The sequence below is a fragment of the Hemiscyllium ocellatum genome, chromosome 17 (genome assembly GCF_020745735.1).
Source record: "Hemiscyllium ocellatum isolate sHemOce1 chromosome 17, sHemOce1.pat.X.cur, whole genome shotgun sequence".
NCBI classification, from domain to species: domain Eukaryota; kingdom Metazoa; phylum Chordata; class Chondrichthyes; order Orectolobiformes; family Hemiscylliidae; genus Hemiscyllium; species Hemiscyllium ocellatum.
The window spans coordinates 35498747-35570835 of record NC_083417.1 but is presented as its reverse complement, the minus strand read 5'-3'; positions in this window follow the sequence as shown (position 1 = coordinate 35570835).

Below are 72089 nucleotides of genomic sequence, written 5' to 3'. Positions count from 1 at the left end.
TGAACCTGGCCAGATGTTAGATTTGGAGATGGGTGAGCACTTTGATGATAGTGATCACAATTCGGTTATGTTTACTTTAGCGATGGAAAGGGATAGGTATATACTGTATGGCAAGAACTACAGCTGGGGTAAAGGCAATTATGATGTGATTAGACAGGATTTAGGATGCATAGGATGGGAAAAGAAATTGCAGGGGATGGGCACAATTGAAATTTGGAGCTTAATCAAGGAACAGCTACTGTGTCACCTTGATAAGTATATATCTATCAGGCAGGGAGGAAGTCGTCAAGCAAGGGAGCCGTGGTTTACTGAAGAAGTTGCAGCTCTTGTCAAGAGGAAGAAGAAGGATTATGTTAGGATAAGACATAAAGGCTCAGTCAGGGTGCTTGAGAGTTACAGGTTAGCCAGGAAATACCTAAAGAAAGAACTAAGAAGAGCCAGGAGGGGACATGAGAAGATAGGATCAGCAAAAACCCTAAAGCTTTCTCTAGGTATATCAGGAATAAAAGAATGACTAGAGAACGATTAGGGCCAGTCAAGAATAGTAGTGGGAAGTTGTGCATGGAGTCAGCAGAGTTAGGGGAAGCACTAAATTAATTTTTTTCATTAGTATTCACACTGGAAAAAGATAATATTGTCGAGGAAAATACTAAGATACAGGTTATTAGACTAGATGGGATTGAGGTTCACAAAGCAGAGGTGAGAGCAATTCTGGAAATTGTAAAATAGATGTCCCCTGGGCCGGATAGGATTTATCCTAGGCTTCTCTGGGAAGACAAGGAAGGCCTTTGGCTTTGATCTTTATGCTGTCATTGTCCACAGGAATAGTGCCAGAAGACTAGAGGATAGCAAATGTTGTCCCCTTGTTCAAGAAGGGGAGCAGAGACAACTCTGGTAATTATAAACCTGTGAGCCTAACTTCAGTTGTGGGTAAATGTTGGAAAAGGTTATAAGAGATAGGATTTATAATTATCTAAAGAGGAATAAGTTGATTAGGGATAGTCAACACAGTTTTGTGAAGGGTAGGTCATGCCTCACAAACCTTATTGAGTTCTTTGAGATGGTGACCAAACAGGTGGATGAGGATAAAGTGGTTGATGCGGTGTATATGGATTAGTAAGGCATTTGTTAAGGTTTCCCACGGTAGGCTATTGCACAAAATAGGGAGGCATCGGATTGAGAGTGATTTAGCAGTTTGGATCAGAAATTGGCTAGCTGAAAGAAGACAGAGAGTGGTGGTTAAAGGAAAATGTTCATCCTGGAGTTCAGTTACTAGTGGTGTACTGCAAAGATCTATTTTGAGGCCACTGCTGTTTGTCATTTTTATGAATGACCAAGATGAGGGCATAAAAGGATGGGTTAGTAAATTTGCAGATGACACTAAGGTCGGTGGAGTTGTGGATAGTGATGAACAGTGTTGCAGGTTACAGAGGGACATAGGTAAGCTGCAGAGCTGGGCTGAGAGGTGGAAAATGGAGTTTAATGTGGAAAAGTTTGAGGTGAATCACTTTGGACGGAGCAACAGTAATAAATAGTACTGGGCTAATGGTAAGATTCTTGGTAGTGTAGCTGAGCAGAGAGATCTCGGCGTTCGTGTACATAAATCCTGAAAGTTGCCACCCAGGTTGATAGGGTTGTTAAGAAGGCATATAGTGTATTAGCTTTTATTGGTAGAGGAAATGACTTTCGGTGCCACGAGGTCATGCTGCAACTGTACAAACTCTGGTGTGGCCACACTTTGGAGTATTGCGTACAGTTCTGATCACTGCATTATAGGATGGATGTGGAAGCTTTGGAAATGGTGCAAAGGATATTTACTAGGATGTTGTCTGGTATGGAGGGAAGGTCTTATGAGGAAAGGCTGAGGGACTTGAGGCTATTTTATTTAGAGGGAAGAAAGTTGAGAGGCGACTTAATTGAAGCATATAAGATAATCAGGTGGTTAAATAAGTTGGACAGTGAAAACCTTTTTCCTCGAATGGTGATGGCTAGCACGACGGGACATAGCTTTAAACTGAGGGATGATAGATACAGGACAGATGTTAAAGGTAGTTTCTTTACTCAGAGAGTAGTAGAGGCATGGAACACACTGCGCGCAACAGTAATAGATTCACCAACTTTAAGGGCATTTAAGTGGTCATTGGATAAACATATTGATTAAAATGGAATAGTGTGGGATAGATAGACTTCACATTGTTGCGCTGACCTGTGGAACCATCGAGGGTTGAAGGGCCTGTACTACACTGTAATGTTCTATGTTCAATGTTCTAATTTATATGTTTTAACGTTCACACCTTTGCTTGTATTTGAATGCCAGGTTTTTTGTGAGATTAACAGGGCTGTGAGGAAAAGACAGGGGAATGCAGGTGGATTGGAGCAACATCATGGACATGACAGAAATAGACTCCTTCGCTGCTATAGCCATCCTATAGTAACTACAGCCCAGTCAGCCTCATTTCAGAGACAATAATCTGGGGTAAGATAATTGTCAATAGGAAAGGTACAGGCTAATCATGAAAGTCAGCACAGATTCATTGATTGTAAATGTCAAGAATGTAAATGTTTAGAAATGTCTACAATGTATATCAGAACTGCAAGCCTCTCCCTTGCTTCCTGTCCTTTCCCCAATCCACCACATTCACTGCTTCACCAACTGATTGGAACCATCTATGCTGCACCTAAATGTTATTCCTTAATGACTTGGTCAATCCACCTATGACCATGTTCCATCTTCGTGTCCGATAAAGAGCTACTTTCCCAAGCAAGATCTACCAGAAATCATCCTTTTGATCAAAGAATGGGAAACATGGGAAACCATCAAGTTCCTTGGGTCAAGCCCCTATCAAATGTCAGACTTTGAACTACCGTGGTGAGTGTGGTCCTTGTTTAATAAGTTCAGGACAAACCAGGGCTGTTACATATCAAACTTCCTTCTCTGGGGCCTCAGTACAACCCCTTGTCACAAAAAATACTGCAAATTAATGAGCAATTTCTTCTGTACAGTCTACGTGGCGGACTAATCATTTTAATCTCAACAAACGAGGAGGCAATCACTTGGCTCTGATGAGTCATAAATACTAAACGAAAACATCTTTGATCAAGCTTTCGATCATCTGCCCCAAGATCTTCTGTGCCTCAGTGTCACGTGTCATTTTGTGGAGCAAGTTGGAATATTATATCAAAGTAAAGAAGACATAAATGAAAGCTATTGTTGTATTCAACTAATTGGATTGAGTCATTAGATGAAGTACCAGACAGTCATGATGAGAATAATAATAGTGGGCGGCATGGTGGCACAGTGGCACAGTGGTTAGCACTACTGCTTTGCAGCGCCAGAGACCCGGTTCAATTCCAGGCGACTGTGTAGAGTTTGCATATACTACCCATGTCTGCGTGGGTTTCCTCCGGGTGCTCCGATTTCCTCCCACAATCCAAAAATGTGCAGGTCAGGTGAATTGCCCGTAGTGTTCGGTGAAGGGGTAAGTGTAGGGGAATGGGTCTGGGTGGGTTGTGCTTCGGTGGGTCGGTGTGGACTTGTTGGGCCGAAGGGCCTGTTTCCACACTGTAAGTAATCTAATCTAATCTAATGCCTGTTGACATACGTTGCATTTGGCAAAGGTTCTGGATCAGTGGTGCTGGAAGAGCACAGCAGTTCAGGCAGCATACAAAGTGCAGTGAAATCGAAGTTTCAGGCAAAAGCCCTTTATCAGGAATAAAGGCAGTGAGCCTGAAGTGTGGAGAGATAAGCTAGAGGAAGGTGAGGGTGGGGGTGGGGAGAAAGTAGCATAGAGTATAATGGGTGAGTGGAGGAGGGGATGAAGGTGATAGGTCAGGGAGGAGAGGGTGAAGTGGATAGGTGTAAAGGAGATAGGCAGGTAGGTCAAGTCCGGTCAAGTCATGGGGACAGTGCTGAGCTGGAGGTTTGGAACTAGGGTGAGGTGGAGGAAGGGGAAATGAGGAAACTGTTGAAGTCCACATTGATGCCTTGGGGTTGAAGTGTTCCAAGGCGGAAGATGAGGCGTTCTTCCTCTAGGCATCTGGTGGTGAGGGAGCGGAGGTGAAGGAGGCCCAGGACTTCCATGTCCTCGGCAGAGTGGGAGGGGGAGTTGAAATGTTGGGCCACGGGGCGGTGTGGTTGATTGGTGCGGGTGTCCTGGAGATGTTCCCTAAATTGCTCTGATAGGAGGTGCCCAATCTCCCCAATGTAGAGGAGACCGCATCGGGAGCAACAGATACAACAAATGATATTAGTGGATGAGCAGGTAAAACGTTGATGGATGTGGAAGGCTCCTTTAGGGCCTTGGATGGAGGTGTGGGCACAGGTTTTAAAGTTCCTGCGGTGGCAGGTGAAAGTGCCAGGATGGGAGGGTGGGTTGTAGGGGGGCGTGGACCTGACTAGGTAGTCACAGAGGGAATGGTCTTTGCGGAAGGCGGAAAAGGGTGGGGAGGGAAATATATCCCTGGTGGTGGGGTCTTTTTGGAGGTGGCGGAAATGTCGGCAGATGATTTGGTTTATGCGAAAGGTTTGTAGGGTGGAAGGTGAGCACCAGGGGTGTTCTGTCTTTGTTACAGTTGGAGGGGTGGGGTCTGAGGGCGGAGGTGCGAGATGTGGACGAGATGCTTTGAAAGGGATCTTTAACCACATGGGAAGGGAAATTGCGGTCTCTAAAGAAGGAGGCCATCTGGTGTGTTCTATGGTGGAACTGGTCCTCCTGGGAGCAGATATGGCGGAGGCGGAGGGAATATGGGATGGAATTTTTGCAAGAGGTAGGGTGGGAAGAGGTGTAATCCAGGTAGCTGTGGGAGTCGGTGGGTTTGTAAAAAATGTTAGTGTCAAGTCAGTTGTCATTAATGGAGATGGAGAGGTCCAGGAAGGGAAGGGAGGTTCAGAGATGGTCCAGGTAAATTTAAGGTCAGGGTGGAATGTGTTGGTGAAGTTGATGAATTGCTCAACCTCCTCGCGGGAGAACGAGGTGGCGCCAATGCAGTCTACAATGTAGCGGAGGAAGAGGTGGGGAGTGGTGCCGATGTAACTACGGAAGATCAACTGTTCTACATAGCCAACAAAGAGACAGGCATAGCTGGGGCCCACACGTGTGCCCATGGCTACCCCTTTGGTCTGGAGGAAGTGGGAGGATTCAAAGGAGAAATTGTTAAGGGTGAGGACCAGTTCGGCCAAACGAATGAAAGTGTCGGTGGAAGGGTACTGTTGGGGGCGTCTGGAGAGGAAAAAATGGAGGGCTTGGAGGCCCTGGTCATGGCGGATGGAGGTGTAGAGGGATTGGATATCCATAGTGAAGATGAGGCTTTGGGGGGGCGGGGAAATGGAAGTCTTGGAGGAGGTGGAGGGTGTGGGTGGTGTCTCGAACATATGTGGGGAGTTCCTGGACTGGGGAGGATAGGACAATGTCGAGGTAGGTAGAGATGAGTTGGGGGGAAGGAGCATGGTGCACATCACAGACTGGTTAGCAAAATGGAATGAAGGGGACAGTGGTAGCATGGATGCAAAATTAGCTAAGAGACTGACAGCAGACAGTAACATACAGAGTTAAACAAGAGGGAAGTATATAGTAGTGTTCCTCAGCAGTTAACATTGAGATCACTGTCCATTCTGATACATGTAAATTGGATAGTCTAGGTATACAGGAGATTATTTCAATGGTTGCAGATGACTTGAAAATATAGTAAACAATGAGAAGGATAACAATAGAATTCAGTAGGACATAGACTGTCAAAGTAGAGAGACATGTGGCAGATGAAATTCAATATATCCATCTCTCACAGTCTAGCCACTTATCTCGTTATTTTAAACACTTTACTTTTGCCCATAAGGACATCTCATTTTACTGACAGAGCTCCAAACTGCTCGTACAGAGTCTTCCTGAGCTCAGAACCCTAATATTTACTGAGATATAATAGTCAACATGGTTTCATCAAGGGCAGGTCGTGTCTCACAAACCGCATTGAGTTTTTTGAGAAGGTGACCAAACATGTAGATGAGGGTAGGGCAGTTGACGTAGTGTACATGGACTTCAGTAAAGCCTTTGATAAGGTTCCACATGGTAGGCTGTTGGAGAAAATGCAGAGGCATGGAATTGAGGGTGATTTAGCAGTCTGGATTAGAAACTGGCTTTCTGAAAGAAGGCAGCTAGTGGTGGTTGATGGAAAATATACAGCATGGCGTTCAGTTACTAGTGGTGTGCCACAAGGATCTGTTTTGGGAGCACTGCTGTTTGTCATTTTTATAAATGACTTAGACACAGGCATAGGTGGATTCATTAGTAAATTTGCAGATGACACTAAAGTCGGTGGAGTAGTGGACAGTTTGGAAGAATGTTACAGGTTGCTGGAGGACTCAGATAAACTGCAGAATTGGTCTGAGAGGTGGCAAATGGAGTTCTATGCAGCTAAATGTGAGGTGATGCACTTTGGAAAGAATAACAGAAGGCAGAGTACTGGGTCAATAGAAAGATTCTTGGTAGTGTGCATGTGCAGAGGGATTTTGGAGTCCATGTACACAGATCCCTGCAAGTTACCACCCAGGTTGATAGTACTGTTAAGAAGGCATACAGTTGGTTCGGTTTCATTGGTAGAGGGATTGAGTTCCAGAGGCGTAATATCATGCTGCAACTATACAAAACGCTAGTGCGGCCCCACTTGGAATATTGTGTACAGTTCTGGTCACCATATTTCGGGAAGGATGTGGAAGCATTAGAAAAGGTGCAGAGGAGGTTTACCAGGATGTTGCCTGGTCTGGAGGGAAGGTCTTATGAGGAAAGGCTGAGAGAGACTTGGGTCTGTTCTCACTAGAAAGAAGAAGGCTAAGAGGGGACTTGATAGTGACATACAAGATGATCAGTGGATTAGATAGGGTAGACAGTGAAAGTCCTTTTCCTAGGATGATGATGTCCAGCTTGTATGAGGGGGCATAACTACAAATTGAGGGGTGATAGATTTAAGACAGAAATTAGAGGCAGGTTCTTTACTCAGAGAGTGGTAAGGGCGTGGAATGCCATACCTGCCAATCTAGTTAACTCAGCCACATTAAGGAGATTTAAACAATCCTTGGGTAAGCACATGGATGATGATGGGATAGTGTAGGGAAACGAGCTGAGAATAGTTCACAGGTCGGTGCAACATCGAGGGCCGAAGGGCCTGTTCTGCGCTGTATTGTTCTATAATCTCAGAGAAGAATGGCTAAGTTATAGAAGGGAAACTAGGGAGTTTGATTTTCCCTCAACAACCAATTCCCATTCCTTATTATAACGCAAATCAAACTGGAGGTGGGAGAGCTTATTCTGATTTAAAATTGTTAACGTTTTAGCTTCCTACACAAGCATGTGCATTTTAGGGGTTAAAATTACCTGTTGTTTTTACCCACTTTTCAACAGAGGACAAGCATGACTTTGCCCTCAAGTAAGCCATGTCTATACTGTCCCTGTTCATTCCTGTACACTGTTCTGAAAGAGTCACCACATAAAGACAACTTTCATGTACTTTGCACAGCATATGAGATGTTAATTTCTGTACTGGTATTTGGAAGAGTAAGTAATGCCTCATTTTCAAGAGGTGTCTTCCCTCCTTATGTGAAGCTAAAGATTTGAAGAATGTAGTGATAGAGAGGAAGGATAAAGTATAATTGAGATGCCACTTAAACACATCCTGTGCATGACCTCCAGCTTCATTATCTCCTTTCTATTGCCTCCTTTCCTTCTATTAATTTGTGTGACTCGGAGATTTGTGCAAGTAGGATGGCATTGGGCACGTGTGTATTTTGGGCATAGAGTTTGGAGGAGGAGCACAGCTGTTGGGGCTAAAGTAGAAGCATAGGAGCAGGAGTAGGCCATTCAACCCCTCACGCCTGTACTGGCATTCTAAACCATGGCTGATCATCTCTATCATATTTCTGTACTGTTCCCATTTTCCTTCATGTAATTAGTAATTTGAAATCAATGAATCTCAGCATTAAACATACTGATGACTTAGATTCAACATCCCTCTGGAGTAGAGAGCCAGAAGATTCACTATTTTCTGAGCGAAAGAGTTTTTCAACTTAGTTTTAGATAAAATGGCAAACCATTTAGAACTGTGTTCCTCCATTCTAGATCCCACAACCAGGGGAGACATCCTTTCTGCATTTATCTTTCCCTTTAAGAATTTTGGAAGTTTCCACAGATTTGTCTTTCATTCTTCTAAACTCCAACGAATACAGACCCCAGTCTTCTCAATATCTCCTCAGCGGAAAGTCCTACCCCCCACAGGAAATCAGTCTGGTGAATCTCCACTGCACTCCCTCTATGGCATGTCTTTCTTTAGGCAAGGGATTAGAACTGCACACAGTATCTCAGATGTGGCCTCACCAGTCACTGATACTGATATGCAGTAAGCATACTTTGCTCCAGTAGTTAAATTCTGTTGTGATAAAGACTAACATACCATTTGCCTTCAAAATTGCTTGCTACACCTGCATGCTAGCTTTCAATTCACCTATCTTGTTGCAGATGCCGCACACACTTTGATAGAATGCTTTTCATTTTTAACACTATTCTGTTATTTGATCCTGTTGATTCCAGGATTTGGTTCCGCTGCTTGCACTTTCATTTACAAAATTTCGACTTCTCATAACCAGTTTTGTTCTGATTCAGTTGAAAATACTTCCTAGGTTCTCATTACCCTGGAAAGCTCATTTAAATCTTCATTAAGGGATAGGTGAGATATGTTGAGACGGAAACCGAATGGTCTCGTCTCTATGTGTTCGTTGGAAGGAGAGATCAAACCGGCTAGAGTTTGGAGCAAAAACACCGTTTATTACAGAATCAAGACTGGCAAACTATACAACAAATTCAAAAGCATGCAAATTCGTTGGAGAAGGCGTTCCGTCTCTCCCTTCGGATCTGGTGCAGTTATACTTCGCGCTTCCTCGAGTTCCCGGTCAGGTTCCCCTTGTTCGGCTCTTTCATTGGTCGGTTCACCTGTCTGTGAATGGATTAGTGTCTCTATTGGCTGCCCCGAGATACCTGTCCAACTCCTGCTGTGCTGGACAATGGGTAGACATCCTGGGTTCGGCAGTTTCCGATCTTGTAAATTAAAAGTTTATTGCTTGGAAGGGTTTCCTCATTGCCATGCGTCTGGCTGTCTGGGCGTTCACAATAGTTCTCCATAGTTGAATATACAGATATTATCATTTAACATAGGACCCGAATGAGTTTGACGTCAGCGGAGGCATTAGCAAGTACTTTATCAATCAAGTGTAGTATCGGTGCGATTTACACTATCCGATAGTTACCGGTTTCCTTTATTAACAATGAGAGTGTAACAGGATGATCTGAAACTGACGGACATGTTCTAATCCCCCAGGAATGTGGCCCCAGGCAGACAGTCCTGCAGTGGCTGGGTTTACTTTACATGGCTGTGTTTTAGCTGGTATCTGACAGTGTCTGCTTTAATAATGGTGCTCCCCTCCCTAGCCCCAATGTAGGTACCCCGATAGCAGATTCTCCCCAACATTCCCTCCCTTGGCCTCGAAAGAGGCCACACCCCCTTATCCCGTAAGGAACGCAACCCCACGAGGCGACCGGTGTCCGGTGTTGTATCGCCCAGACTCACCGGTTCTAAGGAGACAGTCATATGGGGATGAAGGGTGCCCTGAAAACCGCGCCGCTACACAATTAAGCAATAGATGGTCACAGCTGCATGCTAAGCTAAACTAATAGTTGAAGTAATTGAGGCAGTGTCTGCAGAAATAACGAAAAGGACAGGATTAGACAAGCATTGCAATAAGTCATTCAGAGCTGGCGAAATGTACGCGAGTGCGTTAGAATGAGTAAGGCATTTAGTAAACGCAAATCTGTAGTCCAAAGAGCCAGCAAATGTAAATAGGTGTTGTAAGTTTGGAAAGGGAGTAGGAACAGCCTGGTACCAGCAGCTAGGTACCCGCTAGAGATGTGAAACCCAGTGTGAAACTGTACTGTGCCCCGGTGGTCCCGTAGATCAGTATGCTCCAGAGAGCAGCAGTGCTGTCCAACCGTCCGACACGGATGCAAGCAGGCAGAAATCTCATCAAATGGAGACGAACGGAGGCCACGCGTTCCGATGTGAATGCGCGACTGTGCCTGTCTTAGGTTGTCCCTCGCCCGAGGGATCTTACCCGTCATTGGCTAACCAGTCGTGCTGCATTGAGTAATCGGTGCCGACATCCGTTTCACCACCCCAAGGACAGGCGTGGGCAGCTCAGTAGCATGGTCAGTGGCCACCGAGAGTGACTGAGGCCAGTCAGGAATATTGGACAGTCCGCAAGGGCCGCTTGCGAGAACAGCAGTGTTTCAATTGCCAAGGCACACAGTACATTTCACCCACCCGCTGGTATGGAAGGATGAATTCACATATCCCCAATTTAAACGGGCAAAATAAATAAGTGGGGGCTCTTTGGACAACCAGGCTTCATTTAGCGTACATGAAGATGAAAAGTTAGTCATGAGTACAACAGGATTAGACGAATTCGAAAGAAAGCCATTGAGGGAGCCGACACGCACCGGAGAGATAGCACAGATGCCTGTATGTATTAAAAACGCAATGTTTGAAGAGTAACAAACATTTGGCCAAGAGTTGTGTCGAAAAAATAGAGTAAGTCCCCCGAGAGGGAAGTGGGATTGGTGATAGTGAGAAGGGGACCACAGTAGACTGCATAGGGGAAGGCAAACGGTACGCTTTGATAATGAACGGTAAGGGGCACAAGTAGTATCGATTTGTACCCCGGGGAACTGCCCGTGCTCGGGGTGCACAACCAGTGGGGCTGTCGTAGGACAATCGTTTGATGAGCCACCCATGGAGACCGTTTAGGATAAGGGTCATTAATGTGGAAAAGATGAGGATCTCCATCAACCCTGTGGTAACAGGCCAGTAGAGCAGGTGAATTTCCACTGTGTGGTTAGGGACCCCCTAACCTCTCGGGGGCGCAGCATAAGCCTCAAGGCAGCTGGGACCCCCCTTTGCAGGCAGGGCGGATTGTCGCCCCCAGGCACTTGGGTAGGATATTGGAGCGGACCGCGACTGTAACTCAGAATATGGGTAACATCAGAAGAAGGCGCCTACGCAAGGGATAAAGACAAATTTAGGCGAAAAGGGAGTTGACTCACCAACTAAAAAGGGCACAATCCTACTTGGACGGCTATTCGCCTGCTCACGGCGGAGTCCATGATTAACAAGGTGGACCTCCCAAGAGAAGGCCCAATGAAGAGTTTAGACAGCAGAATAAAGTACAAGAAGAGCAAAGATATCAGTGAAACAGACCCATGTCGGTGTAGAAGGGCAGCAACCCAAACCCTACGTAGAAACCGTGCCAAGGTGGGGTTGCATGATCCCCTCTCTTTCTGCACCTCCCCGTCAGGTCCCGTCTCATCGAGTGACTTTAGGGATATATTAGGTTGTGCTGACCTGGAGCAATGAGAGAAGTGGTGCGTGCGGTGGCCTATGTGTTTCCAGCCAGCTCAGTATAAGATATGATGATGATGATTATGGAGAGGGGGACAATGTAAAACTCTGGGCAATTAGGAGATTTGCGGTGGGACGAAATTGGACTGTTTGCCTGAGGGGACTTGTCCCCCCAAACGAGATACAGAACGAGAGGTGCAAGTATAATCCTTGTGTATGCAAGAATCTGTGTGTGTGAAGGGCCGTGTGTCATAGACAAAAGAGAATGCGCAGGTGCTGCGGGCATATCGGACTTCATCCCTGTGTAAAGGAGAGGGAGAGAGAGAGAATCTTAAAAGGATGGTCAGACAGGTCAGGACAGAAATTGTCTGTGTAGCACTTTCTTCCGTTTGACACTTGAGGATTTGATCAGTTTGAGGGAAGCAACAGCCTTTAAAAGATACCCCGGGAAAAGAATCATAAAGGAACCTGGTGACCCTGTTGTTCTCAGCGCGAACCAGCGCCTTGCAAAAGATACGAACAGATGAGTTGGAGAGGACTACTCGCAGTTGAAGAGACTGAAGGATTTGGGCAGGAGCTGAGTATTGATCCCTGTGGGAGGCGATTGTATGTACAATGCCTTCAAGCAAAAGGCGACGGCAAAGTGGTGCCGATACTGTAGGTGCGGTGGAGGACAAAAGAGAGCGTTGGCCAGGAGTGTAACAGAGAAAATGAAAGGCAGGCGTGAGCGCCCACAGTGCAACAGAGGGGTCGGGAACCTTTAAGTTTGCAGTGGCGGTGGCACCATTTATTATTTGGAGATGACGTGACGAATCCTGGTAGCAAACCTCAGGGAGCATGAGAGTGGGGAAAGAAGCCGTTTAGTTTTTGGAGATGACGTGACGAACCCTGGTAGGAAACCTCAGGGAGCATAAGACTTTGGAAAGAAGATGAGGCGCAGAGCACGGCAGTGGAAGCATAGTGAGTGAAATGCCCTAATGGAGAGATGAGGCCAGAAGATGAGTTACTGTGTCCTGGTAGAAAACCTCAGGGAGCTGAAAACCTTAAAAGAGATGGAGCGTAAGGATCCGCGGATCTTCTATTCAGCAAGACCCAGTTGAATTCATGCAAGCTGAATGAAAGACAGAACTAAGACGACCTCAGATCCGGCGGTGAACATAAAGTGTGTGGGTTTGGGAGAAAACGATGAAGGGGCATGACTATGGCGTGGGGAATGGGGAGCGGGGTTGTAGGATAGGGCAGTACAATCGGCAAGAGGAGTCTGTACGAGATTTCAATGGGAAGGTTTGGTACTGACTGGCAGTTACAGGTTGCATGTTCAAAGCATTGGAGAGTGTAGCCTCAGACAGGTAGACTGGCCGGCATCTTCACCCCGCATGGTTGCCTATACCCGCTTTAGGGACTGGAAATGGCAGTGTCTGTGGCAGCAGTAGCTCAACCCTCCCTAGCCGCAAACTTGAGGAGGGGGGGAGATAAGTAGCAGGAGGAAATTGCTTTAAAATGAGCGTCCATAATGCTTTAGCGAAAGAAAAATCTGTGGACTTGGGAGAAAAGATAAAAATGGGTTCGTGAGAAGGGGCAGAAAAATTTGGAGGGCATAGAGGGAAGAAGGAGTAGGTGGGCCCCCCCTCGTTCTTGGCACTTTGTGAACACGAGGGGAGAAGGGATGGCCTAAACACCTATGTCGGCGGACAAAAAGATGAGTGAGCGGCCGCGAGGAAGAGAGATGGGCCAAGCACCCTACTGTGTGCTGAGTAGCAGGTCCTAGTTGGAGGCCTGAGGCCTGTGACCAGCGGGGGAAAAAGAGAGAGAAAGAAAAAAAATAAAAAAAAAACAAGTGGGTTGGGGGATATTTGGGCAGTGGGACGGCCAAACACTGGACATACAAAACATTGTAAATGAAAACGCACAGTATGGCGATGCGGCAATGCGCATGTTGTTGGTCGGGACGCTATAGTTAATAGTAAAAGGTACAACCTGTCAAACAGAATGTGGTTAGAGGCATGATTCATATCGACATCCCAGTAACTGAAGTGGACCTGTTCATCGAGTAATCCCATAGAGTAGGGCAATGACGCTTGAGAGACCCATCGGTGTAGTGGTGGCGCGGTAGTTGAGCTAATAGGGTGGCGGAACGTCCGCAGGCGAGCAGCCCCTTCTAGACTGTGCAATCCTACCAAGAGGGAGCATTCGCGCCAAAAGTGAACGGGCACCGCCCCAACTGAGCGTTCGCGCCAAAAGTCAGCTGGCCCCGCCCAACCTGAGCCTTCGCGCCAAAAGCAAATAAGCCCGCCAAGAACTGAGGTGACCCGCCCAGAGAAGGGTGACCCGCCAAAACTAGGGTGAGCACGGGACACCCCGGGATTTTCCGTCTTAGAATTCCACAACCGTAGTGTTATTAAAATAAAAAGCTCCACCATCCCTTCCTGCGCCCCGTCCCTACATCCAGGTATTCCTTTCCAAGTATAAGAGTAATTAAAAGTGATAGTGGGGGAACAAGCGGTATTTAATCCTAAAAATCAAGACGAGACTATGGAGAAAAACCCCAGACCATTAAGTGATCAATCCCAAACCGCTAAGTGTAGGGAACAACACTCACGTACTCCGACAGCAGTAAAACTGCTTTCGGCTGCTGGGCGGCTTCCCACGGTCCCTCTCCGTCACTCAGGCTGTCGGCGCCGGTCCACTGTACACCGAGACCTGGGATGAAACATTTGCTGCGACACCTCCGTTCGCCACGTCTGTTAAAAATCACTGCACTCACTCACTCACTCCCTCTCTCACTGGGCCGGCCCCACACTGGTTTTCATCCACATACATGCCAACCCACGCATACTGTCGGTATGTCTGTACTCTCATCTCAGTCTGTCGCAGTCCCTTGTCCCCAGTTTTAGTGACATGTATCGAGGCATTATATGCTCGCAGAAACTGACAATCTGTGTGAAATCGTAGCAAATCTCGGTCGGGGGCGTCCGAAATGGCTGGGGCTGTGGTGGAGGTACAGTGGCCCTCTTGCCACTGCGGGTTGAATGTGACTAACAGTTTCGTCTTCCACCCCGGGGATTTTTCGGCGGTCGGTGGTGCCCAATCAGTAGTGGGTTTCCCTAGGGCTATTGTTTGCCGCACTGAATACTGCGGCGAGAGTAGGAGTCCGTTTAAAATTTTGGTCATTAGCGCCGTATCAGTGAAGGTCTCGTTTAGTCTCGTCAATATCAGGTCTTTTTGGGCAGGCGCTTGGTTAAACACTTGATCCAGTGCTGTCTTGTGCACTGCTACACTGTCCAGTAGTAATTGGGCATGCCAAGTTACGTCTGTGCCGACCGTGAGGTGCCACCAGGGCACTCCGGGGCGTAATGGTCGAAATTGGGTCATTTTTGGTGGTCCAAAGTTCAAGTCCCCCATGATGGATCTCACCTGGTGGGTACCGCTTTAAAACCAGTGCGTTTTTCAAAAGCCTGACCTTCGCGTGGCAGATTTCTGCTCTTAACAACCGGTCTAAGGCAAACGCCTGTGCAGGTAAACCCTATCCAGGAGATGAGATCCGCCCTCTGTCCCCTTAGGATGCTAGCAGCGAGTGTGTCTATCGATAGTTGTCAGAGATAAAGTGCTTACTAAAAAAGAAAGGATCCAATCAGTCAAGTGCAGTCAGCGCTGTATTAATTAATTTCAGAAAGCGTCCAGGCTCCGTAAGCCACGCTTGTACCTTAACTTAGAAAGCTGCGTCCAGGATCCGAAATCCACGCATAAACTTTACTGAAAAACCCGCGTCCAGGATCCGAAATCCACGCGTAAAACTCAAACTCAAAAAACTGCGTCCAGGATCCGAAATCCACGCATTAACTTAACTCAAAAACCGCGTCCAGGATCCGAAATCCACGCGTAAAACTCAAACTCAAAAAGCTGAGTCCAGGATCCGAAATCCACGCATTAACTTAACTCAAAAACCGCGTCCAGGATCCGAAATCCACGCGTAAAACTCAAACTCAAAAAGCTGCGTCCAGGATCCGAAATCCACGCATTAACTTAACTCAAAAACCGCGTCCAGGATCCGAAATCCACGCGTAAAACTCAAACTCAAAAAGCTGCGTCCAGGATCCGAAATCCACGCATTAACTTAACTCAAAAACCGCGTCCAGGATCCGAAATCCACGCGTAAAACTCAAACTCAAAAAGCTGCGTCCAGGATCCGAAATCCACGCATTAACTTAACTCAAAAAGCTGCGTCCAGGATCCGAACTCCACGCATTAACTTAACTCAAAAACCACGTCCAGGATCCGAAATCCACGCGTAAAACTCAAACTCAAAAAACTGCGTCCAGGATCCGAAATCCACGCATTAACTTAACTCAAAAACTGCGCATTAACTTAAGGCTAGCCATGGATCAATTAGTCACTTCAGTACCGCGAAAACAGGCAGGTATTAGTGAAGAAGTGAGAAAATAGCTTACCAGTATGGACTCTGCAACGTTGCTGCCAAACTGATTTAAAAGTACTGTTTGTGTTGGTGAGGATCAGGGAGCAGACAAAGACTGACTAACTGAAAAATTTACCTACTGGAAGTCTTTGCTTTAACAGGCGCTTCCTCACCTTTTAAAAGTTCGGCCGAAAGTTTGTCTGCCCTCCGGTCCGCCAACGTGGCCAACTTGCGGTCGTCTCTTTCCCTTCCCACGGTCAGGCTCACCATCTGTTGAGACGGAAACCCAATGGTCTCGTCTCTACGTGTTCGTTGGAAGGAGAGATCAAACCAGCTAGAGTTTGGAGCAAAAACACCGTTTATTACAGAATCAAGACTGGCAAACTATACAACAAATTCAAAAGCATGCAAATTCGTTGGAGAAGGCGTTCCGTCTCTCCCTTCGGATCTGGTGCAGTTATACTTCGCGCTTCCTCGAGTTCCCGGTCAGGTTCCCCTTGTTCGGCTCTTTCATTGGTCGGTTCACCTGTCTGTGAATGGATTAGTGTCTCTATTGGCTGCCTCGAGATACCTGTCCAACTCCTGCTGTGCTGGACAATGGGTAGACATCCTGGGTTCGGCAGTTTCCGATCTTGTAAATTAAAAGTTTATTGTTTGGAAGGGTTTCCTCATTGCCATGCGTCTGGCTGTCTGGGCGTTCACAATAGTTCTCCATAGTTGAATATACAGATATTATCATTTAACATAGGACCCGAATGAGTTTGACGTCAGCGGAGGCATTAGCAAGTACTTTATCAATCAAGTGTAGTATCGGTGCGATTTACACTATCCGATAGTTACCGGTTTCCTTTATTAACAATGAGAGTGTAACAGGATGATCTGAAACTGACGGACATGTTCTAATCCCCCAGGAATGTGGCCCCAGGCAGACAGTCCTGCAGTGGCTGGGTTTACTTTACATGGCTGTGTTTTAGCTGGTATCTGACAGTGTCTGCATTAATAATGGTGCTCCCCTCCCTAGCCCCAATGTAGGTACCCCGATAGCAGATTCTCCCTTTTAACACTATTCTGTTATTTGATCCTGTTGATTCCAGGATTTGGTTCCGCTGCTTGCACTTTCATTTACAAAATTTCGACTTCTCATAACCAGTTTTGTTCTGATTCAGTTGAAAATACTTCCTAGGGTCTCATTACCCTGAAAAGCTCATTTAAATCTTCATTAAGGGATAGGCGAGATATAAAGTGGAATCTTACCTGTGCATTCCAGTAAGATCAGAAAACATTTTCCTACACTGCGGTAAATTCATTGTTAAAATGTCACTGCAACTGGCTAACTTAACCACTCCTTTCCATGGACTGCCACCTTGTTGTGAATGGGTTATGTGTTCTGTTGACCCAATAATGATGGAGTTAGATTAGATTAGGTTACTTACAGTGTGGAAACAGGCCCTTCGGCCCAAGTCCACACCGACCCACCGAAGCGCAACCCACCCATACCCCTACATTTACCCCTTACCTAACACTACGGGCAATTTAGCTTGGCCAATTCAGCTGACCCGCACATCTTTGGACTGTGGGAGGAAACCGGAGCACCCGGAGGAAACCCACGCAGACACGGGGAGAACGTGCAAACTCCACAAAGTCAATCGCCTGAGTCGGGAAATGAACCCGGGTCTCAGGCGCTGTGAGGCAGCAGTGCTAACCACTGTGCCACCATGCCGCCCACGGTAAGGAATTCTAAACTCGCAGCAGGGCCACCAATGGCAGTAAGGTCAGAGGGCAATTACCAGACAAAGCACAATCCAAAACAAATCCACAATGGTGATCCAGGCAGAAGATGCTTGGGTGATATCAATGGCAATGATGGCAGGTGGAGGCTGCAGCAGTCAGGGGATCCCCAATCATTGAGGTTCCCTTGTTACTGGAATTGGATCTACCTTCCTTTAAAGACCATGTGTCTGCTGACATAGAATAGTATTCTCACGTGAAAAGATTTTCACACAAGGCATCTTACCAGTCCCAACCACGGCCCCAAAACACACTACACACATGTGCACATGCAGATGTACACACAAATGCTGCAGCAAGTGGCAAGAGGTGATGGGGGCAGAATTATATGATCTGTAAGTCCTATCATTGGACAGACAAGTCCAATGCCCTTCATAATTTTATAAACCACTATGAGATCATCCCTCAAACTCCTACACTCCAGTGAAAAAAGCTCTAGTCTATCCAGCCTCTCCTTAAAACTCAAAACCTCCAGTCTAGGCACCATCCTGGTAAGACTTATCTGAACCCTTCCGAACCTAATAATGTCCTTCTTATAGCAAGGTGACTGGAACTGTACACAGCACTCCAGAATAGATTTCATCAATATTCTGTACAATCTCAATGTCCCAACTCCTATACTCGATGGTCTGAGCAATGAAGGCAAGCATACTACAGGCCTTAACTATCCTGTCTACCTGTGACACAGCATTCAAAGAACTATGTACCTGAACCCCTAGGTCTCTCCACTTGACAACACTTATCCACGGCCTTACCATTAACTGTATAGGTTCTGCTCTTGTTCATCTTACCAAAATGTTACCTCACATTTATCCAAACTAAATTATACCAACTACAATTGGCCCAATTAATCACGTTCACTTTGTAATCTTAGATAACCTTCTTCACTGTCCACGATACCACCAATTTTGGTGTTATTTACAAACTTACTAACCTTGGATGTAGGTTTGCTCGCTGAGCTGGAAGGTTCATTTACAGACGCTTCATCACCATACTCGGTAACATAATCAGTGAGCCTTTGGATGAAGCCCTGCTGGCATGGTCCACTTTCCGTTTATGTGTTTAGGTTTCCTTGGGTGAGTGATGTCATTTCTTGTGCTGACATAATTTCCTGTTTTTTTCTCAGGAGGTGGTAAATGGGATCCAAGTCAAGGTGTTTGTTGACAGAGTTCTGGTTGGAATACCATGCTTCTAGGAATTCTCGTGCGTGTCTCTGTTTGGCTTGTCCTAGGATGGATGTGTTGTCCCAGTCAAAGTAGTGTCCTTCCTCATCCAAATGTAAGGATACTAGTGAGAGTGAGTTATGTATTTTTGTAGCTAGTTGATGTTCATGTATCCTGGTGGCTAGCTTTCTGCCCTATTGTCCAATGTAGTGTTTGTTACAGTTCTTGCAAGGTATTTTGTAAATGACATTAGTTTTGTTTGTTATCTGTATAGGATCTTTCAAGTTCATTAGCTGCTGTTTTAGTGCGTTACCATGATGCCAAGAGTTCATTGGGGACCCATTCTTTTTGAATACACTGTGTAGGTCATTTTCCTCTGCTCTGTGTGGGTCTTCTGTGCTGCAGTGTGTGGTGGTACCCAATGAACACTGTCCACTGAGTTCTCAGCAACAAACTCAACAAGCAGACAAAACATGTCCAGAAACCCTAGCCACTGTCCACTACATCAAATACATCTCAGAAATGACTGCCAGACTACTTAGACCTCATGGCATCACTACAGCACACTAAAACAGCAGCTAATGAACTTGAAAGATCCTATACAGACAACAAGCAAAACTAATGTCATTTACAAAATACCTTGCAAGAACTGTAACAAACACTACATTGGACAAACAGGCAGAAAACTAGCCACCAGGAAAAATAAATATCAACTAGCCACAAAAGGACATGACGCACTCTCATTAGTATCCTTACATACAGATAAGGAAGGACACCACTTGAACTGGGACAGTACATCCATCCTAGGACGAGCCAAACAGAGACATGCACAAGAACTCCTAGAAGCATGGCATGCCAATAGGAGATCTATCAACAAACACATTGACTTGGATCTCATGTACCACCCCCGAGAAAAGAACAAGAAATGATATCACCACAGGAAATTACATCACCAACCCAAGGAAACCTAAATACATGAACAGAAAGTGGGGCATGCCAGCAGGGCTACATCCGAAGGCTCACTGATGATGTTACCTCGTAGGGTGACAAAACCTCTGAAAATGAATCTTTCAGCTCAATGATCAAACCTACAACCAGAACCTCAACCTGAGCTACAAATCTTCTCAAAACTCGCCAACTTACTAACCATATTTTAATGCAGCCATCTCATTAGAAGTCCCTTAATTTGCTCTTGTGTTCACACCTTGCCTTCACCGGAAAGTTTCAGGGAATTTAAGAAACTCATGATGTGCTTTTGAATTTAAAAATCAGTTAAAATATCAGTCTGATTTCGCTATTAGCATATGTTACTATCCAACCTACCTTTCCTAAGAGATCTGATGCAAGTAGCCTAATGATTGATGATTAAAGCACGAAGCAGTGCCTGAAATCCATAGTTAGCTGAACAGAGTAGATAGGGAGAAATTGTTTCTATTGGATAAAAGATTGAGAATTAAAGAACACCAAAATAAGATGAGTGGCAAAGAAACCAAAGAAGATATGAGGAAACAACATTTTTTAGTCAGCATGCTATTGAGATTCAATCACGGCTTTCAAAAGAAAATAATGTAGTTATCCAAAGATAAAACATTTTCAGTGCAATGGAGAAAAAGTGAGGACATGGGATTAATTGAAATGTTTTTGCAGAAAACCAGCATGAACAAAACAAGAAAAATGGCTTCCTTCTCTCCCGTAACTATTTTATGAGTCTTCGTTGGTGGGCTATTGTAATTTCCCAATGCATTCACAGCTTTTCAATCAGCATCTGCGTCCAGGTCCATGTCCTCATTCAGGTTAAAATTCCACCCAGTATACTTTGTTCACAATAGTTGTTCACATAAAGTTATATTATTTTCCAAAACTGTCAAGATATGCCTCGAACTTCCCGTAGGTGAACATATTTACCTCACAGCAGGTCAGGCAGCACCCATTGAGAGAGAGCAAGCTAACGTTTTGAGAGCAGATGACACTTCATCAGATCTCCAGCATTTGTTGTTTTCAGTACAGACTCCAGCATCTGCAGTAATTTGCTCCTATATTTACCTCACAACTTGATTACAAATTGAATTACTAGAAGAAGCTGTCTCTTCCATTTGTTTACAATGTTTTTCTACATACAACTTTACGCAGAGGTGAGGCATCACATTTTAAGTTGGAGGCATAACTTGGGTATACTGTTCATTCTTTTCAAATCATTCCTCTTGCTAAGTGGCCATGCTTAAGAATCTTCAATTTAAACCATCCAACTCTCGTAGTTTAATGTGTTTAGTGGTGCTGTTGGGAAGAATAACAGGAGCAAAAGAATGCAAAACTTGTGGCATGATCAGTTATGATTCAGTTTTCAATTCAGTTAATTTTTATACTGTAAATAAACTAAAACCACCAGTGGAACTACATACGGAAAATATATTGTACAATATTTAAACATTTTTAAGATGCAGAAATCTGCAAAAACAGCACCATAAATATCTGAAAGCATTTTTACACTAAATAGATTTTGAAAGTGAGCATTCTCTTTTGTAGTCTAAAGATCTAAAACATGTTACCAACCCTGCAAGGTTTTTGTACAGCTGGCTGTATTATGCAGCCAGATGGAGGCAGATACATTTCCCAAGTGAACAACTGTATTCATTCCCCTCCCGTGCCACCAGAAATTATAAGTGGAAAGTAAAACACAACTAAATACCTTCAATCTACTCTTGTGATCAATGATAAATGCAGTTCTACATGCTAAAGGTCACTGGAAGACTGTGCTGCAATTGACTACAGTCTAACAGGAAGGGGATGTGGTTATACTGCCACCAAATGTTTTAAAATAATATTAGCAAGACAACCTTTTTGTATTGACATATTTTAATATGTATATTGTAGTACTGTGTAACAAATACTTAATGCTAAGAAAAGAAAATCTGTTAACATACTGACTGATGAATTGTGTATGCTTAACTGCTTTTATGTTATCAGCATGGGTAAATTACCCAAATGCTAAGCCATCTTCAATTTTCTGCTCCATCTAATTAATATGCAAATCTTTATACTAATAAGTCAACATTTTGGCCCAGCATTTACTCAAAAATCATTTTCCTATGGATGAGAGCAATTATTGTTTAGCTGTATAGCTTTACAACCCATATAAAGGATGCACCAAAATTAATCAATAGATTCACTGGTATCCAATCTTTCTCTGGTTTATAATAATCTGTTCATTGTAATTGTAAATGTATTTATCTAATAATTCAGTTCAGAAAATACTACTGTCTCAACAAAATTATCATGACGCATTGCACAATTTCCTGAAAGAGAGAATGGCATCCCTTTAACAGAGAAATAGCCCTGATTTTAAATGTCCCACCTAGCAGCAGCATGGTTTGTGAACAGTTAAAATACGAGAAATTAATTTACCATCCTATCCCCATTATCAAGTAACAATTCCCAGTTTTAATAAATTTGTTGACTTCATGCTGGAAGTCACTAACCAGTTTCCAGACACTTAATACAAATATTAAAATCTGGTCCCATTACATAATCAGAACCCCAGAACATTTTAAATGGGTAGAACTGATGTTCCACAAAATGATCAATACCTCATGATATTAGCTTCAAACCTGACTGACAAAATCTGCTTGAAAATTTGAAGAGACACTTTAATATTCTCAATAAATAGAGATCAATAGAAGTTCTGCACATTTTTGCCTGATGCTGTTCAAATACATTTATGCTTAGCAATTCCTTCTTTTCTATTTGACTTTCTTCTTCAGCAGGACTAATTATTTTCAGCTTATCATCGAGCCATTTCATGAAAAGTTGCAAGAGGAGCAGACACAGCAACAAGCCTTAGCAAACATGCTGAGCCATGTTCGGATTGTTGGGCTATAGCAGATGAGGAAGGTCCTACTGAGCCTATATTCCCAGACATCGCAAACAAGTAATCTGTCTAGTGGGAGCACTTCACTAGACAGCCAATACAGAGCTAGAATCATATAGTCATACAGCACAGAAACAGATCTTTCGGTCCAACACATCCATGCTGAACAAGTTTCACAAATTAAACTCGTCCCACTCATTTGCATTTGGCCCATAACCCCATATAAACATTTCCTATTCATCTACCTGTCCAAATGTCTTTTACATGTTGCAACTGTACTTGCATCTACCACTGTCTCTGGTAGTTCATTCCACACATGAACCCCATCTGTGTGGAAAGGTTGCTCCTTAGGTCCCTTTCAAATCGTTCTCCTCTCACCTTAAAAATATGGTTTGAACTCCCCTACCTTAGGGAAATGGCCTTTGCTATTTACTTTATCTATGTCCCTCATGATTTTATAACCACTATAATGTCATCCTTCAGTCTCCTATGCTCCAGTGATAGGTCTAGCCTCTCCAGCCTCTCCTTACAACTCAAAAATTTCAGTCCAGACAACATCCTTGTAAATCTATCCTGAACCCTCTCCAATTTAATAATATCCTTCCTAATGCATGGCAACTAGAACTGAACGTAGTAATCCAAAATCAGCCTCACCAATTTTTTGTAAGAGCTCAAGATGATGTCGCAACTGCTATACTCAATGGTCTGAGTAATGAAGGAAAGTGTGTTAAACATCTTCTTAACTACCCTCTACATGTGACACAAATTTCAAAGAACTACGTACCTGAACACTTGGGTTTCTCTATTCGACAACACTACCCAGGACCCTAACATTACCTGCATAAGTCTTGCCTTTCTTTGTTTCACCAAAATACCACACTACGCATTTATCCAAACTCAATTCCATCTGCCACTCCTCAGCCCATTGGCCAAATTAATCAAGATCACTTTGTAATCTGAGATAATATTTTCACTGTCCAGTTTTCTTGGCCAATGCATTTTGGGCAATTCAAGATGGAGGACTGGAAAAATTGTGACTGTAATAACTGCTCCTTTTTGGGGTATTTCAGGTGTTGGAGGTGATTTCCTCGAATACTATGTGCAGCAATTACTGTTTTACATGCCAACAGGTTTATTTGGAAGCATTAGCTTTCGGAGCACCGCTCCTTCATAAGACGATAGGCAACCACCTGATGAAGGAGCGACACTCCAAAAGTTATTGCTTCCAAATAAACCTGTTGGACTATAACCTGGTGTTGTGTATTTTTTAACTTTGCTCACCCCAGTCCAACACTGGCACCTCCAAATCATGTTTTATATGCTATTGCATTGTTTTGGAACTTTGAGGGGAAAAAGATCAAAACAATGGCATTTCCAAATGGGGAAGAGCAAACAAAGGCAGAGACCACATGGTCAGGGAAAGAAACTGACACTGTATCTGACACAACAGTGAATCTGCACAGTTACTGTATTTGCTGTTTGAGTTCAAGTATCTCTGGACTTTGGAGTGTGTCTAGGAAAAATTAACAAACTGCAAAATTCACAACTAACCTTGGAGAACTCACAGCACAGGAAAAAATAAGTGCATAATTTTTAAGTGTAACCTTGCTGTAAATCTGCAATAGTGAGTAAAGTGGGTTCTGTTTTGATTACCAAAACCACCCTATTATTCTTACAGATAACTCAGATCTCCTTACAAATTTGTTTTTATACTATAATCCCAATAAGGTGATCATCCCTTTCTTATTTCTCAGTTCCACCAAATAACTTCCCTGGATGTATTCCCAGGAATATCCTCCTTAAGCACAGCAGTAATGCTATCTCTGATCAAAAAAGTCTTGCCCCCTTTCCATCCTTTCAGTAGCATTTGTATCCTGGAACATTAAGCTGCCAGTCCTGTCTGTCCTTGAGTCATATATCTGTAATTGCTATGATATCCCAGTCCTATGTTCCTAACCATGCATTAGTTCATCTGCCTTCCCTGCTAGGCCTCTTGCATTGAAATAAATACAGTTTAATTTATCAGTTGTATGTCGTTCTCTGCTTTGTCCCTGCCTGCTCTGACTGTTTGACTCGCAACTGTACCAGTCTCAGGCTGATCGCTTTCCTGGCTATCTTCCTGGGTCCCACCCCACTACCTTACTAGCCTAAATTGTCCTGAGCAGCTCTAGCAAATCTCCCTGCCAGTATATTAGACCCCTTTCAATTCAGGTGCAATCCCTCCTTGTATAGGACACTTCTACCCCAGCAGAGATTCCAATGATCCAAAAATGTGAACTCTTTTGTCCTGCGCCAGCTCCTCAGCCACACATTCATCTGCTCTATCCCCCATTCCTTCCCTCAATAGCTCGTAGCACCGAGAGTAATCCAGATATTGAGATTTATTGAGATCTGACTCTTGATTAAATTTTAAAAATACAAAATATAGGTACTAATTAACCCAGAGCAGTGTTTTTTAGAGCAATAAGATAATGTTATTTTATGGGTCTGTAGTTTCTTAAGGAGCAAAGATAGCCTTTAGTAGAGTTATGTGCTCTTCCTGTTGGATGTGGGAGTTTAGGGAGAATTTTCATGTTACTGATAATTATGTTGGCAGTAAATGTGTTTGGTTGTGAATCCTATTGGATTCCATGGATCAGTTGGAGCAGCTGTTAGAGGCAATGAGGAATTTACAAGAGTTAGGAGTTATGATAGATGGCATTTATAGGAAGGGGGAAAATCCACAGATACAGTCAGGTAGTTGGGTGACCTCCAGAAAAGGTAAGAGAGGGAGACAGGTAGCGCAGGAGTCTCCTGTGGCTATGTTGTTTTGAAAAATAAAAAGGGTGATGGATTTTCAGGGGAATGTAGCATGAACAGCCAAGTTTCTGGTACCAGGCCTGGCTCTAATGGAACAAGGGGTATGTCAGGTTCTAAGCAATCTGTTGTGATAAAGGACTCCCCAGTCAGAGGCACAAACAGATGTTTCTGTGGCCAGCATCAAGAAAACAGAATGATGTGTTGTCTCCCTGGTGCCAGGGTCAAGGATATTTCAGAGAAGGTGCAGAATGTTCTCAAAGGGGAGAGGGACCAGCAGGAGGTTATTGTACACATTGGAACCAATGATACAGGAAGGGAAAAGGATGAGATTCTGAAGGGAGAATATATAAAGTTAGGCAGGAATTCAAAAAGAAGGTCCTCGAGGGTAGTAATATCTGGATTACTCCCGTGCTATGAGCTATTGAGGGAAGGAATAGGAGGATAAAGCAGATGAATGTGTGGCTGAGGAGCTGGTGCAGGACAGAAAAGTTCACATTTTTGAATCATTGGAATCTCTTCTGGGGTAGAAGTGTCCTGTACAAGGAGTGATTGCACCTGAATTGAAAGGGGTCTAATGTACTGGCAGGGAGATTTACTAGAGCTGCTCGGAGGATTTAGGCTAGTAAGGTAGTGGGGTGGGACCCAGGGAGATAGTCAGGAAAGCGATCAGCCTGAGACTGGTACAGTTGGGAAAAGGAGCGAGTCAAACAGTCAGAGCAGGCAGGGACAAAGCAGAGAATGACATACAACTGATAAATTAAACTGTATTTATTTCAATGCAAGAGGCCAGCAGGAAAGGCAGATGAACTAATGCATGGTTAGGAACATAGGACTGGGATATCATAACAATTACAGATATATGACTCAAGGATAGACAGGACTGGCAGCTTAATGTTCCAGGATACAAACGCTACTGGAAGGATGGAAAGGGGGCAAGACTTTTTTGATAAGAGATAGCAATACTGCTGTGCTTAAGGAGGATATTCCTGGGAATACGTCCAGGGAAGTTATTTGGTAGAACTGAGAAATAAGAAAGGGATGATCACCTTATTGGGATTATAGTATAAAAACAAATTTGTAAGGAGATCTGAGTTATCTGTAAGAATAATAGGGTGGCTTTGGCAGGGAATTTTAACTTGCCAAACATAGACTGGGGGGACTGCCATAGCGTTAAGGGTTTAGAGAAAGAGAAATTTGTTAAATGTGTACAAGAAAATTTTTTGATTCAGTACATGGATGCACCTACTAGAGTAAAACGTAACCTACTCTTGAGGGATAATGCAAGGCAGGTGACTATGGGGGAGCACTTTGGAGCCAGCGACCATAATTCTATTTGTTTTAAAATAGTGTTGGAAAAGGATAGACCAGATCATAAAGTTGAAGCTCTAAATTGGAGGAAGGCCAATTTTGATGGTATTAGGCAAGAACTTTCAAAAGTGGATTGTGGTGAATGTTCACAGGTAAAGGGATGGCTGGAAAATGCGAAGCCTTCAAAAATGAGATAACAAGAGTCCAAAGATAGTATATTCCTGTTAAGGTGAAAGATAAGGCTGGTAGGTGTGGAGAATGATAGATGACTAGAGAAATTGAGGTTTTGATTAAGAAAAAGAAGGAAGCATATGTCAGGTACAGACAGTAGAGATCGAGCGAATCCTTTGAAGAGTATAAAGTCAGTAGGAATATACTTAAGAGGGAACTCAGGAGAGCAAAAAGGAGACATGAGATAGCTTTGGCAAAAAGCTTTAAGGAGAATCCAAATGGATTTGATAAATACATTAAGGACTAAAATGTAGCTAGAGAGAGAGAATGGGGTCCCTCAAAGGTTAGCAAGGCAGTCCATGTGGATCCGTAGGAGATGGGGAGATACGAAATGAGTATTTTGCTTCAATATTTACTGTAGAGAAGGACATGGAAGTTATAGAATATGGGAAAATAGATGGTGACATCTTGACAAATGTCCATATTCCAGAGGAAATGGTGCTGGATGTCTTAAAATGCACAAAGGTGGATAGATCCACAGGACAGGATCAGGTGTACCCTAGATTGCTGGGCTCCTTACTGAGATATTTGTATCTTCGATAGTCACAGGTGAGGTGCCAAAAGACTGGAGGTTGGCTAACATGGTGCCACTATTTAAGAAAGGTGGTAAGGAAAAGCCAGGGAATTATAGACCAGTGAGCCTGACATCAGTGATGGGCAAAGTCTTAGGAGGGAATTGTGAGGGATGGGATTAATATGTATTTGGATAGGCAAGGACTGATTAGGGATAGTCAGCATGGCTTTGTGCATGGGAAATCATGTCTCACTAACTTGATTGAGTTTTTTGAAGAAGTGACAAAGAAGACTAATAAGGACAGAGCGGTGGACGTGATCTATGTGGACTTCAGTAAGGCATTCAACAAGGTTCCTCATGGTAGATTGGTTAGCAAGATTAGGTCACATGGAGTACAGGGAGAACTAGCCAGTTGGATACAGAACTGCCTCAAATGTAGAAGACAGAGGGTGTGGTGGAGGGTTGCATTTCAGACTAGACGCCTGTGACCAGTGGTGTGTCACAAGGATTGGTGCTGCGTCCACTATTTTTCATCATTTATATAAATGATTTGAATGTGAACATCAGAGATATACTTAGTAAATTTGTAGATGACACCAAAATTAGAAGCGTAATGGACAATGAAGAAGGTTACCTCAGATTACAACAGGATCTTGATCAAATGGGCCAATGGGCTGAGGAGTGACAGATAGAGTTTAATTTAAATAAATATGAGGTGCTGCAATTGGGAAAGGCAAATCATGGCAGGACTTTTACACTGAATGGCTGAACAAAGAGACCTTGGAGTACAGGTTCATAGTTCATTGAAAATGGAGCCACAGGTAGATAGGATAGTGAAGGAGATTTGGTATGTCTTCCTTCATTAATCAGAGCATCGAGTATAGCGGTTGGAAGGTCATGTTAAGGCTGTACAGGATATTGATTAGGCCACTTTTGGAATATTGTGTGCAATTCGGTTCTCCCTCCTATTGGAAGGATGTTGTGAAATTTGAAAGGATTCAGAAAAGATTTACAGGGATGTTGCCAGGGTTGGGGTACAGAAGAGCTGAATAGGCTGGGGCTGTTTTCCCTGGAGCATCAGAAGCTGAGGGGTGACCATTTGAAAGTTTGTAGAATCATGAGGGGCATGGATGAAGGACCCATTGACCAAGCAAGATATGTTGAAGCCACTGGCAGAACAGCAACTCTGAGAAAATCCAGCTACAGACTTCAGCATCACACCTTTTGCTGGGACAGTTCGGTCTCGCTGTCTTTCTGAAGCCATATGGGTATTGTTTAAGGGGGCTTAGAGAAAACAAATATGCCAAATACCTGACTGAAATCAATGTGTACTACATCCCCTGTACAACTGACACATTTATGAAATCGGGTTTCACTACTCACATCACTTTCAGGCCAAAAAGCCCCAGGCTGAATATAGTCAAAGCCCCACATAGCAACTTGTAAACTTGTAAATCTGTAAAGTATGAAAACATGCATTCTTTTACGAAAGAATGTATACTGCATCATTGGAAATGATATAATTTTTTAAGATGGACTGCAGAGTATTGATGCCAAGCAAGATACCAACACACAAGCTGAAAATTGATTCCTCCATTCCAGGTATCCACTGTGGAAAAGATGTATGACAGTGTTTCCAATACTTTGTATAAATTGAGTGTTATTTCTGTAATATTTTATAGATATGGTGGAATGCTTAATGGTGTGTCCTCAGGTGAACTCTCCTCCTCTGACCTACTGTTTGGGGGGAGCGAGGAGGATACTTTGGCACTAAGATAGATCCAGAGGGGTGAGGAAAATAACAAGGCATTGAAAGGCAACATAAATGCAGAAGACCACACTATAAAGTAATCTAATTTAGTAAAACATAGCTGAATTTGTGATGTCCTACCCAATAAAGTGGTACATGTTATTGTCAGAGACTTTGCTCAATAAAAACCCCAGACTCAAAACAATGCATGCAGCTCTACCAGAGCCATCACTTGCTGCCCCATTTGTTCAGGATCACAAAATTACCTGGTCCACTCTGCGTCTTAGTTCTTTCATAATGATTGTGCACCTTATGTCCTGTACAGAGAGAGCATGAATTATTGAACCGTTACAAAAAGGATAGTTTTTGCAGAGATTACAACTACTCCAGTGGTTTTGTTGCTTCTCAGCTGTTGAATTGCTTTTTCCAGATTGGGTGGGGGTTGAGGAATGGAGCTGAGGATGTCTCAGTTGCTCAGTCTCAGAGCTGCAGTCATGATGTTCCCAGTCAGGGAAATGTTTGAGCTTACTGTTGATTAGATCCTGTATGTCCTGGTTGCTCTTGTCAGGCCACATTTCTGCGAGAGAGACAAGGACCTCTTTGCAGGTGCTTGTGACAAGGCACTTTAGGGGATTGACCAAGTATCATGGGGTCAATGTTGTTCCTTGTAGTTGGGGATTGGGAGGTTTGATGTGACACACTGATCGAGAAGTCCCATATTTATAGAATCTTTGAGATATTCAATGTTAATTTTCTTGCTGTGATTCTTCCACTTTCTCCGCTGTTTGTGGGGCCAGGCTGATGGAGGTGGTTGATCAGATAAGACAGTGATCAATTCAGTAGTTGCTGGTGACTGTCATGGCAATAGGGATATAGACATCACTGTGGTTTCTTGCTTAAACAATGTTGTATTTTAACTACTGCCAGTTTTTGGATCATAGGTCTTGCCATGAGCTTTTATGTTTGTCTTGCTGGCAGGTGATGGAGATAACAAGGTCATGTTCTCTCCACTGTATCAGAAAAAGAAACAGCCATCTTACTCAAGTTTGGAGCTGACAGCAGACCCCCAAGAGGACAACAGAAATATTTTACAATTGTCCTCAAAGCAGTCCTGAAGCGGTCAAATATAGCTATCAACTAGTGGGAGATCCTGGTTTATGACCAACCAAAATGGAGCAGGTTCTTTCAGAAAGATACGGAATGAATAAAGACAAGCAAGAGCAAATTCCTGGCATCAGATCAAGTGTATCAACCTCTAACTAATCATCTACTCAACCCTTTAAGGTCCAACTGCCCTGTATGTAACAGAGTCTCCAGATCATGTATCAGGCTTGTCACCTTTTCCTGAAGTAATCTAATTTGTGTCGAAACAAACCAACCTTGATCCTGAGAGAGTGCCCTAGAAAGAAAACAAACAGGATCTTTCCAGATAATTTGAGGTGGTGTTGATTGGAAAGAGCAATTAATAAGGAATAATACTCCAGTGACTTTGAAGCTTCCTGCACTGTGTCCTACACCCGGGTGGTATTCCTGGAGTGATGACTTCTGAAATCTCTGTGTATACTATGTGTGGACAACAGCTTTGGCAAATCTAATACTGCTGTGAATAGGAATTCCCTACATACCTTCACCTGTTCTACAAATTGGGAGAGCTATCTCACAAACTAGTCAAGCAATAGCCTGACATTGTCTATAAGGTATGATTCTGCAAGTATGACTGTGTCCCAGACACCACTATCATCTTCCCTGGATATTTTCTGTCCCAAAGGCAGGATAGAGCCAGCGGAGGTGGTAGCACATAGATAGTGGCACAGTGGTATACAGTCAGGAGGAAATTTCCTCAGGAGACCCTAACATTGATTCTACATATATGAAATCTCATGGTATTAGAGCAAGGAAGCATCCTACTAACTGCCATGTACCATCTTTCCTTGACTAATAATCTGTGCTCCTCCAAGTTGAACAACACTTAGTGATTCCTCCAAGTGTGGTATGGGTGCAGAATGTAATCTGGGTGGGGTTTACAATGTCCACCACCAGGAGTGGCCTAGCAGTAACACTACTGATTGATCTGGTCATTTCCTAAAGGGCAGAAGTGGGAATCTTCACAGTGTTCAGCACCATTGTCCTCAGACAATGAAGCAGTCCATGTCCAAATGCAGCAAGACCTGGATAATAGCAAGGCTTTGGCTGAAAACTGACAAGCCAAGCATTAATAATCTCCAAGAAGAGCCAATTGTATCATTGCCCCTTGACATTCAATGGTATTACTATCACAGAAACCCCACAATCAACATTCTAGGAATTAACATTGACCAAAAACGCAAGTGTACTCGATATAAGCACAGTAGTAGTAAGAATAGATCAGAGAGTAGGAATACTGCAACACTTCCTGATTCCCCAAAATCACACTCCTGACTTGTGCCTTTACAAGGCACAAGTCAGGAGTGTGATGGAATATTCCCCATTTGCCTGGATGCGTGCAGCTCCAACAACACTCAAGAAGCTGGACACCATCCAGGACAAAGCAGCGTGCTTGATTGGCTCCACATCCACAGGTATCCACTCCCTCCACCACTGAAACTCAGTAGCAGCAGTGTGTAGTGTCTACAAGATGCACTACAGAAACTCACCAATGATCATTATAGAGCACCTTCAAACTCACAACCACCACCGTCAAGAAGGACAAGGATAGCAGATGCATGAGGATACCAAGTTCCCCTCCAAGCTACTCATCATCCTGACTTAGAAATATATTGCCATTCCTTCACTGTTGCTGAGTCAAAATCCTGGAATTCCCTCCCTATCAGCAGTGTGGGTCAACCCACAACAGGTGGACTGCAGCAGTTCAAAAAGGCAGCTCACCACCACCATCTCAAGATGACATCAGTCACTCTCCTGATGCATTTCTGGGTGCAAAGCTAAGAGGTCTTACACAGGTCACCCATCAGCCTCTGGAAGGAGCCAGACACATAGAGATTCAAAGCGACTGTCATCTTCCGAGTCACTGGCACAGGATGGCCTCCCATTCCTGTGGCCCTCAGAACCCACTCCAGTATCTGGCATTGGTCCATCAGAGTGACCCAGGACATATGGAGCCTGTGTCAACATTGCACCGTGTTCATCCCAAGGAAATGAAGTCCAGGTCAAAAATCTCCAGTCCTCCTACAGACCCCACACATCCCATGGGAGACATTGGCTGCAAATACTCCTCATCCTCTACCGTACCCTGCTGCTGTTTGTGCATATTGACCCTGATTCTTCTATACCTACCTTCACCTGCAGAGACCAATATCCTGCCAACAGCAGGGCCCAGGACTCCCAGTGTAAAGGACCTACATTGGGTACAATAGAGGTACTTAGATCACAGTCATCAGTGACAGACCCTTCAGATGAGGACTGTACATAGTCTTCAGACAGTGAGACATGCTTTACTTTGATAACCAAGGCTATGTCTCCATCATTCATTCATAAGTCAGAGCCACAGTCTGAGCAGCAATTTAGTGAAAGTACTGAGTGACCAGTACATTCCATCAAAAAAGAGTGCATAATGCACTCTGATTGCATTCCCCCACCCCTCAACTTCCTCCTATCTCAGATCCACATCAATAATTCACCTTCACATTACAGTCTGTATAGACAACTGTTGGATTTACATGACTGATGCTAAAGTAATGATCTGTGATTCCAAAGAAGCATTGGATATTATACCAAATAATGTTTCACCTTTGCCAAATATTCTTTAAGTCATTGTTGCTAACATGACCATCTTTGAGATGCCAATGTTCAATGTGCAAACACCAACGGCATGATACAAATTATCTTTGGCTAGTTTGTGACTCCCAGCAGCTTCACTATACATGCTTAGCCAACTGGGGGCTTAAAATCATCACAAGTAAAATGTAGCTGGGATTTGCAAGTGGTTGATTCATGTATTTACTGCTTCAATGCCCTAGTGTCCAACAAGTATGGATGTCATGCTTTCACCCATCACACTGACACTGACTGGACCCAATAAAAACAGGAATTGCTGGAAAATCTCAGCAGGTCTGGCAGCATCTGTGGAGAGAAATCAGAGGTAACATTTCAGGCCTAGTGACCTTACCTCAGAACACTGACTCCGCCCATCCTGGGCACTGTCCCCATCATTTTCTTGTAGCACTTTGGATCTAGAAAACAGCAAATGACTACAGAGGTCACAGCTCATGGTGGACACCATCTGTACTGGGCCCTACCTGGTTACCAGGTAACCCCGCTCCTCCATTTTACCTCACACTACTCCAACACCTCATTTCCATCTATCACATTTAACTTCACCTCCAACTGTTTTTCCTGCCTCCTGACCCTTGCTGTCATACATTACCAATGCCCACCATGGTCCTGTATGCTCCCCCTGTGGATGACACATGGTGATCACTGCCACTAATCCTCCTTCCCAGAGCTTATCTTGCCCCGTGGTGCTGTTCCACATACCCTACTATCCACTGCCCACTTCCCAGGCTGTCCTTAACTCCTTTGCATTCCAGGCTGCCTACAATCTCTAGCATGGATTTGCCCTGTGCCATCTGATGCACCACCAGCCCTGAACACCCATCACAGAAATGACAAAGTGGACAACTGACCATGCCCACCTCCATGGAATTTGTGAGGATTGCGCCCATGACTATTTGAGTTCAGATCACTTCATGAACAGCACTACCCTCCACATTAGACTGGACTGAGGACTGGCCCCACCTGTTTTTTATGTGAGCATTTGGTTAAGAAAATGTGCTGTATGTTTCTCACAACTGCCATATTCTATAGATTGTTATATTGACATCTCGGTGTGCTTTATATTAATTTGCCTTCCTGCCTTGATGCCTACTTACAAAGATGATATGTTGCCTCATAATGTGTCTGCAGAAACAGCATGTCAATACAGCAGTACTGAGAGCCTTTGGCTCCCAATGAAGTACCAACCCATTCACAGAAATAGCATGCAAAGGCAAGGTAAGGTATTGATGCTACAAGTATACAAGTAGGCACTAAAAGAGTGAGCAAACATGTAACCATAAGGTGCAGCCTGCTCCAATCAGTGTATTGGGGCAGTATGTTCCCAAAGGGCCTTTCTACATTAGTTGCTGGTGTTCCCTGCAATGCAAGTCTGTGTTTCCAGAGCAGTGTATTGAAGAGATGCAATAATTATGATGAGGGCTTGGTAAATGCTGGATGCCAGTGTCTGTTTATGACAGGTCTGTGGAGCTGTTAACAGTGGATCACACCCTGAGATGCAGTTTAGTCCTAAGCAGTACGGAGACCATTCAGTTCAAGCAGAGAACTGTATTCACCAGGTACCTGCTCCGATTTCCATGTCAAATTCTGCCAACACATTATTGTCCAGCTTGTTTGGCATGGTTGATAGAATAGAACTTTGAATATTAATGAGGAGAGTTAGATTAGATTACTTACAGTGTGGAAACAGGCCCTTCGGCCCAACAAGTCCACACCGACCCACCGAAGTTAGGCTGACAACAAGATGTTTAACAGGCAATAGTCTCCCTTAATTGGCAAATTGCCTTGCCATGTGAGAAACACATCATATCTTTAATCAAAAGCACAAAAGATGAAGTGAGATGCTCCCAACATCAAGGATTTCTCATCTGATTGTGCCACAAATCTTGCCACATCCCATGCCACTCAGACTCCACCAAAATAGATTCCACCAAAAATCTATTTGTTTAAAGAGTTAGACCCAGAGTTACTATTGTCACCAAAGTGGATGAATAAAAGCCATTCCAACACAGATGATTGCAAAAATCAATGCAGCAATTAAAAATATAAATTATGAGATAATATATTACAAATATTAAATAGTCAATGTCCGTAGAAATCTAAATTTCGCTTTAGCCTGATAGTAATAATTTGTATTTAAATAAAACTGTGACCTAGTGCTCATTCCTCTAATATACTTCCCAAACAACTCAACAGTTGTCTGAATGTTTGTTTTAATGCAGACGAAGACACAAAATAAACATAAAATGCAGGAAATAAAAGTGTTTCATAACTTCAGCAAATCCTAAGATCTGACACTGATTGCTTGCTGTATTTTTATCAACGCAGTACTTGTTGTTTACTAGGCATCCAATAATAATCCACCTTACCAGTACCAGGCTGACTCGTCCAGATTCCGCTGGGTCCACAACTCATCAAAATCTTCCCATATTTCATATGAAAACTTACCCAAACTGGCCTGTGAACACAGATGATCCAACCAAGTCAATTTTCAGCATCAAGACATTCAGTTGACTTTAAAACAACTCTTCAAATTTGTTGTCAGAAAATGAATATTCATTTTAAGCATTGCTTCCATTATCCAAATATGCAGTAATAATGGCCTTTGGGTCAGTGAAATAATATTCTTCAAAAGGGAATTGGATAGATAGCTCAAGAAGAAAACAATGCACAGATATGGGGGCTTGGAAAATGAGTGTGGCCATCAGAATTTGTTTTAAAAGTTCTGGTGCAGACTCAATAGGCCAAATAGTATATTTCTGTGTCATGTGAATCTATGTTCATAGACAGGGGAGACATGATAAGGATGAAACCCCTTTTTCCACCTCTCAACTGACCAATGACATGCTCAAAGAACTCCATATAACCCCTGACAAGCCAATGCTTGACTCTGTGACCACATGTATGCCAGACAATATAAATAGCTGACCAAAGGTCAGATGTGTTTTAAAGGAATTATTTTTAACCCCAAGTGACATAACTATCAAGGATAAATGACAATTTTTCTATTATGTTTTAAAACAGAAAGATAAATAAGGTTATTCAACATCTTCAAATCACATTCTTTCATAATTCACAGACACACTCACTCAAGAAAAGATTCTGTTTACAAAAGTTAGCTTGCAATCAGGTCTTGAAAGTCTGAAAATTTTCCGTCACGCATGCTTTTCCCAAGGTGATGAAGTTTTTAAATGTTGCAGGTCCGTGTTTTTTTGATCTACTGAAGACTAAAATCTGGAGGTTTAGGAAGATGAATTTGCTTTAACGGACTTCTCTTATTCCACACCAACTGAGATTCAGTCGAAGCCCAGTAATGAAACTCCAGCTCCGCTCCTCAACTAGTGGATTTCTCTGCTGACTGATCATTCTTCAGCAAGGCCCTTATCCTATTATCCAAATGAGCTAATAGGCCTCTTATCTCAATGGAAAAAACATACATTTTCTAATGATAGGCTGGCAAGTTGCAGGTTAGTTAAAACCAAACAAAAAACTTTTAGGAAGACTAGTAGGCCAATCGATAAGAGAATCAAGTCAGACTTCTGCTGGCTCAATGTTCAATCTTCTACAATGAGGACTAGTGTAAATCAGGCAGAAGAGTAGAGGTAATTATGGCTACTATTGTAGCTGATGTAAGTTCTCTTTGCAATCATGTACCGCCATACAGATACAATATAAATACTAAAAGAGCAAAAAAAAATTCCACTAAACCAAACAAATGGGCTCTACAATGTGCAAAATATTCCATTGGATAATTAACTATTTAAATTGAGCAGAAAGGGTTAAGTGCCACAGGGAAACTTTCATCACACAGAATTCAATTTTTGTTTCTTCAATGCTCATGATCAGCCTTCTGTAAACTTTCACCCAACGTTGATGGCATTCTGCCTAAGTCTATATGAGTATACATGCACCCTATGGGATTTTAGAAAATAAGGCTTTTGCAGCTTAGCCACATACAGTTATTAAGTCTGGTTCAGAAATATAATAACACTAGGATAAAAAACAAACAGCATTGGGAAAATGTTGTCATAACACTAAATTATTATATAAATATAAAAGAAACTATATCTATGAAATATTTGTTCCAAGAACATCCCTGGATGATGACTTTACTGTGTTGTTCTTATTCCTGAGAGATCCATAACAAAATCAAATATGTCACATCTACACATGAATCAAACTGTAAATGCATGTTCATTTTAGAAGCAAAGCTGTATTCTTGGAAAAATATGCTGTGGAATTTTAGAACTACAGTTTTCACTCATAAGTTGTAATTGGTTGTGTAAATTGTTTTCCAGAAAATAAACGTCAAAATTATGTATAATTTGATGAGGTTAGCTTTTTATCCTTTGGACTTGAAACACTTACTGAGAAGTACAATATTTCTACTGAATGAAATACAAAGGCAAAACTACATATTTCATAGAGTGCTGCAGCTTTTATTAAAGGCACTTGGTCAACCCACTTGAATACTGTTAAAAGCAATTAGCAACAAGTCACTATCATGTTCAAAGGGAAAATATTATTTGAAAGGAAATTGCCTGACACGATGATTAACTGATGTCATTATTTCAGTCTTGAATTTTTTTTGAACATACACCATTTCATTGCAAATTTTGTGTCACTTTAATATTTTGATGGAAGATGTTTTTAAATGATTACTCTTAATAATACCATTGCATTGTAGAGTAAATAATTAAATTAACTACTGTATACTCCTTTATGCAACCTTGTTATGAGCAATCATGAAGCAATGTCCATGTTAGAAACAGATTGTTACCAAGGGCCTTATTTTCAAGATATTATAATTTTCCACATCAGCAAAAAAAGTGTTAATATATAGTAAATATATTTCAATGAATTTGCAAAAACAACTACAATATTCACCGTATGTGACCAATTCCCCAGCTCCTGCACATTTATGGATAAACTTCAAATTAGATACTATAATACATTGATTTACATCAAAAGACTAGAAAAATGTCTGACAAATCATCTGTGTAGACGATTTAGGATAAATTTTCAGAGAAAAGTAACAGTTAAGGAACACTTCAACACGCTATATATTTGTACTAGATGTCAGATGCAGTGACACAGTATGTACTGTGTGCATCATTTGATGATATATATCCAGTATTAGAAATGTGCATAAACTACAGTGAGAGTGTAGGAAGTACATGATGATCCACAATGATGGAAGTAGGAAAATTGGACTAACAAGGATTTCTCAATGAGGATTAGCCCAATGCAGTACATCATTACAGAAATTCAAAAAAAAATACATAAATAATCCAGAGGATTTGTTTTGCAAACATGACTGAATGCTTTTACAACCTTGTATACAATTGGAAACAAGAAAACAATCTGACATTATAATTGTCAGAAATGCTTTGTGGTTGGAGAGACTGCTAAACATTTTTTTTCTGGTGGTTTGGATGTTTAATTCCTGCAGGATATTCAATATATTTTCAATATCACAGAGACAGAGAGACAAAATATATTAAAAACCTCACATCTGCACACAATTCCTGCCCATTATGAATTCCAATTTCACATTAATATTGGAACTGCCAATGTAAAACTAGTCATGCTTACTTATCTTCTCTTGCCAATGGAGGTGTTGCAATGTCACCACTAATGGAAAGATGTATTCATTATTGCAATGAAAACAGCTAGTACTGGAGAAATTCAACCCAGCAGATCTGACAACATCTCTGAAGAGAGAAGCAGAGTCTACATTTCAAGTCCAATATGACTCAGTTCCAAAGAAGTGTCATATTAGACTCAAAACATTAACTCTGTTTCTGTCTCCACGGATGATGTCAGGCCTGCTGTGTTTCTCCAGCACTCTCTGATTTATTTCAGAATTCCAATATCTACAGCATTTGGCTTTTATTCATTATAGGGCATTGGTGTTCATAATGGAAGTATAAAAGTACGTTAAAAACATGACTTTGAAATGTGGGCTGAATTATGCCTGCAAGCCCAAAAGATATCCCTGCTGTTTAACCCCCAAAGTTGATGCTTGGTTTTGATTTTCCATATACAGCACTACAGGACACCAACTTGCCAAAATATAACATTAAAATCAAATAGAGACTGTATTCCATCATCCCCCACTCATTCACTTAGCTTCAGGTCCACCCTGTGCATAAGATCAGAGATGATCAATTGAATTATTAATGCAAAGTTGAGAAAGCAAGCTAGATATTGCATGATCAGCATAGATTAGTAAAAGCCTATATATTGTACAATGCATATAAAACATGTTTTTAAACAGGTCAAATACTAACCCAAGATGGCTGCTGTAATCACCTGACAACTAAGTCAGTATTAAGAGATTCACTTCTCCTTTTCATTCACATGTCTACAATAAGCTCGCATATTAGGTCATGAAAGGTTTGCCTGCTGAGTATTCAGCTTGGAAAAACATCAGAGCTAGACTTGGGAATACACAAATTAACCATATTTCAAGAGCTTACTTGGCAACAAAAATTAAAAATCAATTCATAACAGCAGAAAACAGAAGGATTTCTCTCTCCTTCACATTCACCCAGTTTCTCTGAACCTCTAAAAAGAGTATCCAATGAAAAATCAATTTTGGAAAAATATCTTTCACCAAGAAGTTTAGAATTTGAAAAATTTTGCAACAGCTGAGGAAACAAGACAACAGCTAAGCGGTCATGGACTCTGGTTTCACACTGACAATTCAAGAACTGTAATTCCTTCTTCTTTGTTTAATAGATAACCTTCCTTTTTAAAATGTATTACTTGTGTTTTTTTGTCAGGATACTAGATAACAAAATTTCTCTTCTTTTCTACTCAATAGAACATTGGAATTGTGACCTTCATTCTCATTTTAAGTGTCAATTGAAATGTAATAGCTGTGTGTTATAAAAGAGAAGTAAGATGTATTTATCGCCCCCATTGAGGATGGATTAAAAAAAAAGACAACTTAATTCATCCTCCCCCACCTTTTTGCAAAAATTTTTTTCAGTCCTTGACAATCCCACAGCTGAAAAGCAAAATTGGCGTGAAGGTAAATGTTCCTTCAAAAGTTTTTATTCAAAGTCTACCAAAACATTTTCTTGTGTCTCTAAGAATAAGTGCTAAGATGTCCAAATTTAATACTAATGCTTTCATAAGGCTAGATGAAATAACTTATGAAAAACTAAAATTCTTGGCCTTGGAAGAATTAAAAGGGATACTTAACCACTTAGAGTACCTGTTGCATATGGAAAGCCACAAAATCTGAGTTTGCAAAGTCGTGGATGCAGAAGATGATAAAACAGATCAAATATAACTCGAGTAGCAGATATGAGAATTTGAATTCAAACATAAAAAGAGGAAAGAGAATTTCAAAACTGGAAAGAAGGAAAAGAGAGGCAACAATGAAAACAGAGAGAAGAGAAAATGTTTGGTTTCACCCTATGAGGAGAGGACCCTGACCCTAACTGTCCTGAGTAGCCAACTAATCATGTAGAAACTTCGAAACTAATATCAAAGCTGCTATTGGCTTACAGTGTTGGAGCCCATGACTGATGGCTGCCACCCTTGCCTTGACTGAGGATTGCTACCAACCATGACAGGCTTCCTGGCTTTGTGTGCACGCTAAAGTTGGCTCAGTAAGCTTCAGTAACAGTCAGGAAGAAGAGACCACATCCAGAGTGAGACATAGCTTGAGTGAGTCTAAAGTTCAGGAAATTTGGAGACAATGTGGGAACTCTGTGCAGAAGGCAGGGGTACTTTATCTTGCTTTTTGGGGCTCTTTAAGGTTGTTTTTAATAAATTGATTCAGGGCTCAGCGGCTCAGCACAAGAGTGGCGTCACAGGTAAACTATAGATTCATCAGTTGGTGATAGCTTCTAATTTGAATATCTATTATAGGTTACATTCAGATCAAACGTAAGCAGAGGAAATATTTACAGGGTAGAAACTAAAGGGCACCATAATTTTTTAAAAATCCATTCAGGAACTTGGTGATTAAAATAGAGGTGCTGGACCAGGCGATGTGTTGGACCTGTATGATATGAGAACTGGTGAGTCCAGTTATGATTTGTAGTGGCCATGTCTGTAACAAGTGTTGGTCAGTTGAGGAACTCTGGCTCAGAGTCAATGACCTGGAGTCTGAGCTTCAGATACTGCAACACATTGAGGAGGGGGACAGTTATGTGGACGCTGTGTTTCGGGAAGTAGTCATGCACATTAAATTAATTACCTCCAATTTGGTCAGTGGTCAGGGGCAGGAGAATGTGACTAAGAGTGAGGCAGTTGGAAGGATCTGGGAGATAGTGCTTCAGGAGCATCAGCCCCTTGAGCTTGTCTAGGAAGTTTGAGATTCTTGCTCCATGTGTGCACGAGAGTCGGGGCTGTAGGGAGGATAAGCAAACTAACAATAGCAACATGGTACAGGGAGTCATTCAAGTGGGGGAAAAAAGAAAAATGTAGTTGTAATCAGGGATAGTATAGTCAGGGAAATGGATGCTGTTTTTGTGGGCAGGAATAAGAGGGGTGTGTTGCCTGCCCGGTGCACAGTTCAGGATATCTCGTGGGCTGCGGAGGAAGTGGGAGGGGAAAGACCCAGTTGTTGGGGTAGGTACCAACAATATTGGTAGAAAAACAAAAGAGGTTCCACTGACGGACTATGAGCAGCCAGGGGCTAAATTGAAAAGCAGACCTAAAGTGAATAATCTCCGGATGACTGAACCATGAGCAAAAAGAAGGGTCATCGAAATTAAAGAGATAAATGCAAGGCTCAAGTATTGGTGTGGGACAAACCGGTTTGAATTCATGGGACATTGGCACCATTACTGGGGAAGGAGGGAGCTGTTCCAATGGGAGAGGATTTACCTGAATCACACTGTGACCAAAGTCCTGGTGAATTGCATAATGAGGGCTGTGGAAAGCATTTAAACTAAATATTGGGAGAAGTGTGTTCAGTTTATTGGGAAAATTAAAGAAAAAGTTAAAGGAGGAGGAGGGCTAATCAGAAGTTACTGAAATTTCCAAAACAAGCAATAGGACAGAGGTTATGGAAAGGCCCAAGAAGCTAACTTCAAACACAGCAGATAAGGGGACAACTATGAGAAGGAAGGCAGTCAACACAGGACTATTTAAATGCACACAGAACACGAAACAAGGTAAATGAGCTGGTAGCACAAATTGAAATTGGCAGTACAATTTTGAGGGCATAAGAGAGACATGGCTGCGAGGGGATCAGAACTGGGAAGTAAGTATCCAGGGCTACACATGTGATCAAAGGAGAGACAAATGAGCAGAGGGGGCTGGGTAACCTTGTGAGTAAGAAATGAAATGAAACTGATCGGAAGAAGTGATGATAGTGTCAGAATGTGTAGAATCTGAGTAGTAAAGTTGAAGAATCACAAAGGAAAAAGGCGGGTGATGGGATTTGTGTATAGGCCTCCTAGCAGTAGTCAGGATGTGGGCAAGAAAATAAATCAGGAGATAGAAAAGGCATGTAAAAATGGTACTATTGCAATCGTCATGAGGGACTTTGATATGCAGATGGACTGGGAGAATAATGTAGGCAGCAGATCTCAAGAAAAGGAATTTGTGAAATATTTACGAGAGGGTATTTTGGGGCAGCTTGTGGTGGATCCCACTAGACAACAGGAAATCCTAGATTTGGTGAGATGCAATGAGGCAGACCTGATCAGGAAGCTGAAGGTGAAGGAACTCCTAGGGTGCAGTGACCGTAAAATGATAGAATTCACTTTGCAGTTTGAAATGGAGAAGATGTAATCAGATTTAAGAGTTTACAATTGATCAAAAGTAATTATGAAGCTACGTGGGAGGAGCTAGCCACAGTTAACTGGGAGTGGAGCAATAGCAGGAGTTTCTGGGGTTAACTCAGGAGGCACAGCAGAAATTCATCCCAAGGAAGTAAAAAACATATTAAGGACAAGACGAGGCAACCCCTGGCTAACAAGGGAAGTCAAAAACAGCTTAAAAGCATAAGAAAAAGCCTCAGAGTGAAAGGACAACCCTTCAGAACTAAGATGGAGAGGAATTTCTTCAGCCAGAGGGTAGTGAATCTGTGGAAGGCATTGCCACAGCAGGCTGTGGAGGCCAGGTCATTATGTATCTTTAAGATAGAGATAGATAGGTTTTTGAGTCGTAAGGGAATCAAGGGTTACAGGTGAAGGCAGGAGAAACAAACCAGCCATGATCAAATGGCAGAGCAGACTCGATAGGCTGAATGTGCTCTTATGCGTTATGGTCTGTAGTCTTATGACACCACAGGACTGCTCTCTGATGAGAGGGATGATTGGTAACGGTTTAACCTGAGGGTTAGCATGCCTCAGGTGAGGGGAGTGGTTGAGAAGGCAAGTCCTTCATGGTAATCTTAGTCAGTACAGGAATTGAACCAACGCTGTTGGTGTCATTCTGCATCACAAACCAACTACCCAGCTAGGAGAAAGTGAGGACTGCAGATGCTGGAGATCAGAGCTGAAAAATGTGTTGCTGGAAAAGTGCAGCAGGTCAGGCAGCATCAAAGGAGCAGGAGAATCGACGTTTCAGGCATAAGCCCTTCTTGAAGGGCTTATGCCCGAAACGTCGATTCTCCTGCTCCTTTGATGCTGCCTGACTTGCTGCGCTTTTCCAGCAACACATTTTTCAGCAACCACCCAGCTAACTAAGCTAAATGACCCCTTGCAATACAACAAGGAACAACAGAAGTACTGTGTACCAGGTGGCTCTGGCTGAGGGGGATGTGCAAAAAGGTAAGGCAAGGCAGGGTTGCTGTGAGTACCTAGGTAGGCTGAAGCTAATTGAGCAGCAACAGAGCAAGTGAACAGTCCTGAGCAGCAGCCTGGGCCAATCCATAAGCTGGGTGCCTGCTCCTGTGTTGAAAGTGTCCTTGCAGCTGCATTTAAATGCTAGTTCCTGGTACACCCTTAAGTGCAGCTTTGAAGTTTAGAAGCATCCAGTAAATGGATTGGAGAAATGTCATGAGTGTCCTGAGAGCCTGGCAAGTCATTTCCCAGTGTCCAAGGATGGCATTTGAGTGTGATAAGGGGCGTAGAGTGCACCTGAGATGTTGTTGCCAGGTATCCAAGATGGTCTTTCAGAGGAACAAGCAAACGATCATTAGGTATCTGCTCTGATTCTCATGTTGCAAGTTGATGGCCTCTGGTTTTCTCTCAGTGAGTGGAAGGACATGAAACCACATATCAATAAGGTGAGATTTGTGGTTATTGAGACCAACAATAAGCAATAATTCCTGTTTGTAGATCTCGCACCCTCCTAGCAAGAATCTCATCTCTACTCCTAGGATTCTGACTCAGAATGCAGAGTTGCTCTCAACATTGAGAAAGTCCTCATCCGACTTCTCTCACAATTAAGTCAGATTTTTTTTCACATAGCCCATGTCATTCAGGACCTTATAAGGCTCTATCAAGTAAAATCCAACAACTAAGTCAATGTCAAGAAATTCCCATTTCTTTCAAATTAATGTGTGCATAGTGAATTCATACATTGGAAGATGATATGTTGCCTGCAGAATCTTCAGCTTGGAAAGACAATTGAATTAGACTCAGAAATATACAATTGAACCATATTTCAATACTTTGCTTTTGGTAGGAGAGAGAGATGGAAAACTGGATTCATAACAACAGAATCTGGAAGGCTTTCTCTTTCTCTCTCTCTGTCTCCCCCCCACACCCACCCGCCCCGCCCTTCACCCTGTCTCTCTGTCTCCCTGTTTCTTTCAACCTCCAAAGCCAGTATCCAGTGAAAAGTAATAATCATTGATTATTAACTCAAGAATTAGTGGGTTTTGAGAAGTGTTGTAGCTCAGGTTGAGGTTCTGGATGTAGGTTTGCTCACTGACCTGGAAGGTTTGTTTTCAGACGTTTCATCACCATACTAGGTAACATCTTCAGTGAGCCCCCATATGAAGCACTGGTGGTATAGCCTGCTTTCTATTTATATGTTCGGGTTTCCTTGGGTTGGTGATGTCATTCCCTGTGGTGGTGCCATTTCCTGTTCTTTTTCTCAGGGGGTGGTAAATGGGATCCAAGTCAATGTGTTTGTTGCTAGAGTTCCAGTTGGAATGCCATGCTTCTAGGAATTCTCATGCATGTCTCTATTTGGCTTGTCCTCAGATAGATGTGTTGTCCCAGTCAAAGTGGTTCCCATCCTCATCCGCATGTAAGGATACTAGTGAGAGTGGATTATGTCTGTTTGTGGCTAGTTGATGTTCATGTATCGTGGTGGCAAGTTTTGTACCTGTTTGTCCAATGTAGTATTAGTTTCTGTGCTTGGAAGGTATTTTGTAAATTGTTTTGCTTGTTGTCTGTATTTCTCAGTAACAAACCCAAACCAGCAGACAAAATGCGTCCAGAAACTCTAGCCACTCTCCCCTACATCAAAGATATCTCAGAAATGACTGCCAGACTACTCAGACCCCTTGGCATCATGGTTAACCCACAAACCCACCAACACACTAAAACAGCAGCTAATGAACTTGAAGGATGCTATACAGATAACCAGCAAAACTAATGTCATTCTAACTGGAACTCTATCAACAAATCATTGGCTTGGATCCCATTTGCAACCCCCTGAGGAAAAGAACCGGAAATGACATCACCACCAGAAATGACAACACCAACCCAAGGAAACCCAAACATATAAATAGAAAGCAGGCTACACCACCACTGCTTCATCTGGAGGCTCACTGAAGGTGTTGCCTGGTAATGAAACGTTTGAAAACAAACTTTCCAGCTCAGCAAACAAACCTACACCCAGAATTCGACAAACTTCACTACTGCTGAGGAAACAATATGACAGCAAAACTGTCATAGACTTAGCTTTCACTCTTCTAACTGAAGGATTTTATAAATTCTAATCTGCATTTTCTTTTACCTTCCTAATGTAGGAGATGCCTCGCCCTTCTTTTTAAACTTATTATCTTTTCTCATTGAAGAAAACCTAGAACTGGCTCTTTTATTTTACTCTGGTTAGCTAAGTTTTAATTCAAGTGTGGTAGATCCGTATTGAAAAATAAATAAAAGTATTTGCTTTGATGTACCAAGAGGAGTTTAGAAAGAGGAAGCTGATTCTCCCTCCACGTCTGGTCATAGCACAACTTTGCTCCAAGTTTTACACTTGCATTTCGTTCAGTATGTCTTTCCTCCCAGCAATGGTGGGATCAAAACTAACAAGACAACATTCTCATTACAATGTTTCCAACTATTCTCTGTCAGTATACGTAAAATCATATATTAAAAACACCCATTACCCGCCAACCCTGTATTCTATATGGTGCACATATATTTATTTAGACGATCCACTGGCGAATGATGCAAGGTAAAGATTTCAATGTAAAATTTAACACCTCTACATTGTTGCACAAGGATCCAAAGAGTCAACTCATTTTGTTCATAAGAATGTTTAAAACTGGCATAGGTTCACTGCACACATCAGAGCTACAAAGCAATATCTACTGGGGTTTTATATTTGGATGCACAGAATACAAAAACAAGAAGATCAGGGTAAATCTGTGCAAAATATTGATTAGACCACAGTGGTTTTGAGCACCCAATGATAGAAAGGTGCTGAAGCCACAGTAGGCAGACACTATAGATGCAGTCAGGTGTTGCAAAGGATCAAAGCTTTGAAAACTTACATCTGCATTCACTAAACAGACAAGGTTAATGGAGAGAATCTAATTGAGATGTCCAAGCTTCCAAATGGTAAACTGTAAGAAAAAATAGATCAACAAGCTGATAAATTAGCAATAAAAAACATAGAATCCGAGAATTGGTTCTAAAACTATATAAAGAGACAGATTGAAGGAATATTTTTCATATACAGTTTGACTTATATATGAGTATATTTTCAATACTGGAGTGGTTTTACTGGTAAAGATTAAAATTGACCCTAAGCGAATGTCAGACATTAGATTTATTTTGTCTTTTGATAAAATATAATATGATAGATATACCAGAGGTAACATTGTACACAAAGAAGTAATATTTTTTGTGATGATCCAATTACACTCAAGCTTTCATCAAAGATGGACAGTAATATGTGACATTCAAAAATCAACTTCAATACAATTAAGATAACTCATTAGAAGGCATTTGAAACAAGCTGAGCAGAAAGCAGTGTAATCAGATCATAGCCAATAACTATAACCGGTATGGATGTTTCACAAACAACTGTCAAGATTCAAGACTAACAAAACCATGGGAACAGTCATTGTAGATGGTGTCTTAGACCATGAACAAAATCTCAGGAGAGTCACTGAACTAAACTGTTCTAAAGAAGGGTCACTGGACCCAAAATGTTAACTCTGCTTTCTCTCCACAGATGCTGCCAGACTTGCTGGGTTTTTTCTAGCAATTTCTGTTTTTGTTTTTGATTTCCAGCATCCGCAGTTTTTCAGTTTTTCTTTGTTTAGTGTCTGAGACCATAAGAGCTATTATCCAATCAGCTAGAACTGAAAGTGAATTCTCAATCAGTTCTGGGTTTTTTTCACATTTAACTGAGAAACTATAATATTTCCATTCAATAAAGTTTAGCTCATTTCATAATTCCTGCATGATGTCCTGTGCCTTATATATTCTTGATTTATCAACATTACATGTACAAGTTGATGTTTGAATTTGGAGGTACAAGTACACAATCCTTTTTCCAAAACCTTGGGGACCAGCTGGTTTTCAGAATTTGGAATTTTTCAGATTTCAGAATAAGTGAAAAAAACTCCTACTGAACAGCAGAAGCACCTGTCATTATTACGCGCACTGAGACAGAATTGATGCCTGTCAGTGCTGGGTCACACCGCCACATCACATCTGAGTGACGTGGGTCGAGTGGGTGTGGAGTTGGGTTAACTGTTTGCAAACCAAACAGCCTTGTTATGGAGAAAAAATGTTCACAAAAAGAGTTTCAGATTTCGGAGCTTTTCAGATTTCGGGATTTCAGATAAAGGATTGTGTACCTGTATTTTAAGAGATGATGAATTGAATTTTCCGGCTGGGTGTTATATGGAGAGCAGGGTTTGTTTCCATTTGAAGGTGGGTCAGTTTTTCTCATGCAGGTATGTTCTCATTACACATGCATGCATGGGTGAAATGCCAATTCTTATTGGCAGGCAACCATCAGGGTCTAGACTCCCTAGTCTCACCAGGACACTCTGAGCTCCTAGGCTGGTGAGTGGCTTGCAGGGGAACTTGAAGGTGGTGCTGTTACCATGTATCCGCTGCCCTCGTCCTTCTCAATGGAAGTGGTCATGGGTTTGGAGGTATTGTCCAAGAATCTTTGGTGAATTTCTCCAGTGCATCTTGTAGATAGTACATACTGCTGTTACTGAACATCAATAGTGGAAGAAGAAGTTGCTTGTGGATGTGATGCCACACAAGTGGGCTGCTTTGTCCTGGATGGTGTCAAGTTTCTTGAGAGTTGTTGGAGCTCAGCCATCCAAGTAACTGGGGGATATGTCATCACACTCCTGACTTATGCCTTGTAGATGGATGGACAGGCTTTGGGGAGTCTGGAGATGAGTTACTCACTGCAGCATTCCTAACCTCTGACCTGTAGTGGTAGCCACTGTATTTATATAGCTATCCAGTTGAGTTTCTGTCAATTGTAACCCTAAGGACATTGATAGTGGAGGATTCAGTGACGGAAACACCATCGAACGTCAACAGGCAGTCTGTTATTGGAGATGGTCAATGCCTGGCATTTGTGTGGCATGAATGTTACATGCATTTGTTAGAATAGGATGTTGTCCAGATCTTGCTGCATTTGAACATGGATTGCTTCAGTGTCTGAGGAGTCATCAATGGTGCTGAACTTTGTGCATTCATCGGCGAACATGCCCAGTTCTGACTTTGTGATAGGCAGAAGGTCATTGATGGCACACCTGAAGATGGTTAGGCCTAGAAGACTAGGCCTGATAAACTCCTGCAGAGATGTCCTAGAGCTGACTGACCTCCAACAACACTACCATTTTCTCATATGCCAGGTATGACACCAACCAGCAGAGAGTTTTCCCCCAATACACATTGATTCCAGTTTTGCTAGGGCTCCTTGAAGATATAAATGGTGGTGGACAAGTAAACAATTCACTTGAGGAAGATGCTCCACAAATATCCTCATCCTCAATGATGGAAGAGCCCAACATATCAGTGCAAAAGATAATGCTGAAGCATATGCAGCAATCTTCAGCCAGAAGTACCGAATGGATAGTCCATCTTGGACTACTCCAGTGGTCCCAGCATCCTGTTGCATCAGTTTCCTGATGAAGTTCTCTGGCCCGAAACATCGAATTTCCTGTTCCTTGGATGCTGCCTGACCTGCTGTGCTTTAACCAGCAACACATTTTCAGCTCCTTGAAGATATACTCAGTCAAATATGGACTTGATGTAAAGGGCTATCACTCTCACCTTGCCTCTGGAGTTCAGCGCTTTTGTCCATGTTTGAACCAAGGCTGTAATGAGGTTAGGGGTTGAGTGGTCTTGGTGGAACCCAAACTGGCTGTCACTGAGGAGGTTATTGATGAGAAGCCGCTGCTTGATAGCAATGTTGATGACACTTTCCATCACTTTACTGATGATCAAGAATAGACTGGTGGGGCTGTAATTGGCTGGGTTAGATTTGTCCTGCTTTTTGTGTATTGGACATACCTAGGCAATTTTCCACATTGTCAAGTAGATGCCAGTGTTATAACAGTACTCGATCAACCATAACCTTTCTAGCTTGGCTGGAGGAGCAGCAAGTTCTGGAGCACAGGTCTTTACTACTATTGCCCAAATGTTGTCAGCGCCATAGCCTTTGCATATCTAGTGCCTCCAACCATTTCTTGATATCACAGAGTGAATCAAATTGGCTGAAGACTGGTATCTGTGATGCTGGGACCACTGGAGTAGTCCAAGATGGACTATCCATTCGGTACTTCTGGCTGAAGATTGCTGCATATGCTTCAGCATTATCTTTTGCACTGATATGTTGGGCTCTTCCATCATTGAGGATGAGGATATTTGTGGAGCATCCTCCTCAAGTGAATTGTTTACTTGTCCACCACCATTTAAACAACTGGATATGGTAGGTTTACAGATCGTGGTCTGATCCATTGATTGTGGGATCGCTTAGCTCTATCACTTGCCACCCATTCTGTTTGGTACACAAGTAGCCCTGTTTGGTAGCTTCACCAGGTTGACACCTCATTTTTTAGGTATGCCTGGTGCTGCTCCTGCTATATACCCTCCTGCACTGTTCATTGAGCCCCATCTTGATGTTAATTGTTGATCAGAGAATACGCCAGGCCATGAGATTGTAGATGGTGCTGGAGTACAATTCTGCTGCTATTAATAGCTCACTGTGCCTCATGGATGCTCAGTTTTGAATTGCTCGAAGTCTGTCCCATTTAGCAAGGGGATCGTGTCACACAAGATGATGGGGGCATTCTCAAATGTGAAGGCGGGACTTTGTCTCCACAAGAACTGTGCAGTGGTCAATCTAACCAATACTGTCATGGGCAGATGCATCTGCAGTCAACATATTGGTAATGATGAGGTCAGGTATGTTTTTCACTCTAGTTGGTTCCCTCACTATGTGCCACAGACCCAGTTGAGCAGTTATGTCCTTTAGTACCTGATTAGTTCAAGCTGTAGTGCTGCTGAGGCACTCATGGTGATGGACATTGAAGTCTTTTAGCCAGAGTACATTTTGAGTCCTTACCACCCTCAATGCTTTTGAGAAGTGTTGTTCAACATGGATATTAGCCAACAAGGAAGATATGAGGGTAATCAGCAAGAGGTTTCTTTGCCCATGTTTAACCATAGACCATGAGACTTCATGGAGTCCAGACTCTGAGGGCAAATCCCTCCCAATTAACTACCACAGTACCACCATCTCTACTAGGTCTGTCCTGCAGTGGGACAGGATGGACAAATCCAAAGATGAAGTTGGTGGTGTCTGGGACATTATCTGTAAGGTATGATTCTGTGAGTATGATTATGTCAAGATGTTGCTTGACTAGTTTTTGAAACAGCTCTCCCTATTTCAGCACTAGCCCCCTGATGTTAACTGGACTGTTTACACCATTGTCTTATCCAGTGCCTAGGTTGATATCTGATGGTTCATCCGATTTCATTTCTCTGTTGAGACTTTGTAGCAATGGGTACAACTGACTCTCTTGCTAGAGCATTTCACAGGGCAATTGAAAGTCAACAAAATGCAGGCCAGATGGGGTGACGATAGCAGATTCCCTTTCCTTATGGATATCAGTGAGCCAGATGGGTTTTTCCAGCAACTGACAATGATTTCATGCTCATCAGTATGTTCTTAATTCCAGATATTTTACATTGAATTCAAATTCTACTATCTGCTATGGTATGATTCAAACCTGGGTTCCTGGAACATTAACTGAGTTTCTGGATTATTTGTCTAATGGTAATACCACTAGGCCATTGCAGTGTGGATGGAGTTGCTGAGGCAATCAGTGTGCAGTCAGCTCAGAGGTATAACTCAGTGCAGTGCTCTAAGAGGACAGATCAGCTCTCACCATATGCCAGAATAAATGCCACTCACTATTAAATCCTCCAGCTCTCTACAACTGAGTCCTATCACAGTAGGCTTTCCAACATAAAGGATTGTTGCACAAACCCTTTGATGACAGACATTCTTACTGCATGCCTTATCAATGTCAATGTCTCTCACTTCATTGCTGAATGAAGAGCAATATATTGATGTCCATATCTGCCTTGGTTCATACTTCAATCAGTAAGAGACCTTTAGCACCAAAGATTTGAATGGGACAAGAACATCACCACAAAAGAGAGCTTGAGGATCAACATCCCACATGAATATCATGAACATATGATATAAAACCTTAGTGAGATCCATCAGATCCAGCTTTTCATAACACACAGCCTCCTTTCATTCAGAACCACCTCAGTCATAATTTCCCCCACATCACATTCGTCATACTCAGAGCACACACTGACAATCTCAGCTTTGGGAGTTCACATCTATAACTGCACCTAATGCAATGCAGTCAAACTGTTCATGTATCCATGATAACGTTCACTAATTCTCTCTCATTCTACAGGGCAAGGACTTACTCAACCAAACAGTTCATGCCAAGGAGACAGCATGCCTGAACTCCAGGTCCAAACCATATGCGAGGTGCAATGGCCAAGCTAGTCAGAGAACATGGAGAGTGGGTCTGCACTGAAGTTGAGATTAGCTGTTGTCCAACTAGCTATTGAGAAAACATACAAGCAGCTTTGCACATCTGCACATTGAGCATCAAGTTTTAATACAATATTTTTATAGTATGGTGACAGGAAAGACGTAGAAACAGGTGTCTGGTCCTCAGCTGGTGAATGTATCCTTTGGAATCTTGTCAGGTTGGCCCTGTGTTGGGTGAAAGAATGCCTAATTTCATCCTGTGCAGAGAGATGTCCATCTTCTTTAACACAATGATCAGTCTTCCCCTTTCCTGATGTTGACATCTGATAAATCTTCCTACAGTTTATATCAACACTATTACTTTCTATGGATGTGGCTAATGCTGCCTCTTTTAACCTCTAGGTAGCTGTGGGAGTTGGTGGGTTTGAAGTAGATGTCAGTGTTGAGTTGGTCGCTGGACACGAAGATATCTAGGAAGAGGAGGGAGGTAGCAGAGATGATCCAGGTGAATTTGAGCTAAGGGTGGAAGAAAACCAATCAAGTTAACCTAACTGTGTCATTTAAGTGTGCAATGAGTAAACACTAGAAGGGGACAACTGTCAAAGAATATGGAGAAACTGCAAAAAATCAGCTCCAATGTGCTTTGATGGGCTGCACAGTTTCCTCATGTGCTGAAACAGTTAGGACTGGTTTGTTGCAACTATTTCACATTGTAATTTTAAAATACAATAATGTTGCACATAGATGATAAACATTACATCAAAACCCAACATCTTTACGTCTGAAAACAGCATCATCCCAAAGTTATTCTTTAAGGAGTAAGCAATAAAATATCAGTTACATTCCACGAGGTTATAACAAATTTGGCTACGTTTTCCATGCTATCTAGTGATGGGATATTATCTCATTGCTCATGCCTTGCAGAATGTTGGTAATGCATGGAAGGAATGCTCACATTAAGTTTTATTAACTGCATCACATTTCATCAACTAGCTGCAAAAGGCAGACAAAATTTCACAATAAATTTCACAATAAGAAGGATGTTATTAAACTGAAAACAGTGCAGAATAAATTTACAAGGATGTTGCCAGGACTCTGAGTCATCAGACTCAGGGGAGAGATTGGACAAGCTACAACTTTTTCTTTCGAGCGAAGGAGACTGAGAGGGAGTCTTATAGAAATGTGTAAGATCATGAGAGGCATGGATAGGGTGAATGCACTTAGTCTTTTTTCCAGTGTTGGGGAATCAAAAACTGGAGTGCATCAGTTTAAAGTTAGAGAGGAAAGAATAAAAGGGAACCTGAGGGGCAACATTTTTACACAAAAGGTGGTACGCATATGGAATGAGCCAACAGTGAAAATGGATTGAGGTAGATACACTAACAACATTTAAAAGGTATTTGAACAAATACATGAACAGGAAAGTTTTTGGATATGGGCCGTGCAGGAAAATGGGATTGATGTAGATGGATAGTTTGGTCGGCAGAGACAAGTTTGGGCTGAAGAGCCTGTCTCCGTGCTGTAGGACTCGAAATGTCATTCAGTAAAGTCCGTGATATTTTGAGAGCTTCAGTGCAGCAAACAAGAACATGGACTATTCATACACCACCCATTTCAGCAATCCCACATCATTGAAATCCATCTGGTACAGGTGCACCCTCAGCTCTGCTGGGAAAACAGTTCCGGGATTTTCACCCCATGGCAGAGAAGGAACAACATTATAGTCTCATATCAGGATTGTGTATGGTTTGGAATGCAACTTGTAAATGGTGGCATTCCCATGTGTCTTCTGCCCTTTTGCAATGTAGCAAATAGTATTTCATTATTCCCATATGATCATATAGAACAAGAATTTTGCATGTTTTAGTAATTTATATATACTATGGAGGTCACTGTGTAGCATTACCATAAGGACAGAAGAAAATACAAAAAGAAAATCAGGTGTCAAGATCCATGTTAAGAATTTGCAGTGTGCTGTGTGGATGGCAGCAGGAAGTTACAAAGGGAGCATCAACTGAGATTAGGTAAAATGTGGGAGGCAGAGTTTGATGTGGGGGATATCTGAGGTAATACATTTTATAACCAAGCAAATGTTTGATTACAACTGCAACATGTTCAAAATGGTATAAAACCCAAGCTATGCAGAGACAAATTCATTTGAGTGGCGTACAGAAAACCCTGAAAGCTCGTATACCGAGAAAGTTATCAAAATAGCTAATAGAATGTTGGCTATGATCTCATTGCATTGAAAATTAAAAGTGATTGCATGATATTTCAGTTGGAAAGGATATGAAGATACAGGGATGACCATTGTAACTAAAGCACTCACAACTTAAGACCATGGGGGGATCCCTGACCCTGTCAAGCAAATTGACCAAGTTATGAAAATATTTGAAACAAGTACAACTTTCTCATTTTCATCCTCCTTCTCTGGTTGAGATAATGATCATCAAGGAAAGAAGGAGTTGCTATCGTTATTACCTTACAGTTGCAAAGAAGGAGCTGCTATTGTTACTACTTTACAGTTGCAAAGAAGCATAAGGATACAGTATGAATGACATAGACGTTTTCCTTTACCTTGGTCAGTTTTAGTTTTACACACTGGCCATCAGGAATGAGACAGTCTCCTTGAAAGGTTACAAGTTTACTGGAGTTATACCAACACTTCCACAGACTTCAAGGGATTTCTTTATTCTTTCTTCATAAGTGAGTTCACTAGCAAGGCCAGTTTTTGTTATCAGGCCCCTACTGCCCTTGAACAGAATGGCGGGAGACCGTTTCAGAAGGCAGCTAAAAATTAACTGCATTGTTGTTGGTCTGGAGTCACATATAAGCCAGACCAGATAAGAATGGCATCCTGAACTAGAAAAAGAAAATCCGAGAGACATCACATGAAAGCAGCAGTTGATTGACTGATGAGACCTACATTTAGGAACTTTCCCTTATATTGAAATTACTTAAAAAGTTTAAAGTTTTTTCGGGGTAAAGTTAGCTAGTAAGACTAAGAAGGTTTAAGGTAGACCTTGGAAGTTTGCATCATGGCAGTTGTGTATCCTGTCATATGTGGAAACTCACAGACCTAACTAGTGTTCAGGATGACCATGTGTGCAGGAAGTGCTCCCAACTGCACAAACGTGAGCTCCAAGTTTCAGAGCACAAGCAGCAGCTGGAGATACTCTACAAGTCTGAGAGTACACAGAGAGCACATTTAAAGCCACCTTGTAGCTGAAGGGACTGGAGGTTAAAAAAAGGAATGGGTGATCACCAGGCAGTCAAGGAGAAACAGGCAGGTAATGTGGGAGATTCCTGGGGACCCATTAACACATTGGTTTTCTGTTCTGGAAGCTGAGGAGGGCATTTGTACCTCAAGGAAGTGCAATCAGATAGGGGCTTCTGGCACCACAGGCAGCCTGACTGTACAGGAGGGGAGGAAGAAGTAAACAAGAGTGACAGTAATAGGAGATTCATTCATTAGGAGAAGGCTTCTGCAGCCACAAAGGTGACTCCAGGATGGTATTTTGTCTCCTTGGTGTCAAGGTCAAGGATGTCACTGAGAAATTTCAGGATGCCCACAAGGGGTAGGTTGGCAAGACAAATGTTGGTACCAATGATATATGTAGGAGGAGGGATGAGGTGTTGCATCAAGAGTTCAAGGAGATAGGCAGCAGATTAAGAAGCAGGACCTCAAAGATTATAATCTCAGCATTATTCCTAATGTCACTGGCTGGCAAGCGTAGAAATAGGAGAATAAAGCAGATGAATACGTGACTTGAGTTGATGCAGGAAGGAGGATTTTAGATTCCTGGATCACTGGGACAGTTTCTGGGAAAGGTGGGACCTCTGAAAGTAGCTTAGTTTACACCTAAACCAAACAGGACAAAGAATGCTATTGGGAGGAGTTTAAATGAGTTTAAACTTAGCAGAGGACACAGTACATTCATTCAATATTAAAACAGAATAACTTAGAAAAGCAACTGAGGCAGAGTGACTTCAGCCATATTGGGTCTCAAGAGAATGAGGAAAGGCTGGGTGGCCTCTGCTTTAATGCCAGGGATCTTAGAGGTACGACTGCTGAGTTAAGAGTATGGATTGAAACATGGAAGTACAATGTTGTTGCTATCACAGAGACATATTTGAGGGATGGCAAAACTATTCCAGCATGTAGAATCTTCACGCAGAACACAGGAGAGTGCAAAATTAGAGGTGGTGTCACATCATTAGTTAGGTAATCAGCTACTGCAATAAAAGAGTCATCAAAGGAGGCTTTATGGGTAGAATTTAAGAGGGAAAAGAAACAACCACATTGCTAGGACTGTCATATTTACCCTCAAACAATCATCAGGCAATTGAGGAGCAGACATATAGTCAATTCAGTAAGGTGTGTAAAATCAATAATAAGGTAATTACATTAGAGGATTTCAACTATCCCAATATTAACTAGGAAGACCATCGTATCAAGGATTTAGAGGGGGAAGATTACTGGAAATATGTACTGGAGAGCTTTTTCTATCTCTATGTAGATGGCCCTACAAGGGAGAGTGCAGAGCTGAACCCAATTCTGGGGAATGAAGCTGGACAGTATTCAAGGTGACAAAGGTGGAGCATGTTTATGATAATGACCACAACTATGTACACTTTATTATGGAGAAGAAGGAGGAAGAAAGTCTGCAGAAAAGGGCCTTAGATAGGTGTAAGGCTGATCCTATTCAAATAAGGCTGGATCTGTCTAAAATAAATCAGGAACAGCCACTTGAGAGCAAAACTATAGCAAAACAATAGGAAGCATTTTAATAAGTTCTGGGGAAGGCCCAACGTGTTCCTTTAGGGTGAAAAGGAGAAGCAACAAGCCCAGAGATACATGGATATCTAGGAATATTCAGGACTATAAAAAGGAAAAGGGAAACATATAACAGGTCCAAGAGGAGGATAAGATGTGCAGAGGAGAACAAGAAAGCAATTAGGAGAACAAAAAGGGGGTATTAGAAAACCCAGATGGGCAAGCTTAGGGAGAATCCCAAGATATTCTGCAAATGTATCAAGGGCAAGAGAATAACCAGGGAAGGTGCAGAGCCATTAGGGACCAAAAGGGTGACCTGTGCGTGTGGTTGCAGTATATTAGTACAGTGTTAAATAAGTATTTCATATCTGTTTACTTTGGAGATGGCAGGTGCAAGTACAGAATTTGAGAAGCTGGGTTGTGAAGCTCTTGAGCAGATTGATAGAAGAAGCGAGGAGGTATTGAAGGTTTTAATAGATTTAAAAGTGGACATATCCCCAGGGCCAGATGAGTTGTATCCCAGGACATGAGGGAGGAAACTGCAAGGGACTTTGTCTAAATGTTTAAATCATCTCTGGCCTATGGGGGTTGCTAAAGGACTGGAGGATAGCTAATGGGTCTCCACTTTATTAGAAGGATGGTAGAGATTGAGAAGGGAACAAGAGATGAGTGCGTCTAATCTCCATTTAGAGAGGCAAAGCTTGTTTAGGGATAGTCAGCCCGGCTTTGTCAGAAGGAGGTCATAACTAACAAATCTGGTAGAAATTTTCTGGACATGATAAAATATTTGGATGAGGCTACAGCAATTAACAAAGTCTATATGGATTTCAGCAAATCATTCAACGAGATTCCACATACTAAACTGATAAAGAGGATACACGTTCATGGGAATCAGGGTAATTTGACAAGTTGGGTCCAAAGTTAGCTTAGCGGCAGGTGAGAGGACAACGGTCGAAATTGTTTGTGTGACTGGAGTCCAGTGTGCAGTAGCTGGGTCCTTTATTGTTTGTGATATTCATAAATGATGTAGATGAGAATATGTGAAAAATGATAAGTACGTTTGTGGATAAAACTAAGATTGGCTATGTGATTGACAGTGAGGAAGAGGGTGTTAGGGTACAGGACAATATAAATAGGTTGGTCAAATGAACAAATCAGTGGCAGATAGAATTTAACCCTGATAGTTATAAGTTGATATCTTGTTCTGTCTTCCCAAGTGCAAGTGAATACTCAATGAACAGCAGGCCAGTAGGAAGCTCAGAAGAGAGGGATCTTACAGTGCACAAGCACTGATTCCTGAATGTGGCAGGATAGGTTCATAGGATGGTTAAGGCAGCATATTGGACACATGACTTTATCATCTGTAACATAGATTGTAAGGGCAGGGAGGTCATTTTGAAACTGTACAGAACATTTGCTAGGCTACAGTTGAAGTATTGTGTGCAGTTTTGGTCACCACACTATAAGAAGGATGTGATTATACAGGAGTGGGTGCAAAGGAGATTCTCCAGGATGTTGTCTGAGGTGGAACATTTCAGCTATGAAGAGAAACTGGATAAGCTCAGGCTATTTTGTTTGGAACAGAGAAAGTTGAGGGGGAAACCTAATAGAGGTGCATAGTATCCTAAGGGGCACGGACAGGGTGAATAGAAAGCACTATTCCCCTTAGCTGAAGGGTCAATAACTTTAAAGTGAAAGCAGGACGTTTAAAGGGAACTTGGCGGAAAAGAAATGTTTTCACCTAGATTGTGGTGGGAACCTGGAATGCACTTTCTGGGACAGTAGTAGAGGTGGGAATCTCATAACCTTTGAAAAGTACTTGGATGAGCACTTGAAATGTCATAATGTTCAAGGTTGTGGGCCAAGTGCTGGCAAGTGGGACTGGTTGGGTCACATAATATTTTTGGTGGTACAGACTGGGTAGGCCGAAGGGCCTCTTCTGTCCTGTATGATTCTACGGAATAGCATTCTGACTAGCATAAGAATAGTTTCAGCAAAGCCAGGGATCTTCCGGTCTTAGTCTTAGCCCCAGTCTGTATCTCCGCCTTTTACACACTGTTTGTCCCTGTTTGTCTGTATGTGGTATTGAGAGGGGGTTTATAAGTTATTTATCAGTTCAGAGTTTTATATGTTGATGGTTCATAACTACCTATAGTTATAACTTATTTATTGGTAATAACTAGCAATAAAAACCTGTTCTGTGTTTTCCGGGTCTAAAAGACAGCTAAATTGGGGAAGTCTGTTATTTTTCTAAAATCGTTAATGTTGTGACCTTAACAGGAACAGAGGGTCCTGATTTGCAGTGTGCTACCCTATCAAATGTAACTGAAAATGTGTTGCTGGAAAAGCGCAGCAGGTCAGGCAGCATCCAAGGAACAGGAAATTCGACATTTCGGGCATAAGCCTCCTACCAAATGTCACTGTAAAATGCAACTCCATTCAAAATCCTGCTGTTCAACGTTTGCATTTGTTCTTGCATAGAGCCTGCAGCCCCCCCACCCCATTCCATCTCGAAAACTAAATTGCCAAAGGACAGTATCACACTTCTAGCTTCAGAGCCCTGATGCACCCCATTCACCTGCCCACTCTTAATTACTGAGGACTGACCCAATGGACTCACCATGGCCCAAACCCTCCATTAGTGTAAGCAGTTAGCCCTTACTTGATGTATGGCCCTTTCCTGCAATGAGACAAAGGGAGGAATTGAGTGAGACAAAAACAGCCTGCACAGTTTTCACTGTTGGTGCAAGTGCATGGAAAGTGATGAGGTGACCTGAGTTAATGAATAGGAAGCACAAAGTTTCAGGTGGATAGGGTAGGTGAGAACCACTGAGGCAAGATGTTGCATGCTACAGTGACTATGGTAGACCATAGGCTTTGGTGAAAGGTGGGTGCAGTAGCAGAGTTAGAGTGTGTGTGAGCTCACAGACATGAGATAGTGGCACTTACTCTTGTACAGCACAGGAAGTCATGAACCTTCCTGCGAAATTGCTGTGTGTTCCTTTGGATTGCAGATAACACATTAAGCCAGATGACAACATCAGACTATTTGGACAGCATCTGATACTGTGGGCTCGTCTGGTGGTCCTGTGAAAAGAAGATGCCCTCTGCTCCACCATCACATCCACCCAGACCTTCATGTACCTGTCGACAAAACACGGTGATAACTTGCCCCTCTCAGACATGACCTTTCCGAACGTACAGTAAGACACTGCGAAGGCAGTTCCTGTCTTGCAACATTTGAACTAGTGTACAACTACAAGCTTGAACACTAGAAGGTCCCGCAGCCAGGGAGCATTTCTGCCTCTGCCAGTGCAAGATTACATGAGAGAGGTTCAGTGTAGGCGGGGAGTATACTCAATGAAGTGAACAGCAAAGATTTGTGCAAGAAAAAATCATCAGGGCTCACAGAAGCTAACCTTCCATGAAACTTCCCCCACAATGAGACTTATCCAAAACACAGGAAAATTTATCCCCATGTCCCTAAGGACATCTGTCACTAGTTCAATGGTATTACCTTTACATTATCATTCCTCAGTGAGAGGGCAGGCTGCATAACCATGACTTGTATTCCTTTGTATTTAGAAGGTTAAGGTATGGTCGAATCTGAATGTTTTAAATGATCAAGGGGTTCAGTACTGTAAATGCAGATATTCTGTTTCCTTGGAAATTGGAATTTTGGGGAATAATCTCATATTAACGATAATTCTGTTGCAGGAAGCACTTCTTAGAAAGGTTAGCACAAATTCGGAACTCTCTCACTAAAATGCTGTGAATAAAGTGTCAATTTTTTAGACAATTCGTGTTGTGTAAACACACACTATAGATTAGATTACTTACAGTGTGGAAACAGGTCCTTCAGCACAACAAGCCCACACCGACTCTCCGAAGAATAACCCACCCAGACCCATTCCCCTACATTTACCCATTCACCTAACACTAAGGGCAATTTGGCATGGCCAATTCACCTGACCTGCACATTTTTGGACTGTAGGAGGAAACCGGAGCACCCAGAGGAAACCCACGCAGACACAGTCAGTCGCCTGAGGTGAGAATTGAACCTGTGTCTGTGGCGCTGTGAGGCAACAGTGCTAACCACTGTGCCACCGCGCCGCCCCAATTAATTTAACACTTATATTAATAGAATTTTGTTCAATCTAATACGAAACAATGCCAGGTATCAAGAGTTGAGCAAATGTTTGATTGATTGGGGAACAGTTTAAGGGGGATGAAAAGCCTTTTTCTCTTGTGTAAGGACTGTTCTGTTAGAAAAAGAAGTTGCACTTTTGCAGGGTCTTCTACTTGATGTTTGATCTTTCACTTGATGTTCCAAAGTGCTTTACAGCCAACCCTCTGCTTTTTGAAGTGTAGTCACTGTTAGAACAGAGCAAAGTCATCAGCCAATTTGTTCACAGCAAGTTCCCACAAACACAATATCAAAACAATCTGATAATCTGCTTTGTAATATTAACTCAGAGTTAAAATTAGTCAGGACTCTACTAATAACTCCCTTGCTGTTTTTTTTTAATTGAGTCCAAAATAGACAGAGGCAAGGCCTTGAATTAACAAATCATGCATCACAACTCATTCAATATTGCTGCACTCCCTCAGTTCTGTGTTGGAGAAGAAGAGAATAACAACAGAATATCAGAGTATTTCAAATTGTAATTAACACATGCACACGCACGCAAATGCACAAGGAAATAAATCCCCAACTTTCAGCATTCTTAGGGTTTAGTAAGATAGCAATTTACCTAACAAGATTAGTAAATAAAAAAGCATAATACCCTGATTTTAACCACATAAACACAAAACTAATCCTATAATAAAATAACAACTAAATAATTCACAAAGAGTCCATCTCATACAAGGCATATTAGTAAAGAAATAAAAACAAAATTGTCAAGTATATCAGTATGCTTCAAAACAGTCTGTTAATTCATGGTGATTTTTCAATGATACAAAATCTGTTCTTGTTGAAAGGTCTACAGGAACACAATAATTTCCATTAGTCTAAAATTAAGTTTAAGTCTTTTTTTTAACATGAATTGTTAAAATTCATAAGCCACAATAATACTAGACTGTGCAAAATTTACATTTTAAAACATGCAACTTGAGTTTCAGGATTTAAAACATGTATTTTCCAAAAATATGTGTATTAAAAAGAATAACCTAAGAATAGCTGAAAAATTACTTTAATACCTCAATAAAAATAACCCAATTCAGAATGTTCTCAGGGAACAGGGTTCTTAGCTCTAGGCGATTGGATAATGGCTGAAAGAAAGTATATCGGCTGTCACTTCTGATTAGAGACTTGTGCCTCTGTGCTTCACTGAATGGAAGGCATGTCTGGTAATGTAAGGTACAAATATTAAGTTAATAAAATAATGTAGAATAAGACATATATATAGCTTGACTGAACAGAGCACAGAATAGTCATACAGATCAATAAAATAACATGGCTCAGTCTCTATTGGCATTATCACCTATATTTTATGTTTTAATCATATTTTTGAAGGACTACTGTACAAAACTAAACCTCTAGGGTATGCAATAATTTCACAGTGTAAGAAGTCTGATTGTGTGTGCTTTATTTTACATCTAAATAAATTAGGAGAAAAATAAAACTGATGCACAATACTTATTTTCCTTTTTTATTTTTGGATTCTTTGTTAAAAGAATTGAAGATTTTTGTATTCTTTGCTGGTACTTAATGACTTCAGTCTTAATGAGCCAGCATTAAATTGACTAGTTCGGCAATTTCATTCTGAATGGTTTCATAGATTGACAATACTCATTCAAATTGCTCAATAAAATAGTACAGATCACATCCCTCACATGCCTTCACTCCTTTTAGAGTCATAGCGTGTCCATGTGACCTCAGTAATGGATTTAAAAGCAATCATTTGAGCTCTTTCCAATGTGTAAAAATTACATGAAGTTCTTCTTATTCAATTTATTTTTCCCACCCTTCCAATATTTAGAATTCTTACAGCTGACATTATTTTTTCATTAAAAACAACTGATTTCAAAATGCTGCACTGTACAAAACACCATAAACTGTTTATGACTAACTGCCATGCTCTTAATTAAAACAATAAATCCAGTACACAATATTTGTGCAGCCTCTGATTTGATCTTTGCCACTTGCCATCCACTACTCAAGTTGCTATGTTACCACTGGAAAGCATCAGACACTCAGCACCAGGGAAGATTCTGCAACAGTCCTTAGGTTTTAAAAGGCACTTAAAAAATAAAATGCCGAGAATATGACACCACTCCTTTTTGGTTATGATTAATTTAGCTTATACTTTATAACCTGCTTATGAAAACAGCATTGACCTAAACAACTGTCTTCATTTTCCTCCACAACCAAAGAATGTAGCTTCAAGTACGTTGCTTTTCTCAACAGAAAATAATTGATAAAACACCACCCAGAATTAGTTGATAACTATGGCTACAGGATGATCATAGATGATACAAATACAATCATTCACTAATGATGACGACATCAGTTATAACAACTCGCCAACCAATAAATATTGAACTTAAACACATTTTGTTTAATAAAAGAAAATGTATTAGGAAGGTTGCAAATGTAATTGAGATGTATTGAAAACTTCCCATTTTCATGTGTAATGCTTGTTAACTGCTACATGGAACATTTAATGACATTTAATGACATTCAATAGTAAGAATCATCATTGAGAAACATTGAGATTCTTACAAGCCCCACCGAACAACGTGAACAATGATGAGAAAATTGGAAAAACACCTGAGATGGCCAGCATGGACCTTCTCAACTTCAAGAGAAAAAAGTCCCACTTTCACGGCATTGTTTGAAGTCATCTGTAATTATAGAATTGTGCAGTGGAAAAATGATGTCATGTACAAATGTATGGTGGTAGAAATGCTGGTCACAAGCAATTTTGACTATTTCATTGGTCTTTGGAGATTGAAGAAAGTCATCTCAGTGAAGCAGAAGTAATCACAGCTGACCTCAAAAGTGGCACCTGGGGGTCACAAAGCACAAAAAATACTGCAAGATCTCAGAGGCTACACAGGGACCCAGAGCAGATTCCCTCTCACCTCGAACTGTAAGAATTCACCAATATGTACAACTTCGGTGACATGGGACTGGCAGTACAAGGTTTCAGTATGCATCCAGCACTTACAACCTGCTACTGTCTCCTTGCTGACTGCTGCTGCATTTGTTGGAATAAGGCCCTTTAGCCAAAGTCCCATATAGAGAAGCATGGCTCTCTTTATCAAAACATTCCATCCCTCTTGTATGGAGGAAAATAATGAACTGTCAATTGTGACTCCTGTAACTGTTAACTGCACCCATTGCAAAAGAGCTATCCTGTTTCTTCTGCTCCCCACATCATTGAAAGAGTGACTCAAGGATCCAGCCACCGCAGAGGTTATTGTCACTGTCCTGTGATGCAGTAAAAATGCAGAGAAATGGAGGAGGAACAGATGCAGCAGTAAGCCCAGGGCCAGCAGCAATCTCCAGTGGATAGTGAACAGCCTCCATATGAAGGGATTGCAGCTCAAGTTTCCCTCAGAAAATGCAGAGAGTACAGAAGGGCCAGAATCTATCATCCTCAGTACCATTTCTTCCAAACAGTTCAGGCACAGTGTTGTTGTAAACGAAGAATGTCCTGGGCACTGTCGCTGAATTATGCCATCTACCAGAGAGGGATCAGCAATCTGAAGAAGTGGGTGGCCATCCTATCCCAGTGGCCCTCAAGGTCATAGCCACACTAAACGTTTCGCAAATTGGTTCCTTCCAAGAAGCCACTGAGGGTCTATGTGGGGTTTCTCAATTGTCCACCTAACAATGTATTAAGATATCTACTATTGGAATTTGTGCCAGATCTCACTACTTCACCTCATTTTTCCATTCTCTGGCCCAGATAGTAGGGGTTTTGGTGACAGAGTTGCCTTCCCTGAGGTGCAGGGTTCAATACACTGTATCCACATTGCATTAAGAGGGTGCTATCATAATGCAGCTGTGTTTACCTCAAAAAGGGTTCCATTCCATCATGTACAAGTTATTTATGATCATCAGTACCACATCTTAGTACCTTGAGAATTGCCATAATGTTTATATCCTTGGAACTCCCATGGCCCTGCTTTATTTCACAAGTCAGATGCCTTGTAAAGGATGACACCAGGAGATAAGGGCTATCCTCTGTGACCTTAGCGAATGACTCCATTATACAACCCCTGACTACAGCAGAGTATAGACATAGTGCAGCTCCTGCTTCCACCAGGGCCAAGGTGGAGGACATGATCAGCCTCCTGAAGATGAAGTTCTGATGCTTGGATTGGACTTGGGGAGGGTATGTACCTTGCTGTATGCTCCAAACAGAGTGTGCTCAGTAAGCCGAGCATGCAGAGCTCTGCACAAAGGAGCAGACAAAGCGGCAATGTGTTGGACTCTGAAAAGCTCGGAGAGCTGGAACAGTATTCCGTGGAGGAAGATGAGGACATTATGCAAGTGGGACATTCCCTTTTGCCTGATAGAGCATATCTGGGTCAGGCACAAAAAGCTAGCCAGCAGTGATCCTTTCCACTATCACAAATGACAGCAGAAAACGATAAGAACACTTCCACTTTCAAGACACATATGATCCAGACATGGACATATTCCATCATCCTTTTAATATGGTTAAATCCAATTTTTGGAATTTTCCACAAAGTACCAAAGGGGATATGTTACCATCCCACCTCTGACTTTGACAGCATGAAGGGTTTACGCACTGGTCCTCATCTCCACTTTCCTGATCTTTTGCCGGTCCAAAGGAGACTGGACATTTTGCCACACTATGCTATAACACACTCGGCCAAAGATTTTTTTTTTCAACACACTTGGACGCACACCTTTGCTGATCTATGAATCTGCACAATACATAGTCATAGAGATGTATAGCATGGAAACAGACCCTTCAGTCCAACTCATTCATGCCAATCAGATATCCTAAATTAATCTAGCCCCATTTGCCAGTGTTTGGCCCCTATCCTTCTAAACCATTTCTATTCATAGACCCATCCAGATGCCTTTTAAATGTTGTAATTGTACCAGCCTCCACAACTTCCTCACGTACCACCCTGTGCATGAAAAAGTTGCCCCTTAGGTCCCTTTTAAATGTTTCCCCTTTCACCCTAAACCTATGCCCTCTAGCTCTGGACTCCCCGGCCCCAGGGAAAAGACCTTGTCTATTTACCCTATCCATGCCCCTCTTGATTTTATAAGCTATTGAATCTTAAACTTTATTTAATTTACATTCAAGCCGGTTGATGTAACTTGTCGATAAATCTGCAGTGCTACTTAAACTGAATTCAAACTAAGAAGGCTTTCTGCCAGGACATCCTTCAGACTGGAGGAAAGGCAACGAGAACTAAACAGGTAGATATTTAATTCTTCAGACCAGCAACCCGCAAAGCTGAGTCTTCTGTTTCTATAAAGATACTTTGTTTCCCAGCATGTGGGCCTGTCTTAATATCTGGAACACTATCAATCCAGGGATATGGTAGGCAGCACAGTTGGGTCCTGATCTGCTGATTTGCTTCTCCAGTTCTGCACGAGAACTGGAAATATGTTTTGACAATATATGGAATAAAAGATTTTGACTATAGGTTAAGTTTGTCACCTATTTTAATATAAGACCTATTGCAAAGGAGCAAGGATTGCCAGGGCTTATGTCTTCAACAAGAAATTGTTGAAGGACAGAGAAATTGGACAAGAAATAAAATAAGTGGTCTTCCCTCTCTTAAAATGTACTATTAATCCATGTTTTGCATTCAGAACTGCAACATCCTGTAACCATGACTACTTTGGACCACTAAAGATTATGTTAATTTTATTTACTATATATAAATTTAATTAACATATGATATTCCTACGTAAAATGGTTTAATACTCATGAAAAATGTGAAAAGCAAGTTTTATTTTTAGAAGTATTCCATTCTTTCTAAAGTTTCTGCGCATGTGTTTATTGCATTTTAATGCATCAAACTTTAAAAACCAGGCTAGTTAAGAACTTTCTGTATTGTTTAGAATATATATTGTTCATTTGGATCATAACAAATAGGCAGTAAGGGTCAACGACAAAAACAATTTTATTATAAAACATTTCTAAAACACCATTATTTAAAACAAACAAGTTTGACGTAAGATCTTAGTGCCACTATCCCAGAATGAGGAAACATTTTCCTTTTAATTGTTAACATCGGATCAAATACATAACTATATACAGAGAATTTTCTTTTCTTTTTAAATTGTCTTATTTAAATAAAGCTTTAAAACAAATAACAATTTACATGACTAGCAGCAATAGACCTTTACCAAGCAATTGTCTTTTTTCTTTGATGGACAGCTGACTGAACAAGACATTAACGTTTTCCCACATTTTTCATTAGTTTTCACCATTCTACATCCACAATGTTCTCTCAACCAACCGAAGTTGTCATAAATGTAGTAACTGTCATTACCAAGAAGCACAATTCAGCATAAAGAGAAGAACCTTTCTCTCCCAAGGCAGTTAAAATGTGTAAAGTTGGCCCCGCACGGAAATATTGTGAATGTCAATTAAATGTAAAATTTGCTTGTCCCAATCAGCTTCAGCATTGTAGAGTCAATGCAAAGCTATTTGAATGTTAATGCATTCTAAATTAAAACCCCTGTACTTTTCGAAAAAAAATAGTTTCTGCTTCTGCAGCAACAGTTTGCACCATTCTACTAATGAAGTAGCTTTCCCCGCAGAGTGCCCCAAAGAAGCTGCAAAGTACTGAAACACAGTATAGTCTGAATGGATTTGTATTACATATGCCAAAATTATGACCAAAGATTAGTTTGAAAAGTTTATTTTGTAACATAAAACGTGGATAACTTTTCAATCTGCTATAAATTTGCAGTCCAAGAAATCATCAAGGTTATATCTTGCTTACTGTTCTGTAGCATTACAAATAAAACACATTCACCAATATAATCCTTAACTACTTTCTTCCATTGGTTCTGACATACTAGGTCCTCATCTATTCCTGGGAGTAATCCAGTGTAGACAAAATTACTGACACTTCTCGGTGATATATGGCACAAGAGCACTTTAACCTGACCCATACCCTGACACATTGCAGTTTTTTTATTAACTAAATGGTAAAACACCATCATTTTCAACAACCTAGAATCTGTAGAAGATTGCCACAAGACCTTTCTGATTCAATAAAACTCCACTAATCTGCTCATTAATATCTGTCTACTATCCAAGAAAGACAAAGAATAAGCTCTTATATAAACAAGCACTGTGAACAAAATAGTATTTTGGTATGCAGTATAAAGTATTTCTACATGCATCCATCTCAAAGCATAAGACGATCATTTTCAAACACTTTGCAAGACAAGTTGTCTGTAAATTTTACTTGGGTTATTTCAAAGATACTTTAGTTTTATAGCAGAGTTATTTTGTATTGATTAATTATATGTATTGTGTTCAAATCATAATATGAATATCACATATTCAAGAAAGAGAATGCCAATGGGGAATGGAACAAATTTGCACATAATTACTTTCTGAGATGCAAATAAAAAGTCCAATTAATGTCACCATTAAATATAGAGAAGAATACATAAATCCATGTGGAATGCAGAAAATATATTTAGGAATCTTAGGTTTTTAAAATATCACCTTGCAACAAAAGGCCGTAATGTTGACCTAATAATGGAACTGTCAAACAGTACATAAATTAATTGTTTTATGTATTGGAATGCTGGTTGTAATTCTTTTTATTGACTCAGATATTGTTTGTTGAATCTCCAGTAAACACATTAATTTTAAAAACTAAATGCATTAACATATTGAATATATTGTCCATATTCGACATCCCTGTATTCCAGCAACAATTTACAAGAAATATGTTTGACAGTTGCGCATTGTTACTCATTAGTCTGTGATCATTTTTTTAAAAACCACAAAATATCAAACAGCATCACAGTCTGTAACTATCCTACTCATTGTCCATTTTCAAGTTTAGTGTTATCTACAAACATTGAAATGATGCTTCTGAATCCAAGGTCTAGATTAGAGTGGTGCTGGCAAAGCACAGCAGGTCAGCCAGCATCCGAGGACCAGGAAAATCGACGTTTCGGGCAAAAGCCCTTCATCGGGAATAGAGGCAGGGAGCCTCCAGGGTGGAGAGATAAATTGGGGGGGGGGGGGGGGGAGGGAGAAGGTTGCAAAGAGTACAATAGGTGGATGGGGATGGAGGTGACAGGTCAGAGATGAGGGTGGGGGAAGGTAGCTTCTGTGTCCAAGTCCAGGTCATTAATATATATCAAAAAAAAGGGTCCTAATACAGATCCATGGGAAACAATACTGTGGGCTTCCTCAGTCAGAAAAACATAAAACATAGAACATAGAACAATACAGCTCAGAACAGGCCCTTCGGCCCTCCATGTTGCGCCGACCTGTGAACTATTCTCAGCTTGTCCCCCTACACTATCCTATCATCATCCATGTGCTTATCTAAGGATTGTTTAAATCTCCCTAATGTGGCTGAGTTAACTACATTGGCAGGTAGGGCATTCCACGCCCTTACACTCTCTGAGTAAAGAACCTGCCTCTGACATCTGTCTTAAATCTATCATCCCTCAGTTTGTAGTTATGCCCCCTCGTCATCATCCTCGGAAAAAGACTCTCACTGTCTACCTTATCTAATCATCTGATCATCTTGTATGTCTCTATCAAATCCCCTCTTAGCCTTCTTCTTTCCAATGAGAACAGAGCTGAAAATGTGTTGCTGGAAAAGCGCAGCAGGTCAGGCAGCATCCAAGGAGCAGGAGAATCGACATTTCGGGCATGAGCCCTTCTTAGAAGCTCTTCAGCCACCCTCCAATGAGAACAGACCCAAGTCTCTCAGCCTTTCCTCATAAGACTTTCCCTCCAGACCAGGCAACATCTTTGTAAATCTCCTCTGCAACTTTTCCAATGCTTCCACATCCTTCCCGAAATATGGTGACCAGAACTGTACACAATATTCCAAGTGTGGCTGCACTAGCGTTTTGTATAGTTGCAGCATGATATTGCGGCTCGGGAACTCAATCCCTCTACCAATGAAACCTTACACACTGTATGCCTTCTTAACAGCACTATCAACCTGGGTGGCAACTTACAGGGATCTATATACATGGACTCCAAGATCCCTCTGCATATCCACACTACCAAGAATCTTTCCATTGACCCAGTACTTGGTCTTCCAGTTATTCTTCCCAAAGTGAATCATCTCAGATTTAGCTGCATAGAACTCCATTTGCCACTTCTCAGCCCAATTCTGCAGTTTATCTAAGTCCCCCTGCAACCTGTAACATTCTTCCAAACTGTCCACTACTCCACCGACTTTAGTGTCATCTGCAAATTTACTAATCCATCCACCTATGCCTGCATCTGAGTCATTTATAAAAATGACAAATAGCAATGCTCCCAATACAGATCCTTGTAGCATACCACTAGTAACTGGACTCCCGGCTGAATATTTTCCATCAACCACCACTCGCTGCCTTCTTGCAGAAAGCCAGTTTCTAATCAAAACTGCTAAATCTCCCTCAATCCCATGACTCTGCATTTTCTCCAACAGCCTACCATGTAGAACCTTATCAAAGGCTTTACTGAAGTCCATGTACACTACGTCAACTGCCCTACCCTCATCTACATGCTTGGTCACCTTCTCAAAAAACTCAATGAGGTTTTGAGACACGACCTGCCCTTGACGAAACTATGTTGACTATCATTCACAAATGCTCTCTGCGTTCGGTCACTTAGCCATTTGGAATTGATGATGCCATGTTCATTTAATTCCAGCTTTAATTTTGTCAACAAATCTAATATGTGATATTTTAGTATTAAGTGTACGATATTCTCATCAATGTTCTCCATTGCTTCATTAAAGAAGTTGACCATTGGACATGCACAATTTTCTTTAAACAAATCTGTTGGCTTTTATTTATTAGCCTATGTGTCACTAAATTCAAACACACTCTTCCCAGATTGCTGTCAAATGGTTCACAAAAAAATTACTGATTCATGTCACAGAGCTCATACATCATTGAAATTCATTTGACAAAGATGAGTTAACTGCTATTGTGCCAAGGCATTAAAGAATATAGTTTCTGATTTCTCAGAACTGCAATTAACATGGCAACAGGGAGGTAGCAAGCGTTCTGCTATGAGGCCAGACAACGTGGAGCCATGAAGAAACTGGCTGGACCAGACTGCCACTTATTAAAATGGCTCTGTTCTTAGGCCACAGTCAACCAGATTCAGAATCAGATATGCATTCAGCACCAGGCCATAACTGAGGAGCACAGAGAGAAAGTAGGAAAGGTGGATGGGGGTGAGGGGAGACAGAATCGATGGCCTGAAAGAAATACTGGGGCTGGAAGGGACGAGGTAAAAGTTGGGATTCAAAATAGAAAAAAATGGTTAGAGGCCTGGGCAAGTGCAAAGACCATCGCACAGAGGATACTGGCAGCTAGAGTCCAAATTTGTACCATAGGACAGATCAAAACTAGATCATGACAATTCCCAACATGAAAGTCTGAGCAGGTACCTGACAGCTCCAGCTCACTGCTTACTTCTCCAGACAACCATGTTGGATGTTCAACCTCAACATCTGAGGGTTCTCTCCAGGAAAGCAGCCATCACAACCTGCATGCACAGACACTGACATTTGAGATGAGCCAGCCTCCTGCATACATCCCCAATCCACATACAGAATATTTCTGCACTATAATGCTGCACTTTAGAGGTCATCGGCACCTATCATTGTCATTCATTGCAAGTACACTGTGCACATGGACAGACTGAACCAGGCTACGTGCTTGTTCTCTTGGCACTCTCTCACTATCCACCTAGCTAGATGATCAGAGAATCCTTGCTTTGCCTTTTTGTTCTTGATCCCACAAGCCAAAGCTTAAAGGAACTGCCATCTTGCCTTGTTGGTTAGCTCTGACACAAAGCCAGGTAACTTGTTATGGAGTTAGGATTCATCAGTCAAGGGAGTGGACATGTTGCAATGCCAATTCAATCTCATTCAATGTCCAGGGGATACCTTA